At 43.8% G+C, this 72,089-nt stretch overlaps 3 protein-coding genes and 1 non-coding gene across 4 annotated transcripts; 2 read left to right on the forward strand and 2 right to left on the reverse strand.

Moving 5' to 3' along the window:
* Positions 1-3,256: 3,256 nt before the first annotated feature.
* Positions 3,257-9,984, reverse strand: LOC127335088 (lipoyl synthase, mitochondrial). Its single transcript, XM_051361678.1, has 4 exons — positions 9,486-9,984; positions 5,289-5,500; positions 4,544-4,923; positions 3,257-3,719 (listed from the first exon to the last, which is right to left on the reverse strand). Exons 1-4 carry the CDS (start codon positions 9,920-9,922, stop codon positions 3,594-3,596), a joined length of 1,155 nt encoding a protein of 384 aa, XP_051217638.1. The 5' UTR covers positions 9,923-9,984; the 3' UTR covers positions 3,257-3,593.
* A 1,037-nt stretch (positions 9,985-11,021) lies between these two features.
* Positions 11,022-17,132, reverse strand: LOC127335089 (uncharacterized). Its single transcript, XM_051361679.2, has 13 exons — positions 16,789-17,132; positions 15,098-15,171; positions 14,726-14,809; positions 14,490-14,570; positions 14,098-14,178; positions 13,283-13,375; positions 12,992-13,171; positions 12,803-12,870; positions 12,621-12,672; positions 12,408-12,461; positions 12,210-12,302; positions 11,916-11,982; positions 11,022-11,591 (listed from the first exon to the last, which is right to left on the reverse strand). The coding sequence occupies exons 1-13, from the start codon at positions 16,928-16,930 to the stop codon at positions 11,500-11,502; spliced, it is 1,161 nt and encodes a 386-aa protein (XP_051217639.1). The 5' UTR covers positions 16,931-17,132; the 3' UTR covers positions 11,022-11,499.
* A 195-nt stretch (positions 17,133-17,327) lies between these two features.
* On the forward strand, positions 17,328-17,453 carry LOC127337820 (U5 spliceosomal RNA). Its single transcript, XR_007874126.1, has one exon. It is a non-coding gene; the product is annotated as a U5 spliceosomal RNA (small nuclear RNA).
* Positions 17,454-23,885: 6,432 nt separating this feature from the next.
* Positions 23,886-24,902, forward strand: LOC127335090 (PLAT domain-containing protein 3). The gene is made up of 2 exons (XM_051361680.2): positions 23,886-24,037; positions 24,132-24,902. Exons 1-2 carry the CDS (start codon positions 23,996-23,998, stop codon positions 24,678-24,680), a joined length of 591 nt encoding a protein of 196 aa, XP_051217640.1. The 5' UTR covers positions 23,886-23,995; the 3' UTR covers positions 24,681-24,902.
* Positions 24,903-72,089: the final 47,187 nt, after the last annotated feature.

The raw sequence follows: 72,089 nt of genomic DNA on the forward strand, positions 1-72,089 counted from the left end.
CATGCGAGAATCCGCCTAAGTGTAGGAACCCCCTGTCCGAGAAGCCGGACACACACAGGGGGTAGCCTTGGATATAGAACCATCTCAAATCACTTTTGTGCATTCCATGTGGACACACACAAGTTTTGGGGCCATTCTCTACATCCGATGCTCGATTTCCGACGAAACCCTAGTTACGTTGACCGCGCGGTCTACCCCTTTGATCGCATCCCATCGGGGCTCCGACGGTGGGCATATGGCTCCATTTGAGCTTGGTTAGGTCATATGTACATTTGGAAACAAGGATCATCACATATGATCTCAAGTTTCTCTCCGGTTCAACTCGAGGAGTTCCCCCTATACATGCAGAATGCGCCTAAGTGTAGGAACCCCCTGTCCGAGAAGCCGGACACACACAGGGGGTAGCCTTGGATATAGAACCATCTCAAATCACTTTTGTGCATTCCATGTGGACACACACAAGTTTTGGGGCCATTCCCTAGATCCGATGCTCGATTTCCGACGAAACCCTAGTTACGGTGACCGCGCGGTCTACCCCTTTGACTGCATCCCATCGGGGCTCCCCCGGTGGGCATATGCCTCCATTTGAGCTTGGTTAGGTCATATGTACATTTGGAAACAAGGATCATCACATATGATCTCAAGTTTCTCTCCGGTTCAACTCCGAGGGAGTTCCCCCTATACATGCGGGAATCGCCTAAGTGTAGGAACCCCCGTCCGAGAAGCCGGACACACACAGGGGGTAGCCTTGGATATAAAACCATCTCAAATCACTTTTGTGCATGCCATGTGGACACACACAAGTTTTCCAGCGGTCCGACGCTCCGTGGTCTCAGAACTTGGAAAACCCTAGGGCGGGGACCCCACACATCTACCCCTATAGCTTTCTCCGTGCGAGGGTTTACCAGTGGACTTTTTTATTTAGTTTGCTTTGTTTAGGACATATGTACATGGAAACGATAGGTTGGGCATACTTTACCATAAAATAGGCTCCGTTCGAGCCATGGCGGGGGTTTCCACATACAGATCCTGAATTTTACCAACTGGTAGCCCATTATGCGGAAATCGTCAACGCCGGGTACATCCAAGGTTAGCCAAACCTTACATCACACTTGTACATGTATGTTAGGGGCAGAAGCAAGTTTTCCAACAATTCTGACGCTCCGGTGATCTGTTTCTTGGGAAACCCTAGGGCGGGACCCCTAGGGTTAGGGTTTTACCAAGTGATCGGTTAGGGTTATAGTTAGGGTTAGCAATGTATGTGGAAACCCTAGGGTTAGGGTTAGAGTTAGGGTTAGGTTAGGGTTAGAGTTAGCAATGTATGTGGAAACCCTAGGGTTAGGGTTAGGGCTAGAGTTAGGGTTAGGGTTAGAGTTAGCAATGTATGTGGAAACCCTAGGGTTAGGGTTAGGGCTAGAGTTAGGGTTAGGGTTAGGGTTAGAGTTAGAGTTAGGGTTAGGGTTAGGGTTAGGGTTAGAGTTAGGGTTAGGGAAACCGTAGGGCGGGGACCCCGCGGATCTACCCATATGTACATCGATAGCAAATGTTGGGCCTAGTGGCTCCGGTTGACCCGTCTGCGAAGAGCGTCACCCGTGGGACCTACATATGCCATCTACGAATTCTTAAAAAATAGAACCATTTTTTACATAATGCATACTAGTAAATAAATAATAGAAACATAATATAAAGTAATATGAGAGAGAGAAAAAATAAAAAATAAAAAAAAAGTCTATATGCCGAGGGTGGCCGTCGGCATAGGGTGGCCATGCCCTATGCCGAGGGTAGCCCTCGGCGTCTGTCTGACGCCGTGAGAGGGCGGTGACGGTGCGGGTGCGGGGGAGGTGATGGATACCTCTACGCCGAGGGCCAGGTAGACGCCGACGGCGGCCCTCGGCGTAGGAGCCTATACGCCGACGGTAACTAGACGCCGACGGTCGGCTTCCGGCGCTGCCCTGGCGAGGCCGTACGCCGACGGCCCCGATAAAATGCCCTCGGCGTAGGGTTTGGCCGTCGGCGTATAGGACCATTCCTGTAGTGCGGGCATACATGTTCACGGCACAATCTAACACCACAAAGTTATAGAACTTGATCACGCTCTATCATGCACACGCTTAGAATCTACCTGTTTTAAGTCCGGGATCTTCCTCGAAAAAAAGGGATTAGGATCTTGATGTATATTTCAAAAGTAAAGACAATTCTACATACCAAAATCCAACGTGTATTCGCTAGAAGTATTTACCCTTTTGTATCTGCAAACACGGCGCAATTACTGATTGTGTCACTTCTACAGCAACAGTAATGTGCACACACTTTTTTTTTCCTCAATAGATGATCTTTGGGATCATATGACTGTGGTGGCAAAATACCTTTCAATATCCTACATTCCAAAAGAGTGAGAAAAGGAGAATATTAATAATTCCTCAGGGTGTTACATATGAATTTTGTTTGGTTTATATGGTTAAAATCCATATGGATTCTTTCCATGGGTTAATTTGCATGCTGTTTTAAAGAAAAACATCATTAAGTTCAACCATGTCATTTTGCTTTTGTTCCGCTTAGCAACTATGGCAAGCACGTAATTTATGAAGGAAATCCTAAGTTTTTCCTGTGATGCAATCAAATGATTATTTTTACTACCCCTCCGTTCCATGAAACATGTCGGAAGTTTGTTTAAATTTAGATATATCTAGTCACTAAATAGTGTCTAAATACATCCAAATTTAGATAAAGTTTCGATATGTTTCATGTGATGGAGGGAGTACATGTTTGTGTTTTCCAGCTTATGTACTCTCTAGTTTCCATATTTGTTGCCCTTGATTTAGTGCAATGGAGGGAGTAGGTTTGAACCATGCCATGGTATTCAATTCCTGTGTTTTCGTATCCCTATGGTTTTAGGGTCCTGTGGATCAAAGAGGCCCCTAAGCTTAGCATCCAAGGATTTGACCCGAATCCACAAGTTGGCAGGAGAAAATGGTAGGCCACGTATGCTGACCTTCAATGGGCTGTTGACAAAGCAACTAATAATTCAGATATTCTAGCATTATTGCACGACTTATTGGCTCCTTTTGGGAGACAAGTCACCGGTGTGATGCGCCAATAATACCAGTAGTGGTGTTCTTTACGCCTGACACGTTCTTTTCTTGACCCTATAGTCAGGATGGGCTCCGAAAGTTGACTACACAAAGGAAGAGGGGCACATTGACCTAAGAAGTTGTGGAGTAATGGTGGTCTCCATCTCCTTTTCACGAATCAATCATGATATGTGGCTAGGGCGGATCTACCACCACCAATAGCACAGGAATTCCATAACCAATCTTCAACACAATTCTGTACAAGCACAGCAGATGAGGCGTCATAATGGCCTCAAACATTCAGTAGGTACATTGACGGAATCTATGCCTGCTACTGTTACAATGAATGATTTTGGCCACATACTCGTATGGAGAAATGTAATGATGGTACAAGTAAAGGAGCAGATACATTTATTCTTTCGAAAAGAATGACATTGACAAGATGTAAAAAAATGAACATGTTTCTCCGATTAGAACATCTTATTTGCAACGTAGCCATGTCAAGGAATGGAGGTATGTCAACTATGAACTTGAGTCTGCAACAGCACCTGATTTTACTCTGTCATCTTCAATCATAGCTTTAATGTAGAATTCGCCGGCTTTGTATGAGGACCGAACCATTGGGCCAGATGCAACATATCGGAATCCCTGTCATTTAAGACCATGCCATTTTGTCAGCAATTCGGGCTAAAAAAGTACGATGCCTAAGTCTTGAATGTCCTTTAACATAAGAAAACATTCTAGGGAACCAAACGGGAAATATTATTCAGCTTTATATATTATTAAGCATTGATACATAGTACTACCTCCGTTCCAAAATATAAGCCTTTTTAAAAACCTAATAAAAAGACTTATATTTCGGAACAGCCGAGATCTCAAATTCTCTAGCATGTCCTTTAACATAAGAAGCATTCTGGAGAACAAAACAGGAAATATTATTCCGCTTTATATATTAAGCATTGATACATAGTACATGAAAAGGCAAGCACCAAGATCTCAAATTCTCTAGCACAAGAAAATATGTTGCTTTACTAAAGAGCACCGGTGCTAAGGACGCACTATCCGATTCAATTTCTGTTTTGTGGATCATGATACTCATTGACAACCAATAAGAAGTATCAATAAAGCTAGACCTACGGACTGGTGTGGCTACGGAAATTCTACAGACAAATGTGGAGTGAATTGGTTGGCTGAACATGCTTAATAACCGAGGGCAGTTTCTGTTTCAGCCATGCCTGATGTGCCACATCCGAGTTCGTAAGAATTTTTTGTAAAACTTGCCTGAAGGTGTAGCACTACTCAAGAAGTATTAGTCAAGGCATTGTGGTTGGAAAATCACTTTGCTGGTGAAATTAGATTTATGGTTGAAGTTAGATTGTCGAAGTATAAAATGTGCAAAAGCAATCAAGGTTGATAACAGAACTTTATATAATGAAAAGAGCTAAAAATCACAAGATGCGGATGGAGCATACCATTTCAACCCCAAGGGCTCGGTAATTCTCGAAGGCTTCGGGTGTAACATACTCAGACACCGGCATATGACGCTTTGACGGCCTCATGTACTGACCAAATGTAATAACATCAACGCCAGCAGCTCTCACCTTTTCCATTGTGCTTATAACCTGATCAGGGGTCTCCCCACAACCCAGCATGACTGATGTCTTTGTGAGGGTGCCAGGAGGGGCATACTCCTTTGCCATTTTTAGAACATCTATTGATTGCTTAAAATTCGCACGGTGATCTCGCACATCTCTCTGAAGCTCTTCCACCGTTTCAATATTGTGTGCGAAAACATGCAACCCAGACGTTGCAACCTTCTCTACACAGCTTCGATCTCCACGGAAATCAGGTACTGTAAAATTACTAGTGTAAGGGTACAGTACATGGAATGCCTAATATTAAAAGAGGACAGATGCTGTATCAAAGTACTCATGTTTATTTTTATAATGCTCCCTCCCACTTGTTGCAAGATCGAAACTTAGAAATGCTTAGAACATATCTGGTTGACTATACATAGATACAGTAAAAATAAAAGCGGCACCTTGGATTCATATTTTTAATAATGATTTTCTAATCATTCATGGTATATTGTAAAAGGAGTTAATACTTAAGTCAAAATTCAGTCTACGAAGCCGTGTCAAATTGAACCACCCTTGCAAATATCAGTTGAGGGGATAGTGAACAATTAAACAGCAGAACCAGGATTAGGCCTCTTACCGAGCGCTTCAATTAGCATATCCGGCTTCAAAGTCTTCAGCCTCTGTACTGTTTCAGCAAAATGGCCACTCCCCTGATCAGGTAAATCATCACGGTCCACACTTGTAATGACTATATATTCAAGGCCCCATGAGGCAATAGCTTGCGCAACATTGGAAGGTTCATCAGGATCTGGTGGAGGAGGCGTTCTTGATGTCTTGACATTGCAAAATCTGCAAAACATTGACTTCTCAAATCCTCAAACAATCATGGACTTGTAATTCTCTCTACAAAGTGAGTCTTAACTAAGACAAAGATAAATAATGATTTGACCAAGAAACTGGAAAAAATGACAAATAAAACAGCAGTTAATCACATATGTTCCCGGCAGGACCACATAAACATGAGGACACAGCTCTAACGAAACATGTAGCCAAAACAACAAAATGTCAGCAGTTCACCTGAAATGGATATCATGGGACAACCTATTCTAATACCTGAAACTGTACTCATATTCTCACAGGACACTCCAAAAGTATCAGTCTGCAGTTTTGTGACAACCTAAACCTTCACTTTGTTCAACGTGGATGGCATACCATCAATTATAGATTCATAACACCTAATCCAAACAATAGAATAAGGCAAGTCCTCAAAATTACTTTGCCAGCAACCAATTTTTGTATGGCGTTATTAAGACACCTAATTATTACAGCTAACATCTGGAGTTATTGGTTCCACAAGCCTTTTGTCATAAGCAAGTTGGGGTAGGATTGAAACATATGGAAACCAGAAACTGAAAGAGGAAAAAGTAAACATACGAAGTTCACTAAGATTCTGGCACATGGATTGCTGATTTCCTTGGAGTCAACTTTGGTCGCCCTCTGCCCCTTCTAATATTTTCCCTATCCTTTAGAATCCCACTATTAACTGTGCTTCTGGAGGTCTCTGCTGGATATGCCCAACCCGCCTTAGTCAGTGTAGGACTAGCTTCTCTTCACTTAGTGCCACCCCTACCCTATCACGTATTACCTCGTTCCTAATTTGGTCCTTTTTTTTTATGGCCACACATCCACCGTAGCATGCACATCTCCTTGACACTCATTTGTCGGATGTGTTGTTCTGCTCCATATATCATCGCAGGTCTGATCACCATCCTATAGAACTTACCTTTTAGCTTTTGTCAGACCTTCTTGTCACATAGGATGCTAAATGTTTGCTGCCACTTCATCCACCCTGCCTTGATCTAGTGACAAACATCCTCATCAGTATCGCCATTGCTTTGCAACATTGATCCCAAGTATCGGAAGGTGTCCCTGTTAGGCACTATTTGTCCTTCTAAACTAACCTTTCCCTCTTCTCACCCAATACCACTAAAATCACACCTCACATACCGGGTCTTGGTCCTACTAAGTCTAAACCCCTTGGTTAGATTTAAATTCCTACTGACACCGGTCTTAGTTTCATCTACTAGCAATACAGCATCAGCAAAGGCCCTGATAATCAGCAATGAGATTAATTTTTTTGCTTGACGATGCAAACAACTCTGTAAATGAAGCTAGCTCGACAAAGAATGATGGAAATCAAGCCAAGTGCACAGAAGTACGTATACTTGACCCAAGACAGGACACAAGAAGAATGCTCATTGTGAACAGAACATAAAACAATTCTCCTCACACTGCTACCAAAGTTAAAAATAAACAATAAATGTTACTAAGGTCCTCCCCAACTACTGCAGATTTTTTATGGTATCATGAACACCAACTAGTGGGATCTGGTAGGTTGTCGTACAGGTCAGCACACCTCCTGCACACCTATTACAACTCTAGTCGACAGTACAAGCAAAAGTGCGGAAACAACTGACTAGCCGAATCAAAACCTTTTGTTTGCCTCATGCATAGCCATAGCAACCTCTCCTGAAGATGATCTTTGGATGTGTACTCAGGCAAGTATAGCAAGTATGACATCTTAAGTTTACCATTTTCGGAAAGCTATTTATACACTAACTCTAGAAGCTAAACTCCAACTCGACCTTCAGACTGCAATTGTGTGAAGCTGTGCCTGAGTTCAGTTCTCTCTAAAATTGAGTTCAGTTCTCTCTAAAATTGCTTCATACTAAGCATCTGCTCTTACACAAAAGCCAAAAACCCACACAATTCCTAAATCACTAGCAGCATTAACACATCCTCGTGATCTAGCGGAGGCACTTTTTTAAATACACGAGAAGCTACAAACTCAAACTCTTTGATCCACAGTTACACAGTTCAAGGTGCAGCGTAGCATACAGAGATATTGAAACACAAAAATCCTGGAAATGGGTAACTGGTCCTTGCTGTACATTGTTTGCAGTAACTGGTTTGCAGTGTGAAACATCTTGGACGAATTCCATTGTGGACCTTTCTAAACAAATCTCAATATCCCAGTAGGGACCAATGCCGATGTTTTATGTTGGCAATGGAAACTAGTGGGATCTGGTAGGCTGCTGTAAAGGTCAGCACACCTATTACAACTCTAGTCGACAGTACAAGCAAAAGTGTGTTAACAACTCACTAGCCGAATCAAAACCCTTCATTGGTCTCATGCATAGCCATAGCAACCTCTCCTGAAGATGATCTTTGGATGTGTACTCAGGCAAGTATAGCAAGTATGACATCTTAAGTTTACCGTTTTTGGAAAGCTATTTATACATTAACTCTAGAAGCTAAGAGCATCTCCAGTCGCGTCCCCCAAACCGTCCCCCAAAGCAATTTGGGCCGCGCCAGACAAAAAAACGTTCCCAGCCGCGCGCCCCAAAGGCCATTTTTGTCCGGCGCGGCCCAATACGGTGTCCGGCGCCCCAAGCCCGTCCCCGCTACACAGGGGACACTTCGGGCACGCCGGACACAACGAAATGAGAGGCGAGGAGGCGCGGGCCCGACGCGTCAGCGGCTCGGACGCTCAACCGCCGCCTACGTAGCGACGGTGCAGTTGCCAGGAAGCGGAACCGTCGCATTGGCAACCGCGTCGACCGACGCGCCAACCGCCGGAATGGAGCGCGGACTCCTCGGAAGAGCAACCGCCGCTCTCTTCGACTTCTGCGCTGCCGATCATCCGCGCTCAATAAGACCCGTTCGTAGGCGCTTTCGGATCTTCAACCGGCCGCCATTCATCCAAGCTTCTAGTCACGACCATGAGCTACATCTCTGGGCTCCCATCCGACACCTCCAGCGAAGGCAAGCCTCCAGGATGGCGCCATTGGTGGGTCAAAGCCGGGACGCCCAGCAGCGGCGACGATTCCCCGCCACCAGTTGACAGCGCGGAGGAATGGCAGGCCGTGGAGGAGGACGCGGAGGAGGAATGGTCAAAGGAGGCGGCGGCGGCGGCGGCCCGTGCGAAGGCGGAGGCGGACGCGAAAGCGAAGGCCAAGGCGCAGCCGGCAAGCGGCAAGCACCGGTGATGACGAGGAGGACACAAGTTCCTCCAGCGCGTCGGCCGACACCGCCTCTTCGGAAGAGGTGACGAGCAAAGCGCCACCGTGATGACGACGACGAGGCGGGGCCATCATCAAAGAAGAAGAAGTAGTTTAAAATAATTTATATGTAATTTGATTATGTTTTTTCGAAGTTTTATATGTAATTTGTTTATGTTGCACCGATTTGAATATTAGTAAAGAGTTTTCTTCTATCTATTAAAATTATTTTTAATGTTTGGGGGCGGCGTTTGGGGGACGCGGCTGGGGAGCGACATCCCCCAAACGCGGCATGAACGAAACATGTCCCCCAAACGCTCAATCCGGCGCCGTTTGGGGGGACGCGACTGGAGATGCTCTAAACTCCAACTCGACCTTCAGACTGCAATAGTGTGAAGCTGTGTCTGAGTTCAGTTCTCTCTAAAATTGCTTCACAATAAGCATCTCCTCTTACAGAAAGGTCAAAATCCACACAATTCCTAAATCACTGGCAGCCTTAATGCATCCTCGTGATCTAGCAGAAGCAACTTAAATACACGAGAAGCTACAAACTAAAACTCTTCGATTCGCAGTTACACAGCTCAAGGTGCAGCGTAGCATACAGAGATATGCAGACACAAAAATCATGGAAATGGGTACCTAAGGCTATTCCTAAAATCAAAGATGTATATAAGGCTAGGCTGTACATAGGCTGCACCGCTATACTACAACACGCTAAGCAACTGAGTGCGATTCCCAATCGATGCAATAAAGGAAAAGGATCGATCTCTTACCTGCATCCGCGCGTGCAGGTGTCGCCGAGGATCATGATGGTGGCAGTGGCGGTGCCGGTCTCGCCGCCAGACCAGCACTCGCCGAGGTTGGGGCAGCGCGCCTCCTCGCAGACGGTGTGCAGCTTGAGCTCCCGCAGCTTGGCCTTGATGGCGGCGTACTTGGCCCCGCCGGGGATGGTCTCCTTCATCCACTTGGGCTTGGGCAGCGGCTTCTTGCGCGTGCCCACCTCCACCGAGTACGCGAAGTCCCCCAGCGACGGCGTCTCCGCCTGCAGCCGCCGCCGCATCTCCGCGAGCCGCCCCGCCGCGGGGGGCGACTGCGGGGTCGGGTCGAGGGTTTGGAGGAGGGACGGGGTGGAGGAGATGGCGCGGGAGCGGGCGGGGGCCCGGGATAGGGTCCTCGCCAGGGCGGCGGCGAGGTGGCGGCGGCCGTGCATGGCGGAGGCGGGTTGGTGGACCGCTCCGTGGACGGGAGAGGGAGAGGTGGGGAAGACGGTGGCGTTTGTTTGGTGCGGAGAGATCCGATGAAGCGTAGATATCCAGCAGCCGCTTTCAGCTGCAGACGGCGTATTCTCATTAATCATTATGGAGAATTATTCCATTCATTCATTTTATCTTTTCTTCCACACTACTAGCTCCCTTCCGAAATATGAGCCTTTTTAGTAGCTTTCTTAAAAAATATTATATTGTGGGATGGATGTACTCCTTCCGCCCCATAAAGTTTGTCTGATATCAAAATTTTAATAAATCTCTAACAAGCTTTATGGGACTGTAAATAGGCGCGGGCCACTCTAGGTTGGAACACTTATTTTTAAACGAAGAGAATTGATTGAAGTTAAATCCAAGTATATTACAAAATCATGGTATTTCACTCCCTGGATAAGAGATACTTCACTTTTTTTGTTGTTGTAAAACCACTTTTATTTTTGAAAATGAGGTTCGGATCTCTTTAGAAACCGTGGAACTATAGTATAGCCAAAACCTCAAATTATTTGAAGCTTAAGGTTTTCTAGATACCATGGTGTTTCAAAAATACTTTGCATCCAAATGGGGCCTTACTAATTTGAGGAAATACACAGGTGGGGTTTTAAAATTGATGTGCGCGTGACCACTTGTGTTTCTCTACAATTTGGACAGCTCACTGAAACTTCATTGTTAATTCTGAAGGGACTTTACCATTTATACTCAACAGTGGTAAACCAAAAACTTGCTTCGTTAATCTTACAGAAGATTGCCTTCGGGCCTTGGTTTGGCATTTTTATCGAATATATGATAGACCATAGATAGAAGTACGCTTGAGATAATTAGGTGATTGCCTATTTTTTTCCCTCTAGAACCACGTGGTCCTGTTTTAATCATAATCAACATACAAATGGATATATACATATTTGCTAAAAAAGAAACAAGATAAGAAATGGAATGCAGACAATTGATGACTTAATAATGTACTTATATTAGCTTTGATTCACATAGCAGCTTGTTTTCATAAATTCCTGTCTAATCGATTTTCAAATAAGCATAGACAACTAACTAACCTTTAGCCAAAAAAGGAAGATTAAATAATAAGCCTAGTTTCCTCCGAATGGTTTTCACATTTTTCTTTAACCTTGACCTGTAAGACCTACAAAAATGTCTAAGAAAAATAAACCTGTCATAAGTATTCTACAGTCTAGACCTCTTACACAGATTTACAAAGATACAAAAACTTTGCAGATTTAGAACGCACAAACATTTGGCCTTGAGTCTAGAGTGTACAAAAATGAAGCGCCTCTGAAATGTTCCATTTGCCTGAGTGTAATATAACATAACAGTACACCAGATGAGCCATTTTGTATGTTGGAAGTAAGCAGGGGTCCCATCAAGAGCTCCAGAGAAAATATTGTGACAGGGCTGGTTGGTTCACTTCTACTTTTGGAGCTTGGAGAAGACTCGGTTTCTCCTGCAGCTACAGTAATTCAAAAGGATGTTCGGAAGATGGAATAACTGGCAGCAATTGGAGGGCTTGATTGAAAGCTCAGTTGAATTTGCCGAGTTCCCTCTTCTTCGTGATTGCTCTCTGGCCATGGTAGACAAATGAATCTATGATTCCAGAAACAGTGAACACACCTGTATCAAAAAAAAAAAAAACACATGCCTTAGGTCATTGGTTGAACTGCTGAAAGGATGTTGAAGATATGGCTAAATTGACTGAGGTACTAACAAAGGGGTAATGTATTTTAATAGCCTTAACTGGATGAAGACCAGAAATACAGGAATTAAGAGCCAGATTTAGATGGCTGATGGTCAAAGCAAAGGTAGAAAAAACATATTTTTGAAATAACAATGTTCGACTGAAGCATAACAGTTCTCTGAACATATGAACAGAAAAGGTATGATTTAACAGAAATAGCTGATGAGTGTGAATAAAAAGGGCCGCAAGGGAAATATTACCTCCAACAATAGCGCAAACATTGGTTAAGAAGTGTAAGAATGACCTATGGTGTTCCGTGAATGTGACCTGTGAAAGGCATGGACGCCAAATTATAGTGATATTACTAATGCCTTGCAAAAATATCAATGTAAAATGCATGATTCAAAATCAAAAGACAATTTTTTTGATTTCCCTCCGTCATGTATATACTAACACAAATAAGAAAAGATCACACACAGATGAATAAACGAATGGAAAACAACAAAACCAAGCATTCCATAGCCCCGTAATTTTCAAGTACTTCGACATGGTACCTTAATTGGCGAAAGGTCATAAAAGAAAAACACGCCAGGAAGAGCTTGTATCCGACCACTGTCGCCACTTCTTGCATGTTCTGTCACAGAAAACTGCAGCAGAAAATAACAGCATCTTGAGAAATGCTTGAAATTCACATAAATGCATCCGCACACATTAATATGCCAGTGCACACAAGGGAGATGGACACAAATTACCTGATTGGAGAGAATAATTTGCTTATCTAGGTGAGAGTATACAGTGGGAACAACCTGGAAACAAAAAAAAGAGAGCATTGTAATGATATAATCACATGTACTAACTAGTCATGTTGTAAGTATGAGGAATAACCGGATAAGGATCTATGACAAAATCTGGAGCAAATGAGAAATGAAATAAGCAAGATTCTTCTAAGAATCGAGAGGACAAACCTTAATGTGGTATTGGTACATTCCATATGATGAAGGCTGGACCCAATTTGCCCTACACATTATACAAGTTTGGAAGGGTAAATCCTCACTTCCTTTTCTTAGGGAATATTTTCACTCTCTAATAAACACATAAAAGAAATGATATGATGAAATCAACAACATTATAACAAAAATGAACTTACCCATCAAGGGGATTAACCACACCAGGAAAGGGTTCTCCAAAAGTTAATTTATTTATCTTATGGCTGAGCTGCATTGTAGAGGACGATAAGTTAGGATACTTAAACCAAGCATATTGGCGAGAACTTTAAGTATTCCCATCAGCATCTGAAGTTCTAAAATTAGCTGCATATTTCCTCAAGTATGATTACATTGAAGCTATCCTTTTGGAACGGAAGCAGATCATGAACATGGACATTTGCCTGCTGGAAGCTTTTCCCTGGAGCAAAGTGGAAATTCCCAGCAACCTTGTTAATTTCCAGGAAGCCATAAATATTGCATCCTTCACCTTCTTCATCTTTTATACTTTGAAGGAAGCCCTCACTTTTGCACTACAGAATAGTGCACACCATACAAAATAAATTGCCTTGAAGGTGAAGGAAACAAATGTTACACGAAGGGTATCATATGCTATACACGTAGGCTAAAATGCATGGTTGTACCTGATCGATTGAATCAGGGTTTGATACACCCCAACCCTTTTTTCGGTATGCTTCACGGACATCCTCACACGAGTTACAACATTGTCCATCAGACTACATTCAAATAAGATGTTCAGTTAAAAACTTAAAATTCATATGAGAATAGTCAATGCGCTGAATGTAGGTAGCATTATATAACAATCTACTATTCATCTGAATAGAACACAACACGAAATATAGGAGAAGCCAAAATGCTTTGAGCAGAGAAGAAAGCACTAGTCGGCCCTCTGCATTACATTAGTGAGTTGAAACATTGACATGACATTCACTCAAGGAGCATCTATTTAATGGAGGAACACAACAAATTGCAAAGCCAGCAATAAGAATGGTGCTAATGAGAACACTTGAACAATATGCTTACGAAACTAAAAAAAGGTCCAAACTACAACCCCTGATGTAGCTGTCAGGTGTTTCTTTTGCTCCATAACAAATACGACTTGTGCATAACCCCTGATGTAGCTATCAGGTGTGCCTTTTGCTCTATAATTGACTGACACTAGGGGTGACATAATTCACATTAAGCACTTCTAATATAGCAGTTAATATGATAAAAGAGTTGGAATCAGCCAAAATTTAACTATTTCAAAATCTATTTTGTAGCAGTTTCTGAACGGCATCCTTGCCGAGCTCATGAACACGAAAAAATGAACCATAGATTATTAAATCCATGTATGTTGTAAATCCAAGAGAAGTCCATGCAACATAAACGGCAGTAAAGTTCTTTGCAAATTACTTGTAAAAAATGAAATACTATCTGTAACAGGAAATGAACATACTTCTTGTGCACCATAACATGAGCCACAGTAGGTCTCGTTGTGTTCAAGCCTGCCACCATGATGTTGTAAGGGCTTTTCCACCTGTAAAAAGACAAAAACAAAAAGGAAACATGAGTCTTCAGATCTAAATGTATCAGGATTTGAGCAACACACCACCTAGTTGGTACTTGATTAAAAAAAAAACGAAGGTAATGTCAAACACCTAGGTAATAGTTCAGATAAATGTGTGCAGAAGAAATCCTCATAACATTTATGCAAAGAATTTATGACATTTCTATGACAACAAATACATCCTTAATATAGTTAAGATGTATGATAGTTCAGAAGAATGTAGCTTTGGAATAAAGAATACTAATACATGTAATTCTTAACAGAACAAACGAGGCACTGACCTTCATTCCACCAACTGCATCTTGCTTAGTTGAAATAACCTTGCCATTGGCATCAATTCGCTGCTTGAAGACATCATGCTTCTGCGTAGAGCATTATAGTAAAACAAGCTAGTTAGTACAATCTGGCAGCAATATAGATCAACCATAACTTGTACTGGCTAAGAATAATATGCAGGATACTGATAGAAAAGTATCTGAAGCAACATTCATAGCAACAATAACACACAATTACATACCACATCAAGGTGCTCTTGTCCACTGATGTCCATCACATCAACGCTAATTATAGAACACTGAAGGGCTGGGAAGGTGATATCGAACTGCATTTTTTCAGCATCAGACAAAATGTAGATGTTAACAAGTGTCTGAACAGAAAGTAGTGCAGGTCAGTGGTTAACGATTGCATGCAAGATACTAATTCTTGAAAGAGAAGGCCGGGTGTGAGGAAATGGAATAATCGGCAGGAAATATGCAATAAAAGTAATAAACTGTGGGCAAAGTCAAACTAAAGGCAACCAGGAACCCGGCGTTTTTCAATATTTGGTGTAGTGGGGAAACCTAAACTGGTCGGAAATAAAATTAGAGGCAACCAAAGAAATGGCAATTACATTTATGCGAAGTTTTTCTCCCCTTGAGGTATCAACCCTTAGCGTTGTCTCTGTAGCTGCATGAAGATACAATCCTGCATGGACGCATGACGAAACATTAAACTTTGAATATAGGATAAATAATGAATGGTAAAAGAAGCACACAGGTTAGTTAGGTAAACGTTAACCTTTTGGTCGCTGGACATTTCATCATCTAGTAAAATACATAACAAAATTTAAACATGAAGCTTCAAACACTAAGATCAAACAGCTCTTCATATTCCTCATTTATTATAACTACATAAATAAATTTGGTTTCTTAGCATGAAGTCAGTCTGACTCTGATCAACAGGAATCCTACAGTCCTACTTTCTGCATGGAAGTAAAAAAAGAAAAGTTGAAGAAGAAAAGCTGATTTCTAGTCTCGAATTCATATTTGGCTTTGAGCATTAGGTATGCAGGCCACCGTCTCTAGGGTTATGCAAACATATTATCGCTGTTTTGCGCAGCTGATTAACCAAGTAGGACAGAAAAGCGACACTAGAATCTCCATGATGTCCAATTGTTCACAGACCACTAGATGCAGCAGAATGAAACAAGTGGCTGATTAACCAAGCACGACAAAAGAATTAAGCAAGTAACACTAGAATCCCTGAAACTCCAACAATGAATAAAGATGTACAAGCAGAAGAGAAGGAGCCACAGCTAAAGTCGGTTGCAAAACGCAGCACAGTAACACATTTGAGACGAAGTAAGTGCTGGATTCCAGTCTAACTAGCTAGCCAAACAGGAGCGAAGTAATTGCTCGATTCCAGCCTCACATACCAAATGCACACGGTAAAGCACGACAGAAGAAAAAAAAAGTAAGCAAGTAACACTAGAATCCCTGAAATTGCACAGCTGTTCCCTAGATGCATCAGAATTAACCGAGTAAAACACCAGTGGACTTTGTTTTTTTAACGACAGTGAATAGAGATGTTACAAGCAAAAGAGACCCGGCCAGAGCTGAAGCCGATTGCAAAACGCAGCAGAGCACAGTAGCACATTTGAGACGAAGTAAGTGCTGGATTCCAGTGTAACTAGCCCAACTGGGGCGAACTAATCTGTCACACCTGATGCCTCATCAGTGGACATTGAGTCGACAGTCCATGAAGACCATGGACAGACGACGACTGAAACAAGCCCACCGTCAGTCTCAACATCAAGTGGCTAAACTGATGTGGCGTTGTAATTCCTGGACCAAGTGTTGTGAGCCAGTGGGGCCCAACTGTAATAGGTGTGTGTGTGGTTAAAAGGGGGCAGGTTGGCCTGTCGTCGAAGTCATGCTTGTAAACGAATCTGAGTTCATCTCATCTAAACTTCGTCTGTGTTCCCACCCCGTATGCTTCCCCTCATCTTGGATCTAATTTCCCATCTCATGCTTGCTGTTTGTGTGTGTGATTCGATCCCATCATAGATCGGACACTACATAATCACGAGCTAAAGTCCGTCCATCTGGTACCACTCTGCAAACCATCTAAACGGAGCGCGAGATCTCAGCAGAAGCAGGGCAAAACCTAACGCGACAACTGCCCGACGCCTCGCCGGCGTGCTAAACCAGGCGAGGCCCGAATCTAGAGACTGACACGATCAGAACCTACGGAGGCCGCACGAGGTTGCTGAGAATCTGAGATCCGGGCGAGGGAGAGGGAGAGGGAGAGAGGGGCGCGTACGGAGCTCGGAGAGGAAGAGGAGGAGCATGACGAGTGAGGATGCGAGCGTGATGAGGCCGCCGGAGAGCGTGCGGCTGTAGAAGTCCTCGTTCACCTTGGGGTACGCGTCCAGGCTCCGGAGCTTGGACAGCAGCCCGTCCATGGCCGGCGCCGGAGAGGATCTCGGCGCTGCCCCACCCCAGAGAGGACTTTCGGTTTCGGGGCTTTGCTTGACGAACCGCGAATTCGGACTTGGTCGCACTGCTTGGGGAGTCTGATCCGGGGAGACTCCTCCGGCACGGGCGCACGAGGACGAGCAGCCGGCAGAGAGCTTTCTCTTCTCGTTTCGTCAAAGTTTTTTCTTCTGCCTGCGCTCCGTTTCGGGGAGACGGAGGCCTAGCCTAGCCAAGCCCAGCAGCGGTTAGCTGGTGGGCAGCGCTCATGGGCCGGGCCCAGCTCTGTTTAGGCAGCGATATGGTAGAGCGTGCCGCTGTTTTAGTCCCACCTCGCTTGCTGGTGAGTGCCGACTGCCGAGTGGGTAGACAGATCGATATATGGAGAGGCGGGACGGTCACTCACAAGTACAAAGCGAAATATTCTTTCGCCTTTTACTAAAGATACTGTGTGCGCGCCGCAAGTAGCAGCATACGCTAATTTTTTAGAGGGGTTCTTCCTATTTTAGGAGTGCCCCCACAATTCATAAACTCAAATGTTTCTCTATCTACACTATGTAGAACTATAGCTTTTGGACAGTAAAATGGTCTTTAAGCAACATATGGAATGTACTTGACCTCCTTTTGGCACAGTCACAGGGTAGATGAAGATCAATGAGGGGGTGATTGGTTCTCTTGGTCGATGTACCGTTTGCTTTCATCCCAACAACAAGCTGCTGCAACGGTAGGCTCATGGGATAGAACAGAACAAATATGGAAAAAGCTACGGAAGATCCATGTGCCACCGAAGGTACGATCCTTCTGGTGGAGAGTCATCAAAGATTTTGTGCCAACCAGACAAGCACAGAAAGATGGAACGCCTATCAGTTTGTGAGGCATGTGGTAAAACAGATGAAACCATCTTCCACGCATTGTTTGACTGTACATGGGCACGCCTATTCTGGCAAGAAATGAAGAGCATGGCAGGGTTGAAAATCCCTACATTTCATCCCAGATCATGGGCAATGGATATGATTGATGACAAGGAATTAAAGGAGGAGGATAGGGCCTCAATCCTATGCAGTTGCTGGTCTATTTGGAGAGAGCGGAACAAACGCAGACATGGAGAAGAACAAAGATCGATACACGAGTCGATCAAGTGGGTTCTGCAGACCACTGTCGATTTATTTCAGATCGGTAAAGGAAAAAAGAACAAGAGTGGGAAGATGAAAGTTAGATGGAAGCCACCTGAGCAAGGCTGGGTAAAAATTAACACCGACGCAAGTTATTTGAAGGATACCTAGTCTGGAAGCACAGGATTGGTGATAAGAGACGGCCAAGGAGCTTTATTACGTGCACATGCTATTTGGTATGAGCATGCAGCAAGTGCTCGGAGTATGAAAGCCTACGCGGTGCGAGATGGGGCAAGACTAGCGGCTGACCTGGGTTATACCAAAGTTATGATAGAAACTGATGCAAAGGAAGTTGTGAACCTTTGTCCGGAGAATGAAGATAGGTAGGATATCATGGCTATCTCTCAAGAGATAAGAGAAACTATGAGAGCTTTTACTAGTTCTAGCATTTGTTTTGTACGGCGTGAAGCAAATTGTGCAGCCCAATTATGTGCTAGGCAAGCTAGTGTTGATAGGAGAAGATGCTTGTGGATTAATTATAACCCAAGCTTTCTTACTGACACTCTGTTGAGTGATTATAATCCTATTAAGTGATATATAAAGCTCTGAATTCCCAAAAAAAAAATATGAGGGGGTGATTGGTTTGTGCCTTTTTGACACAGGGTAGATGAAGATCAATGAGGGGGCTGTTTGGTTTGTGACGATCAATGAGGGACTGTTTGGTTTGCGCCTCTGTCAGCCACGCCAAATCAAGGGGCGAGAGATCTGCATTAGCTTTTGGCTTTCCTTCGACCAAAATTTTGTCATGGCTAGCATAGGCCAGGACGCCTTCAATCCAAACACTAGCCCATGGTGCTAGTCAACGCCAAAATTTTGGTATGGCAACCGGTGGCCACAATCAAAACAATCATAAGTCAGTACTATGACGAAGCGACCGTTGCTCACCCGATACGATCGTACAAGGTCATAATTTACCCAACACAATCATCCGGTGGTGAACAAAAAATTACGATTTGATGCGGGCGAAATTCTCACCAATGCATTTTCTTGGGTCTTGAGATGTTCGGCTTTGACAAGAAATCCACCTAAATTGAGCATGAACCTCATCTGGATCTTGAATTCTTCACACTATTCCAAAATAGGGGACCCATGGAGCTTATTGTTTGAGATGCCAATGACGTTTTTAGCACCGTCAAATCTGGGGTCGGGCTAAGCAGCGGTGGTCGCTTACAACTCTGAACGAGCTTTCGTCGTGGAAACTGGGGGAAAGAATCATGGTTATTCATGTCATTTAAGATATATTCACCATATCAGTGAGTTGCGTTTAGATATTGGTTTTAGTTGATAAATGCTTCTACAAAAGTTGCATATCTATGATATTTTTACAGATCTAACAATCTGACGAATTTAGTGTCTCACCTTTTTCATGAAATTATTTTGGAATCTGGTCCGAGAGTTTGGTGCCTTTGAGGTGGATTCAAAATTGTGCAGGTCTTCGCCAAGGAGTTCTGGTAGAAAAGGGCCTAAGAGCATCTCCAGTCGCGTCCCCCAAAGCGTCCCCCAAAGGGATTTGGGGCGCGCCGGACAAAAAAAGCGTTCCAGCCGCGTCCCCCAAAGCCCATTTTTGTCCGGCGCGCCCCTATACGGTGTCCGGCGCCCCGAGCCCGTCCCCGTCCCACAGGGGACGCTCCGGGGACGCCGGACTGCAACGAGGCGGGCTCCCACATGTCGGTGACTATTTGCATAAACCGTTGGTTCGCGCCTCTTTTCTCGTCGCTCCTTCCTTCCCGCGCCTCCCACCCCACCGCCGCCGCTGGATTTCCCGGCCGTTTGGGCGTCTGATCTGTGCTGCGAGTCAGCACCGTTGTCGCGGCTGGGGCTCCCGCCGGTCGTGCCGCCGCCGCCGCGTCGCCAGCGCCTCCCAGAACGCGCCGTCAAATCCGCCCCACCTCCGCGCACAGAAGGTGCTCGACGACTTGCCAGGTAGGCGCGATTGGTCGCTGTTTGTTGCGTCGTCTGCCTCGGCGCAATTTTAACCATTGATTTTGCTTTAGCCATGGACAACGACGATGAGATGGTTGCCCTGCTGCTGGAGGACGAGCAAGCGTTCGACGACGACCTGCGGGAGCATTTGCGATCATCGCGTCCCTCCAGGGCATGCTTGACGCTCGAGGCGGAGAAGAGGAAGAGGCCGCGCCGCGAGGATCAAGGCCGGGAAGAAGGAAGTCGAAGCCCCGGCGAGAGGATGGAGGGGCATGCCATGCCGCGGAAACGACTACTTCGCCGACGGGGCAACACATGCCGACAATTTTTCGCGCGGCGTCTGACAGATGAGCAAGGGCCTGTTCATGAATATCCTCCACGGCGTTCGAGAGTTCGACCCCTACTTCAAGCTCAAGGTCGACGCTGTAGGCGTTCTCGGGTTCTCATCCATTCAGAAGTGCACCGCCGCCATGAGGATGCTTGCATACGGAGCACCTGCCGATACACAGGACGACTACCTTCGCATGAGTGAGTCTACGCCATTGAGTGCATGTACAAGTTTTGCCGAGCCGTGGTGGGAAAGTTTGGCAAATACTACTTGAGAGGGCCAACCGAGGAAGAGGCGCAGGATCATGGCACAAAATGCTGCGAGAGGATTTCTTGGAATGCTTGGAAGCATTGATTGCATGCACCGGGCATGGAAGAACTGCCCGTTTGCTTGGCAAGGTATATACAAAGGGCGTCATGGATATTGCGGTGTGGTGCTTGAAGGCGTGGCAGATTATGACCTGTGGATTTGGCATTCTTTCTTTGGCATGGCGGGATCACACAATGACATCAACGTGTTGCGGCGATCTCCGGTGTTCGACGAGACTAGTGGAAGGGCATGCTCCACCATGCAACTATGAGATCAATGGCCACCAATATACCAAAGGCTATTATCTAGCCGATGGTATATATCCAAAATGGGCCACTTTTGTCAAAACAATCTCGAATCCATCGTGTCCGAAGAATTCTCACTTTGCTACACGACAGAGGCTTGCAGGAAGGATGTCGAGCGGGCATTTGGTGTGCTTCAAGCACAATTTGCCATTGTCCGGTACCACTGCTCTAAGGCGGGTCTCACGACCAAATGTGGGAGGTGATGCAGGCTTGTGTGATCATGCACAACATGATCATCGAGGATGACCGCAAGAATCATGTTAGGTCACATGTTGGTCCCTATGAGTGTCAAGGCCCTCTCGCGGAGGTTGATCATGAGTTGCCTGCAGATTTTGCTGATTTTCTCGCCATGCACGCAGAGATCCGTGACAGCAATGTGCATGAGCAACTTCAAGCTGATCTCGTTGAGCATTTGTGGAGGATCAAAGAAAATACCGTGGCACCTTGATGTATCATCTAGCACTTTTTATTATATTTGATTACTTGTTTTATTGTTTGTTGTAATTTAATTTGAAAACAATCCTCGAAAACATTTTTTTTCATATGCTACATTTGATATAAATGGTTTATGTGCTAAAAAAATTATTTTAAATGTTTGGGGGCGGCGTTTGGTGGACGCGGCTGGGGAGCGACGTCCCCCAAACGCGGCACGAACAAAACACGTCCTCCAAACGCTCAATCCGGCGCGGTTTGGGGGACGGTTTGAGGGACGCGGCTGGAGATGCTCTAATATGTCCGGTGCCAAACTCATTGGGGCCGATCATGGTTTGGTATTGGAGATGCTTGGTGTCGACCAACACTATTTCAGCTTCATTCTTGCTGATGGTGAACTTAAGGATCAGACTCTAATTTCGCCTGAATTGCTTTATTAGACTTGTTCAAGAAATACGCATCCGTAACGTGGAGAGGGCCAATAGTTGTACGTCAGCCGCAGCGTCAATGATATACACGTCCTATCAAAGATCTTAGACGATGGATTTTTAATAAGATGGCCCCATGATAATGAAATAAAAGGTGTTGAATTCGTCAATCAAACTATATGCCGGTGGATCATGGACAACAAGGTACGGTCTTCGTTTACTCCGCGTAGCTGATCAATGAATGCACTATTAGCCGACACTTCCTCGACTGACACGATGACACCTGCCTACTGTCACCGCCCTCGCCAACTACCACAGAACACGTAGACATACATGATCCACTCATGCACACGAGCGATCCTCAAACGTGTTTTCTCCAGATGAATCCTTATTTGACTTTGATCTGAAAACCTCGAAATTTCCCGTGCTAACCAGCCCTCCAGCTCAGCTCAGCTGTATCACTCGTGCACGATGATAGCATTCGGCTTTTTTTTTTCTTTTGCAAAACTGCCCTTTGATTAGATGATGTATATTTTACATCACCAACGTATTACACCAATTGTTTATTTTTTTAACAGGTTGCGTATTTTACATCACATGCGCTATAAAATTTCAAGTAAAAGTTCAAACTTTGGCATATTTTAAATGAAATTCAAACTTTGACACATTATGATCGGGAGCACATTTTGGAACTAGTTGATCCGGAGCATATTTTTGACATATTCAACTGGTCTGCGCATGTGCCGCCGCGTCTCCGGCGGCCGAGGCCGCGGCGGCGGGCCGCGGGCTTCTTGTCCATCCCGTTGCGCCTGCCATAGGAGAGGTGGAGGGGACGCTGTAGTTGATTGGGGGTGGAGGGAGGAGACTGCGACGCGAGGGAGAGAGAGGCTAGGAGGGGCACCTGCGGACGAGCGATGTGGGTCGACCGGAAGAAAGGAGCGGCGGCGTCGTCGTCCTCCACCTGAAGCTCCGATGGCTGGGCTTAGGAAACCCTAGGAGGGTGAGGTTGTCCTACCGCCTCTGCTCTATGGAATTGTAGAAGATCTGGTGCTCTGTTGTCCACCCGTCCCTCCCTCTCTCTACATCCGACCATGGCCAAGGAGAGGATGCTCCTGCCCTATACCCGGCGACGAAGGAGCCTCCACCGCGCACCGCTCGACCTCGTCTTCTCCACAGGCGTTGTGCAGGAAATGAAAGAGAAAAAACCTTGCCCCTGGCGAGCATGCAGAACCACAGGGAACCATCGCTCAACACTGTTTGGTTGAACACCCACACTCAACCACGTATAGCCGCAGTCGCGGACGCCTAGGTCCCACAAGTACGCCACAGACGGTGAAAAGGGGACGTTAGGAATGGACGAACTGGACCATGTGAGCAGTGTCCAGATTCCCATTGGACGACCAGGATCGATAGATCGGAAAAATGGATGAATATCAACACTCCACGTCCCCGGAACGGACGGCCAGGAGATCTGTACACAAACTTTATCGTAGTACCCATTTCGTAATGTAAACCATTTTACTCTATTCGTCCCGTTATATAGGACCTGAGCTTCTTTCTAGATCATCCATTTTACCATTGTAATACAAGATATATCTTACAAAATATATATTATTAAAAAAATGTTATGTTTTCTAATGGTATTGTTTTATGTTACATAATTATATTATATCTGAAAAATTGAGGATCTATAGATAGCGTGTATGCTCTATATAGAAACAAGTACCAATTTTTTTTAGCTTTCTAGAAAAACTTATACTCCTTCCAGTTCAAATTAATTATTAGAAACTAAAATATTTAGACATATTTTAATGTATAGATACATCTATTTTTAGAGAATTATTTTGAATAGGAGAAAGTATTTAAAAAAGTTTATATTTTAAAACAGAGGTTGTATTTACACATTTACACTTAGCATAAACCGGTGACAATATAATCCCCAAAAGAATATGCCCCCTTGGATTCTCCTGCCAACAAGCAAAAAAATCAACTCCTCCAGGCTCCATCTACTCCCCCAACGTGTCACTGTCCTATGGGCCCCCGCCCGATCCAATTTATAGCGCCAGGGCTAGGCGCTCACTTGTATCGTCCCCAATCGCTTCACTTCCCCGTTGACAATCGAAGGTCCAGAAGCAGCGAAGCCTGCCCGCCCCCGGCCATGAAGCTCTGCTGCCTTCTCCTCGTCTCGTTCGCCGCCGCGGTAAGCTGAGCTTGTCCTCTACTAGCTAGGCTTGATCTATTGCACAGCTAGAATCGCCGCGTGATTTTCTGACGCCATGTGCTTGGTCAATCAGGCGTACGCGTCGTCGGAGCGCGCGGTCGAGGTCGTCTCGCGCGGCGTCGGCGGCGGCCGCCTGTCGTCGGACCCGGAGCAGCAGTGCGTGTACACGGTGTACGTGCGGACGGGGTCGATCTGGAAGGGCGGGACGGACTCGGCGATCGGCGTGACGCTGCTGGGCTCGGACGGCACGGGCATCCGGATCGCCGACCTGGAGAAGTGGGGCGGGATGATGGGGGACGGCTACGACTACTTCGAGCGCGGCAACCTCGACATCTTCGGCGGCAGGGGCCCCTGCATGGCCACCGCGCCCTGCTTCGCCAACGTCACCTCCGACGGCGCCGGCGCGCACCACGGCTGGTACTGCAACTACGTCGAGGTCACCGCCACGGGGCCCCACCTGGGGTGCGCGCAGCAGCTCTTCACCGTCGAGCAGTGGCTCGCCACCGACGCCTCGCCCTACCGCCTCTACGCCACCGTCGACACGTGCTCGGGGTCGGGGGACTCCGGCGTCGTCTCCGCGGCTGCCGCCACGGGGGACAAGGCCAGGTCGACCGCTCTGTGATGTCGACCCATGGGCCATGGCCGGCCGCGTGCATTGCGTGGTGTGAAACTGTGGAAGATTTTTATTGCCGTGCGATGATTATTATTATGATGTACAGTACAGTACAGTACAAATGTCATCTGCTGCGTGTACCATGAGTTTTTTTTTTTTTTTTGCCGACGTCCTGATCGTAGTAGCACGAGGAAATAAAGACCATCTCCATCTGGGTACTGGTTTCGTCAATTGTGCTCTGCTGGAACTGTCTCGTGGAGTGGTGCGTGTCGAACTGGGCAGCGACAGAGCGACTTGGTAATACGTCTGCGTCAGTAGGGGTGGCCAACATTGTTTCTCGCAACGTGGACAATGGTGTTTCCATCGTGGAAAATAGTTGGTGGTTTGTGAAAATAAACATGTGAAGTGAGTAGTTTGGGCAATTAGAGCAATAATAGTTGGTCCTTTGTACCATTCTCTCAATAACATAGAGCAGATTACCGCTTTAAGCAGTTGGTTTCTCTCCTAGCCTTAAGTAGCGATCTCAATGGTCCGGTGTAGATACGAGAGTTGGCCATCCGGCTGAGGGTATCACTACCAACCTTCGTAAAGGGAACCGAACTCAGGAACGAGCGACACGTGTAAACGCTGGAGAACCTCCCGCGCGTACGCTGCAACTCAACCAGCGGCTTAATCGCATGCGCGTACAGCGAAGCTCCCGCGCGAGTACGCACCGGTCTGCCCCGCGGCTGAAATTCATTAGCTCGTACCCGCGCGCGGTGGCTCGTACGTACCTAGGCTGCCTGCAGGCCGCTAAATCGTATGGCGTTGAGGTACAATCACGGCTGAAAATTACATGCACGTATACGTATACGTGTACTTCAATACACAAATAACTTCTGTTCAAATTAAAATCTAATTGACGAGTACATTTTTGAAAAAATTCGAGTACAATCACGTGCAACATACGAGTACGATTACATACAAATCTAACTACAGGGGAGGACGAGTACAACACAACATACACCCGAATACAGTAGCTCATAAAGCACGAGTACATTTACATACAGAGCACGAGTACAGGTACACACACGAGCGAGTACAAGTACATTCACGCACACAAGCAGGTACAGTGGCACACACGAGCAGGTACAGTCGTGCACACGAGCAGGTACAGTCACGCACAACCCACGAGTACAGTTGAACACACGAGCGAGTACAAGTACAGTCACACACACGAGCAGGTACAAACGCCTAGCATACGAAAGGTGTACAATGTGAACACGAGCAAGTACATATACAGTAAGTACAAAGGCACACACGAAGCAGTGACAATACAAGGCTGTAAGAAGTACATGCAGTCCCGCACACGGGTGAGTACACTTAGCGAGTAAAGGGAAAAATTGCACCAAATACTCTAAAAACAGAAGTACTTATCAGTTGAAACACGAGTACAGTTAGGTACACACCACAGGTACAATCATAATATTATTGGAAGTACGAAAAAAATATATCTCGAAACCTATCAACATGGGATCTAGTTTTGAAGATCTCGACGCGAGGATCTCAAAAGTGAAAACGGTTCTCAATTTGGACTTACGGTTCTCAAGATATTTCATTTTGAAAAAAACGAATCTAAAAGAAAAAGAGAAAAACTGACACAATCCAGTCTTCTCTCTCATCCCTCATCCCCACCTTGCTTCCCCTTGCGACACGTGGTGAGCAGGGAGACCACTTCCCATGAATTTTCTGGCATCACAGCGCGCCACTTATCGCGTGCGGAACGAGTTGCGTTCCCTTCGCAACGGTCGGCCTTTTTTTAACGATCTCGTCCGGCTGATGGCTCGTCAGTAGGCCCACTAGGCGAGATGGAGGGATCATTATGTTCCTGTGGTGGCCTTATACTGGCCTTGGCCATCCTAGGCTGATCAAGCTTTTCGCCCACTTGATCCTCCATGGGCCTTCTTCTGTTGTTGGGACTTGATACCTCTTCATATAAAATAGAAGAATACCTTAGCAACATCAGATAAGTACTGGCTAAATCTATTTTTTTGCAATAATAATGATGTTTTTTCTACAGTACTCTGTAAAATATTATCTTATCATAGTAGGAACTTTGTTGCATTCAAGTAGGAAAGAGTGAACATCCTACGTAGACCTCCTGATTCTCATTCAAAGGTTAAAGAGTATGATTGACGATGAGGCTTGACCATAGAACAAAATAACCACTAATTGTGGTTAGTACATCGGATAGTTGGCTTCACTCAGACATGCTGAAAAATATATCATCTATTGTTTTTATAGTGGTTCTGATAAGTAAATGATGCCATGAACTGAGCAATATAATATGGAACTACCGCCAACATCAGACACATGATTAAAATCTTATTAGTCAGAGAGCCATATAGAAGGAAGATGAGGAAGAACCTAAGTATTCAGTTCACTCTTTGGCTAAACTTTGTATCATCCAAGTCCATAGTTCTGTTAAATTGGGAACACAATAATACTTACTTTCATTTGAAACTGGAGGATGCAACAACATGATAGATGTATCCAGTTAACTGAATCACACAAACATATAATTCTGCACCATGAATATGTTTCAATGTGAGCAAGTACGGTAGTCATGGAGTTCTTGGCATCAGGGAAGCAAAATACCACGTAGAATAGAAATTCGCTCTTCTTGGACTACAACTTGGCGAGGCGCATAAGGGCTCTCTCCGGCGACCAACTATAGGAGGTTGCATGCTCTCCGGCAACCACGCAACATTGATGCCCGAGTGACATCACAATTCGTTGGGGCAAAGGTCCTTCATGTACCTTTCTTCTCTTGGGTGTGAGGCATTTTTCGATGTGTGTAGAGGTATGAGGGGAATTTATAGAATGATGGGATGCTACGAAGAGCTCTCTAGAACAAATGACCAGGGAAGAGGAAGATCAAAAGATAGCTTCTTCATCTCGGATTTGTTCCTACCAAATGAAGGAGTAACTAATAGAGCAACGGAATTACCATAGTATGGAAAACACACGGAAATTAATGGAGTATAGCACCATAAAAGGCCAACAGCCTTGGCCTTAGCTCCCTAAAAAATAATAGATGGCTGCTTTAGTAACAGTACGCTCCAAAGCAGAAAAATAGGGAGAACAAAGGACTTGACTGGACCCATGGATGCGGTGACGTGCAAGCATGTGTATATAGTAGTTGGGATTGAGTTAATTAAACATGGATCGGACGGTCAGGATCAAGACGGAGATTAAAATTGAACGGCTACAAATATGTGATGATGTTGATAGGCTGCATGTTAAGATTTAAATGACTCTTTAGTGGGGTTTTGCTTTATAAGAGATATAGATAGCCTTCTTCCCCAATGGAGAAGGTTGCTCGTTCATCCAAGAAGCAACCCTAATAGCCGAGCCACCAAAATCACTTGTTCTCCTCCCTCCACCCAAAGCTCTTGATCTTTGGAGAATCGAAGGAGAAGACCTCGATCTACATCTTCATCAAAGTGATTTGCATTTCTCCCTCATTCACTTGAGGACTCTTTTAGCTAGTGTTTCCTTTGGAAACCCTAATTGTTGTTTACTCCACTGATAACTGATGACCCACAAGTATAGGGGATCGCAACAGTCTTCGAGGGAAGTAAAACCCAAATTTATTGATTCGACACAAGGGGAGGTAAAGAATATTTATAAGCCTTAACAACTGAGTTGTCAATTCAACTGCACCTGGAAAAGCACTAGCAATAGGGGTGATGTGAAAGCAGCAGTAATATGAGAGCAATAGTAACAGTAACACAACAGCAGTAGCAATAACACAGAGGCGATGGCACCAGAAAATAGTTGATACTACTTCCAATGACATATAGAACGAGTATATGATGATGAAAGATGGACCGGGGTTCCCAGCGATCTACACTAGTGGTAACTCTCCAATAACAAGTGACAAGTGTTGGATGAACAAATTACAGTTGGGCAATTGATAGGATTGAAATAGCATTAAGACAGAACATCAAGATTATTAATCATGTAGGCATGTTTTCCATATATAGTCATACGTGCTCGCAATGAGAAACTTGCATAACATCTTTTGTCCTACCAGCCGGTGGTAGCCGGGCCTCAAGGGAATCTACTGGCTATTAAGGTACTCCTTTTAATAGAGCACCGGAGCAAAGCATTAACACTTGGTGAAAACATGTGATCCTCATATCACAGCCTTCCCCTCCGGTTGTCCCAATTTCTGTCACTTTGGGGCCTCGGGTTCCGGACAGCAATATGTGCAAACAACTTGTAGATACAATCTAAGCAATACATATAGAGCTTAAATCTAAGATCATGCCACTCGGGCCCTAGTGACAAGCATTAAGCATAACAAGATTGCAGCAACAATAACTTCACAAACTTTATAGATAGACTAATCATAATATATCATCCATCGGATCCCAACAAACACAACATCGATTACATCAGATGGATCTCAATCATGTAATGCAGCTCATGAGATCATTGTATTGAAGTACATGGGATAGAGAGTACCAACTAGCTACTGCTAGAACCCGTAGTCCATGGGGGAACTACTCACGGAGCATGATGGAGGCGGTGGCGTCGATGGAGATGGCTTCCTGGGGCACTTCCCCATCCCGGCGGCGTGCCGGAACAGAGATTCTATCCCCCGAATTGGAGTTTCGCGATGGCGGCGGCGCCCCTGGAGTCTTTCTGGAGTTTCGTCAATTCGTATCGCGTTTTTAGGTCGAAAGGGGTCTTATAGGCGAAGAGGCGGCGCAAGGAGGCGCCTGGGGCCCCCTCACCATAGGCTGGCGCGGCCAGGGGGCCACCCGCGCCGGCTTATGGTGTGGGCCCCCTGCTGCCCGCCTCCGACTCTCCTTCGGTGTTCTGGAATCTTCCGGGAAAAATAAGATACTGGGTCTTTGTTTCGTCGAATTCCGAGAATATTGCCCGAACAGCCTTTCTGGAACCAAAAACAACAGAAAACAGGAACTGGCACTTCGGCATCTTGTTAATAGGTTAGTTCCGGAAAACGCATAAAAATATTATAAAGTGTGAGCAACACATGTAGGTATTGTCATAAAACAAGCATTGAACATCAGAAATTATAGATACGTTGGAGACGTATCAGCATCCCCAAGCTTAGTTCCTACTCGCCCTCGAGTAGGTAAACGATAAAAAGAATAATTTCTGTAGTGACATGCTACTTACATAATCTTGATCATAATATTGTAAAGCATATGAGATGAATGCAGTGACTCAAGGCAACGATCTATAGTTGCTAACAAATAGATAACATATAGCAAAACTTTTCATGAATAGTACTTTCAAGACAAGCATCAAAATTCTTGCATAAGAGTTAACTCATAAAGCAATAAATTCAAAGTAAAGGCATTGAAGCAACACAAAGGAAGATATAAGTTTCAGCAGTTGCTTTCAACTTTCAACATGCATATATATCTCATGGATAATTGTCAACACAAAGTAATATGATGAATGCAAATAAGCAAGTATGTAAGAATCAATGCACAGTTGACACAAGTGTTTGCTTCTAAGATGGAAGGAAGTAGGTAAACTGACTCAACATAAAGTAAAAGAAAGGCCCTTCGCAGAGGGAAGCAGTGATTAAATCATGTGCTAGAGCTTTTCAAGTTTTGAAATCATATAGAGAGCATAAAAGTAAAGTTTTGAGAGGTGTTTGTTGTTGTCAACGAATGGTAGTGGGCACTCTAACCCCCTCATCAAACAGACTTTCAAAGAGCGGCTCCCATGAAGGACGTTATCTCTACCAGCAAGGTAGATCATCCCTCTTCTCTTTTGTTTACACATGTACTTTAGTTTAGTTTATTTATTTTTGGGTGACACTCCTTCCAACCTTTTGCTTTCACAAGCCATGGCTAACCGAATCCTCGGGTGCCTTCCAATCATTCACATACCATGAAGGAGTGTCTATTTATTTTAGTTTTATTTAGAGATGACACTCCTCCCAACCTTTGCTTTCTCAAGCCATGGCTAACCGAATCCTCGGGTGCGTTCCAACATTTCACATACCATGGAGGAGTGTCTATTTGCAAAATTAAGTTGCTTACTGATAAATCAGGGCAAAACATGTGAAGAGAATTATTAATGAAAGTTAATTAATTGGGGCTGGGAACCCTATTGCCAGCTCTTTTTGCAAAATTATTGGATAAGCGGATGAAGCCACTAGTCCATTGGTGAGAGTCTGCCCAACAAGATTGAAAGATAAAACACCACATACTTCCTCATGAGCTATAAAACATTGACACAAATAAGAGATGATAAATTTTGAATTGTTTAAAGGTAGCACATGAAGTATTTACTTGAAATGGCAGAAAAATACCATGTAGTAGGTAGGTATGGTGGACACAAATGGCATAGTTTTTGGCTCAAGGATTTGGATGCACGAGAAGTATTCCCTCTCAGTACAAGGCTTTGGCTAGAAGGTTATTTGAAGCAAACACAAGTATGAACCGGTACAGCAAAACTCACATAAGAACATATTGCAAGCATTATAATACTCTACACTGTTTTCCTTGTTCCTCAAACACTTTTACCAGAAAATATCTAGACCTTAGAGAGACCAATCATGCAAACCAATTTCAACAAGCTCTACGGTAGTTCTCCGCTAATAGGTTTAAACTACATGGTGCAAGAGCTTAAACTTGATCTACTTGAGAGCTCAAAACATTGCCAAGTGTCAAATTATTCAAGACAATATGAGGCGTTTTCTGTTTCCAACCAAATAACAATAAGTGCAATAGCTTCCAACTTTTGTCATGAACATTAAAAGTAAAATGAAGAACACCAGTGTTCATATGAAAAAGCGGAGCGTGTCTCTCTCCCACACAAGTAATGCTAGGATCCGAAATTATTCAAACAAAAACAAAAATAAAAGCACACAGACGCTCCAAGTAAAGCACATAAGATGTGACCGAATAAAAATATAGTTTCAATAGAAGAAACCTGATAAATTGTTGATGAAGAAGGGGATGCCTTGGGCATCCCCAAGCTTAGACGCTTGAGTCTTCTTGAAATATGCAGGGATGAACCACGGGGGCATCCCCAAGCTTAGATTTTTCACTCTTCTTGATCATATATCATCCTCCTCTATTGACCCTTGAAAACTTCCTTCACACCAAACTTCTCATAAACTTCATTAGAGGGGTTAGTACTCAAAAAAAACTTTAATCCACTTTAGTCCTGTAGTGACACATTGCAAGAACTCAATAAAACATTAGCTACAGCTCTCCATGTCTAGAAAGCCTTGCTTAAAGTCCACAAGAGACAATGCAAAAAACAGAGACAGAATCTGTCAAAACAGAACAGCCAGTAAATACGAATTTTTTAGAGGTACTTCCGTTGCTCAAATCTGTGGCACCCCCGGGATCAGGGTTAGACAAATACCAGATCTTCGTCTGACATAAGCCTAACCTAGAGCTCGAAAGACTACAGTGAGAGAATCGGTAACACAACAGTGACTCTACGACTCAAAAAGTAATACAAGCTCATAACTGAGCGAAGAACCAAAGCATTACAAGCAGAGGTCACTGACCTGATATACATCAATCAACGGAAGCGAAGTTATGCTATTAGACATAGCAAGATAGCAAAAGACCTAAGAGGCCAGGAGCATAACGGCGACGTCCCAGCCCATAGATTCCAGGCTGCCACCTGGGAACCCCAAGCTACTCGTCGATGTCGACTAGAAACCACCATCTGTTGGAGCGACATCTTCTGAAACAAAAGCATGCAAAGCTGAGTACAGGGACTCAGCAAGACTTAGTACAACCTTTTAGCAAAGCGGGTATGCGGGCTTTCTGTGGGGCTTCTTTTGCGTAAAGCCAATTTTCCTTTGTAAGACAAGAGAGAGAAGAAGCTCGACTACTCAGAAACCTTTAAAAGGGGATAAGAGATCGATATCTCTATCTCTATTGATCATCATATTGTATCCACCAATCTTCATCATCTCGAACCACTATCCTCGGATCACCCCCTCAACACCCGGAGAAGGTATCCGTAACACACATTGATTGTCAAGTTTTACGATTAGGTTCATGTTCTCTATGATCTCCACGTCCGTTCCCAAGTCGTCCGTAACCGTGGACACGGCTTTTCGAAAAGATTCATAACCCTGTAGGGGTGCACAACTTTACCCACACGTACCAGCCGACTCTTAATGTCAGATCATAAGCTCTCTTCCATGGAAAGCCGGCAGAGGGTGGCTGACCACGACCTTTACCTTGTTGTCGCCGAGACCATGAGTCACGCGCTAAGGATTGTTCCGCCGTAACGGGTCAAGTCCCGAAGTCGGTCCTTAACGATGTGAGGCGAGGTGGGTTTCACCAGGGACTCTAACCCAAGCCACCTCGGCCACGCTTACCTACCTGTATGCCATGCACCTTTTCACAAACGTTTTCGATGCATATGTCCAGATAACACGCAAACTATGTGACTCATGGAATCTACTAGGCAAGTTAGTGAGTCGAGAGGGTACCATAATAGGGCCTCGTGTGGTTGTACGCTCGGTCTTGGTTCAAGAGGCGAGAACTCGGTTTCTAGGATCGGCAGAAACGAAACAACTCACCACATCCCATGTGGCCTCTCGTCTGAGCCTTTAATCATGTTTAACAACATCTCTATACTTACCACGTCAACCTGTCATGCTAGTTTCACTTCATTGTATGGCTCCAGTCCGAAGACCGGAGTTGCAGCGTAACAAACAAAGCATGGCTAAGCATAAAGATATAAAGGCTCTAGCGATGCACACATGCCAAACCTAGTTACGCTAGGAGCAGTGGATCAGGGTATTTGAGGCTACAACGATGGAACATGCAATAGATAGGGTAACTCTACCTATCGATAAAAGACAGTTGAATCGTATGCAATATGTAGGAACCAGAAGTAAAAACATTTCAAAAACATGTATGAACCAGGCTAGGGCTTGCCTTTGTCCCTGACAAACTGAAGTGGATCTTCGAAGATCCCATGCTTGAATTGTTCGTCGGTGGAGAAATAGGGACCTTCGGTGCTGTCGATCTTCATCGGCTCGGACTCGTGCTCTATCGATCGCGAAGAAGCAAACACCGGAAAGGTAGAACAACAATCAACACATGGCATGATGCAATGCACATATAAGTATGATGACATGACATGTTAATTAGGTACTGAAACTAACGCTAAGACATGTTCATCAATTTAAATGGGGCTGAATGCATAAAATACCGCAATTCGATAACCCCATAAAGTGGCATTATATTGTTCTAACATAAGTGTTAATTGAAGTTGTTCAAGTATGCATGGTTTTTGTGCCAAAATGTAGATCTTATTTTTCTTAAGATTTTGATATATTACACATAATTTTATGATGTAAAAATGAATTAGTTATAAATTTTACAAGTGCCGGTATTTTCTGAAAACGGAAAACAATGCGAAATTAGTTGGTTAAACTTTCTGAAGTGTTTTCTCTTACTGTGTTAGGATGTATGGCGGAAACTACTTTGCTCTTTCGTTAAACTGGACTTTTCTGTAGCTCTACTACGAATAAAATCTGAACATTGGCATGTAACTACTGAACGACTGCTAGTAGTGCGAGCACTAATAGGTTTCTGCTGATTGCTGAATTCGAATTGCGGTGTCTCAGATTGTATTTGCATGAAAGGTAAAGTGAGTTTCGGTAGAGACAAATATGCAAGTACTGAACGTACCCACAACCACAAGTATTCTGATTAGTGCTCTGCTAGCAGGAATAGGAGAGTTCAACATAAAAACCAGTCCATAAACGTGTGCCTACAAGGACTACTCTGGCCGACCATGGACTTGGCGATTGAGCGCAAACAGGGATGCAGTATGGCGCGCGTTGGATGCGCCTCATCAAGGCGGACCTAATAGCAGCGGCGCTGCCAGCTTTTGTTCACCTGAACATGGCCGGCGACGACCTACCACGGTGGAGCACGGCGGCGTACGGTGCGGGGCCAAACCAGAGGAGGAGGGAGTCCGAGGAGAAGTCCTTGAGGACCAGCGGCTCACCAGGAACGCGAAGGAGGGCTCAGCGAGGCCGGGCGAGGCCTGCAGGCGCCGCGGCGGCCGTCGGCATCCTCGCCGGCCGCGGGGAAGACGAGGTTGTGGCGGCCGATTTGGGCCTCCCCTCGTCGATTCCTTCGACGGGGAGGAGCAGCAGGAGGAGGCTGAGCCGTTGGTGGTCGCGGTTGGGCGCGGGGCTGGCCGGAACGGCGGCGCGAAGCGACGTCTGCCGGCGGCCAGGGTTTGGCTCGGCGCGCTCGCAGAGAGAAGAGGAGAGAGCCAGGGAAAGGGAGAGGATAGGGGCGAGGTGAGGGGGGAGAGGCTCCAGGACGTCTCGTCGTCCACGAGGGCGTCGAGCAGGAGGTGGCCGGCGCAGGGCGCTCGGGCGCGGCCACGCAGGTGCCTGCCTGGGCACCAGGAAGAAGACAACGCCCACGTTTTTCAAATACCCCCCTGGCTTTGCAGATTTTCTGGAAAACTTCAAAACGGGGACAAAACCAATTGTATTTTGCTATTTGGCAACCTTTTGAAGATCTGAAATAACTCAAAAACTTTAGGGAAAATATTTAGTGGCCTGCCCAATAATATTTGAGGATCCACATGTTTAAGTTTTCGAAGTTTGAAACATTTTGGGGAAATTTAAACAGAGGGAAGTTTGCATACATTTTTGGTTTCCACTTTATTAAAAGTGTGAATTTTCTTAATGCAATTTACATGATGCTCATGAATGCACAAACAAATCCTAATTAGGGTTTAACAAAACAGGGATGTTACAACTCTATCCCCCTTACAAGAATCTCGTCCCCGAGATTCCTAAGGTAGGAAAAGAGACGGTAACAAGGACTACACCGGTCTTCAACGAACTTGTCGATACCATGATGATCTTCTTTGTTGAGGAAGTTGATCCTAGACACCATGAATGAAACGCTTCATTTTCTTCCCTTGAGGTTGTTGCTCAACTACACCTAAAGGAAAGAGGGAATAACACTAGACGGTGGATCTTCACAAGATCGAGTATCTCATGATCAACTCATGGAAGGAGTGCTTAGAAACAACTCTTGAGTTGACAAACATGAAACACGTCAAAGTAACGAAGAAGACGAAAGAAGTTTCAAATTTTGGTAGGCCATTACTCCAAGCTTGAAAAGAAAATGAAGGGACAAGGTAGCGAAGAGTTAAACTGCCTTCGATACCATGACGAGGCACTCTTAGATAGGGTGACTCGTGGAAGCACAAAGAATTATCCAACCATAGCAACTTTGGATTTAAGAATCATAGTCACTTTTCTGGCATGGGTACATGAAACGATTGAAGTGTATTCAAAAGGCTGGGGCCCTAGATGGTGACGATTTCACACAACGTGTGAGTTGATTATAATTTTTTTTGGTACTAACCAACGAAAAGGAAGAGCACTAGCTAGTGAAGTGCCAAGGATCAGCGGGGAGCGAAATTTCTCCGAACAAAGTTGTTGTTAGTGGAGAAATGATTTCGAGGGATTGACCGGGAGACATTTAGCAACTCTGTTTGTAATGTTCTCATTGACGTTCTAGACACCAATTTTAGGCTATTCACGAGCCTTCAATAGGTCATCAAGTGAAGGTCAGACTTCAGAATTGAAAAGACATCATAAGAGCAACTCCTAGAAAAAGTCGCTCAAGATCCTTATGAAGAGTGGTTATTCTTGATGAATCAAGAGATTATGGCAATAAGGCTTCCGACTAATTGTGTTAACCACGACATCAATCTTGCCGGGATTACAAAGAGACCTATGCCATGAATCTTTGAGAACCACTAACCATCATTGCCGCTTGAGATTCAGCTTAGGTTAGGTGTAAATATATTTCAGACTTATCGTGTCCAATTAGAAATTTTCAACAGTTACCACCAAGGTAAAGTCGATAGATTCTCAAGATATGGACCACAATGTCAAGCTCCAAAGGATTGAGCTAGATTGCCATAATACATGTGGTTACAACTGCGATGGCAATTGCGTCCATATGAACTAGCAATGTAACACAAGTGAGTCCTGGAGGGGACATCGTAGAAGATATTGAAGCTCTTAAGCTACTGCTCTTTCTTGAACAAACCGGTCAGTGGCTTAGTGTGCACAAGGAAATTTTCAAGAAAATGGAGGTAACAACCTGCCATCTCAAGAATATTCCGCACATGCATAACTGACTTGCGATGATTCCCGAGAAAAACAAAGGGAACTCGTCTCGGACTCACGGCGACATCTTTCAGCAAATGCACGTGAACCAGAGAAGGTCACTTCAAACATCCAGAACACATACTTCAGGATAACACAAAGATGATTCTCAAAATTTTCCAATATTAGTGCCACTTGTTCAATGTGAACCTCTTTAGACATGGAGGAAATAAGAATGTCATCGATGGGCTCAATAAAAAAAAACTTATCATGATACTCCAATTGAGGAACTCATATTTTGCATGAACGAGGCAGAAATATTGGTCAGACCAAAGGACATGAATGTATACTCAGACGAGACACCATGGGTATAAGCATCATCAAGATAGTCCTTGGAACTGAGTTTGATTTGACGATAACCCAAGCTCAAATCAAATATGGGAAAGATAGCATATCCATAAAGGAGATACTTTTTGACTTCAACACAAACATCACTAGACATCCCTTTATGAAGGAACAGAGTTGGATAGAGCTCTTGTCTTTCAACTCTCCAAGTTGTTGATTAAGCTCAACCAACTAGTTCAGGGTTATCCAACACGGTTCTTGGAGAAGGAGTAGTTCAAAGAACCAGCTTACTCATGAACTCGACAACATACACAGTCATGTAACAACATGGCGATACTTCTAGAAAGACATCCAGCATATCACGAACAACCGGTATATCACTGAATTCAAGAGGGAATTTTGCTTTACAAAGCAAACGATATGGTCTTGAGAGCTTTGGGATGAACCTAACTCTTTGACCGAAGAAGGAGCGCCTGAACAAATAGACTTGGCAACACCATCAAACTTCGCTTACTGATTGGTTAACCAATCATGCTAGGGATGACACAATTGTCCTTGGATTTCAAAGCAATTAGGATTGCTAAAAATCTCTGATGGCCACATCAATACGCAAACCCCAACATTCCCAAGCACAGACAGCTCGGAGGAAGGGTGAGTAAAGATATGTAAGAGCATCACTTCAGCAATAAGGCCATGAGACTCAGCACGACCTCATGATATAAAAGAGGGTGATACTCTAAGGTAGAACATAACAGAAGCTAATGAGGCCTCTTAATCTGCGGACTACAACACTTTGACCAAGTCCTAGAAATGGACAAGGTACTGGAGTTTGTTTCTCCTGACATACCGAAATGGAAGTTCTTGATGAACCACAAGAGTAATATACACTGGAGACACCAATGCACATTTACACTTGGCTGCTAACTAGCAGACAAAGGTCGAAAAGCGACTAAAGAGGAGGAACACAATCAGGAACATAATTCCTGAGAGGTAGATGCACAAGTTAACACTCTTGGGAAACACATGCTGAAAAAGAGAGGTGTAGCAGAGTCACGTACATAGATAAGGGACTCACAAAGAGCACTCTTGTCATGATCCATTTGGTTCAGTGAAAGAACCTCTGCGGTAGCTAGTGGAAGGGAAAGATCTTTATTGCCGCAATTCAACACGACAATAACCACAAGCTTGAAGGCTAGCTTGATTTGAATTTAACCATCCCGATGTAATGTTTGAACATTAACACCAGTGTTCAATGAAATGGATCTTGGGTTAAAGGCTAGCTTCATGTACTAAGATTCGCATACTAGAATCCAGCACAATCGGGGACCTTCGGTTCAAGTCCAAGGGTTAAAACCCGAGAAAGGAGTAACTACTAAATAAGTGACACAGAGGACACTATGATGTAGTCAACAGGGTGTAGCTTCTAGAAGGCATGCAAAGCTTCCAAACTACCCAAGCAAATAAAAAGGAGGCATACAAGGCGAAAGGAAATCTCGAAGCCTAGAACATAATTTTGTGGAACCACAAACTAGAAAGATCATGATGGAAGGAGATCTCTCTATCAAAACAAACAAAACAAAGAGGAAACAAAGAACACGCACGACTCTTGAGAACTCTGCACTAGGTCAACTGGTTTAGAAATGACATGCCTTTGGGGCACCTAAGTTGAAAGACTAGAAGAGATAAGAAAACTTTCAAATCAACACAAGGTAAGGCACCTTAGAAATAGAGCGATACCAGATAAGGAGTAAAAAGAAGCCTAATCAGATTTTCGCAAATAATTTTAGCTTTCAAATAGTTTTCCAGAAACAATAGACTCAACATCGACCAATAGAAAGGGTTTCCTACAGGCAGTCCTGCTCTGATACCAAAACCTGTGGCACCCCCGGGATCAGGGTTAGACAAATACCAGATCTTCGTCTGACATAAGCCTAACCTAGAGCTCGAAAGACTACAGTGAGAGAATCGGTAACACAACAGTGACTCTACGACTCAAAAAGTAATACAAGCTCATAACTGAGCGAAGAACCAAAGCATTACAAGCAGAGGTCACTGACCTGACATACATCAATCAACGGAAGCGAAGTTATGCTATTAGACATAGCAAGATAGCAAAAGACCTAAGAGGCCAGGAGCATAACGGCGACGTCCCAGCCCATAGATTCCAGGCTGCCACCTGGGAACCCCAAGCTACTCGTCGATGTCGACTAGAAACCACCATCTGTTGGAGCGACTTCTTCTGAAACAAAAGCATGCAAAGCTGAGTACAGGGACTTAGCAAGACTTAGTACAACCTTTTAGCAAAGCGGGTATGCGGGCTTTCTGTGGAGCTTCTTTTGCGTAAAGCCAATTTTCCTTTGTAAGACAAGAGAGAGAAGAAGCTCGACTACTCAGAAACCTTTAAAAGGGGATAAGAGATCGATATCTCTATCTCTATTGATCATCATATTGTATCCACCAATCTTCATCATCTCGAACCACTATCCTCGGATCACCCCCTCAACACCCGGAGAAGGTATCCGTAACACACATTGATTGTCAAGTTTTACGATTAGGTTCATGTTCTCTATGATCTCCACGTCCGTTCCCAAGTCATCCGTAACCGTGGACACGACTTTTCGAAAAGATTCATAACCCTGCAGGGGTGCACAACTTTACCCACACGTACCAGCCGACTCTTAATGTCAGATCATAAGCTCTCTTCCATGGAAAGCCGGCAGAGGGTGGCTGACCACGACCTTTACCTTGCTGTCGCCGAGACCATGAGTCACACGCTAAGGATTGTTCCGCCGTAACGGGTCAAGTCCCGAAGTCGGTCCTTAACGATGTGAGGCGAGGTGGGTTTCACCAGGGACTCTAACCCAAGCCACCTCGGCCACGCTTACCTACCTGTATGCCATGCACCTTTTCACAAACGTTTTCGATGCATATGTCCAGATAACACGCAAACTATGTGACTCATGGAATCTACTAGGCAAGTTAGTGAGTCGAGAGGGTACCATAATAGGGCCTCGTGTGGTTGTACGCTCGGTCTTGGTTCAAGAGGCGAGAACTCGGTTCCTTGGATCGGCAGAAACGAAACAACCCACCACATCCCATGTGGCCTCTCGTCTGAGCCTTTAATCATGTTTAACAACATCTCTATACTTACCACGTCAACCTGTCATGCTAGTTTCACTTCATTGTATGGCTCCAGTCCGAAGACCGGAGTTGCAGCGTAACAAACTAAGCATGGCTAAGCATAAAGATATAAAGGCTCTAGCGATGCACACATGCCAAACCTAGTTACGCTAGGAGCAGTGGATCAGGGTATTTGAGGCTACAACGATGGAACATGCAATAGATAGGGTAACTCTACCTATCGATAAAAGACAGTTGAATCGTATGCAATATGTAGGAACCAGAAGTAAAAGCATTTCAAAAACATATATGAACCAGGCTAGGGCTTGCCTTTGTCCCTGACAAACTGAAGTGGATCTTCGAAGATCCCATGCTTGAATTGTTCGTCGGTGGAGAAATAGGGACCTTCGGTGCTGTCGATCTTCATCGGCTCGGACTCGTGCTCTATCGATCGCGAAGAAGCAAACACCGGAAAGGTAGAACAACAATCAACACATGGCATGATGCAATGCACATATAAGTATGATGACATGACATGTTAATTAGGTACTGAAACTAACGCTAAGACATGTTCATCAATTTAAATGGGGCTGAATGCATAAAATACCGCAATTCGATAACCCCATAAAGTGGCATTATATTGTTCTAACGTAAGTGTTAATTGAAGTTGTTCAAGTATGCATGGTTTTTGTGCCAAAATGTAGATCTTATTTTTCTTAAGATTTTGATATATTACACATAATTTTATGATGTAAAAATGAATTAGTTATAAATTTTACAAGTGCCGGTATTTTCTGAAAACGGAAAACAATGCGAAATTAGTTGGTTAAACTTTCTGAAGTGTTTTCTCTTACTGTGTTAGGATGTATGGCGGAAACTACTTTGCTCTTTCGTTAAACTGGACTTTGCTGTAGCTCTACTACGAATAAAATCTGAACATTGGCACGTAACTACTGAACGACTGCTAGTAGTGCGAGCACTAATAGGTTTCTGCTGATTGCTGAATTCGAGTTGCGGTGTCTCAGATTGTATTTGCATGAAAGGTAAAGTGAGTTTCGGTAGAGACAAATATGCAAGTACTGAACGTACCCACAACCACAAGTATTCTGATTAGTGCTCTGCTAGCAGGAATAGGAGAGTTCAACATAAAAACCAGTCCATAAACGTGTGCCTACAAGGACTACTCTGGCCGACCATGGACTTGGCGATTGAGCGCAGACAGGGATGCAGTATGGCGCGCGTTGGATGCGCCTCATCAAGGCGGACCTAATAGCAGCGGCGCTGCCAGCTTTTGTTCACCTGAACATGGCCGGCGACGACCTACCACGGTGGAGCACGGCGGCGTACGGTGCGGGGCCAAACCAGAGGAGGAGGGAGTCCGAGGAGAAGTCCTTGAGGACCAGCGGCTCACCAGGAACGCGAAGGAGGGCTCAGCGAGGCCGGGCGAGGCCTGCAGGCGCCGCGGCGGCCGTCGGCATCCTCGCCGGCCGCGGGGAAGACGAGGTTGTGGCGGCCGATTTGGGCCTCCCCTCGTCGATTCCTTCGACGGGGAGGAGCAGCAGGAGGAGGCTGAGCCGTTGGTGGTCGCGGTTGGGCGCGGGGCTGGCCGGAACGGCGGCGCGAAGCGACGTCTGCCGGCGGCCAGGGTTTGGCTCGGCGCGCTCGCAGAGAGAAGAGGAGAGAGCCAGGGAAAGGGAGAGGATAGGGGCGAGGTGAGGGGGGAGAGGCTCCAGGACGTCTCGTCGTCCACGAGGGCGTCGAGCAGGAGGTGGCCGGCGCAGGGCGCTCGGGCGCGGCCACGCAGGTGCCTGCCTGGGCACCAGGAAGAAGACAACGCCCACGTTTTTCAAATACCCCCCTGGCTTTGCAGATTTTCTGGAAAACTTCAAAACGGGGACAAAACCAATTGTATTTTGCTATTTGGCAACCTTTTGAAGATCTGAAACAACTCAAAAACTTTAGGGAAAATATTTAGTGGCCTGCCCAATAATATTTGAGGATCCACATATTTAAGTTTTCGAAGTTTGAAACATTTTGGGGAAATTTAAACAGAGGGAAGTTTGCATACATTTTGGGTTTCCACTTTATTAAAAGTGTGAATTTTTCTTAATGCAATTTACATGATGCTCATGAATGCACAAACAAATCCTAATTAGGGTTTGACAAAACAGGGATGTTACAAAATCAGAAAAGTCAAAACTAATGAAAGTTGCGTACATATCTAAGGAACACGCACGTAAATTGGCAGATTTTTCTGAGTTACCTACAGAGAGCCCTGCCCAAATTCGTGACAGATAGAAATCTGTTTCTGCGCAGAAATCCAAATCTAGTATCAACCTTCTATTAGAGACTTCACTTGGCACAACATTGCAATAAAATAAAGATAAGGAGAGGTTGGTGCAGTAGTAAAAACTTCCAAGACACAACAAAACAGTAACAAAATAAACACATGGGTTATCTCCCAAGAAGTGCTCTCTTTATAGCCATTAAGATGGGCTCAACAATTTTAATGATGCACTCGCAAGAAATAAGAGTCGAAGCAAAAGAGAGCATCAAAAAGCAAATTCAAAACACATTTAAGTCTAACCCGCTTCCTATGAATAGGAATCTTGTACACAAATAAATTCATGAAGAACAAAGTGACAAGCATAGGAAGATAAAGCAAGAGTAGCCTCAAAATTTTCAGCGTATAGAGAGGTGTTTTAGTACCATGCAAATTTCTACAACCATATTTTCCTCTCTCATAATAATTTTCAGTAGCTTCATGAACAAACTCAACAATATAACTATCACATAAAGCATGTTTTTCATGATCCATAAACACATAATTTTTATCAAGCTCAAAAATAGTGGGGTCAAAACTTTCAACCCCACTTTTATCAATAATATAACAAGATGATTGATCAATCTCAAAAGATATGGGACTCTGATACGTCCAAAACGTATCTACTTTCCCGAACACTTTTGCTATTGTTTTGCCTCTAATTTGTGTGTTTTGGATACAACTAACGTGGACTAACGCTGTTTTCAGCAGAATTGCTCTGGTGTCTTATTTTTGTGCAGAAATTCAACTTTCGGGAAAACCCTCGGAATTTATATCAATGGGCCTATTTTACAAGAATACTTAGGGAGCCAGAAGGTCAAGCCAGGTGGAGGCCCGAGGGCCCCACACACCAGGCCGGCGCGGCCCAGGGGGGGCGCGCCGCCCTAGTGTGTGTCCCCCTCGGCTGGCCTCCGACGCCCTCCTCTGGACTACTTAAGGGGTTCGATCTAAAAACCCGAGACACGAAGTCGAAGTCTATTTTACAAGAATACTTAGGGAGCCAGAAGGTCAAGCCAGGTGGAGGCCCGAGGGCCCCACACACCAGGCCGGCGCGGCCCAGGGGGGGCGCGCCGCCCTAGTGTGTGTCCCCCTCGGCTGGCCTCCGACGCCCTCCTCTGGACTACTTAAGGGGTTCGATCTAAAAACCCGAGACACGAAGTCGAAGTCGCCAGAAACCCTCCAGAACGCCGCCACATCGCGAAACTCCGTCTCGGGGGCCAGAAGTCTCTGTTCTGGCACTCCGCCGGGACGGGGAATTGGAGGAGATCATCGTCATCATCACCACCGACGCCTCTCCATCGACCAAAAATGCTTCTCCCATCCATGTGTGAGTAATTCCCCCGCTGTAGGCTGAAGGGGATGGTAGGGATTGGATGAGATTGGTCATGTAATAGCATAAGATTGTTAGGGCATAGTGCCTAGTGTCCGTAATTGGTACTTTGATGATATTGTTGCAACTTGTTATGCTTAATGCTTGTCACTAGGGCCCGAGTGCCATGATCTCAGATCTGAACATGTTATTATTTCATCATGATATTCATTGTTTTATGATCTTACCTGCAAGTTGTATACACATGTCGCTGTCCGGAACCAAAGGCCCCGAAGTGACAGAAATCGGGACAACCGTAGGGGATGGTAGTGATGTGAGGATCACATGTGTTCACGGAGTGTTAATGCTTTGCTCCGGTACTCTATTAAAAGGAGTACCTTAATATCCAGTAGATTCCCTAGAGGCCCGGCTGCCACCGGCTGGTAGGACAAAAGATGTTGTGCAAGTTTCTCATTGCGAGCACGTACGACTATATATGGAACACATGCCTATGGATTGCTTTGTACTTGGACACCGTTTTATTATTATCTGCAAATGCTCTACTTTGATTGTTACATGAGTTTCTCTCATCCATGCAACGCCCGTCATCCATCCATGTGCCTACAGTATTTTAATCCTGCTGTTTACTATAATCACTACTGCTGTCTGTGTTACTCTGTTCTTTGTTATTTCACTCTCTATCTTGGTATAAAACTGTTACTACTGATAAACTCTTGCGAGCAAGTCTGTTTCCAGGTGCAGCTGAATTGATAACTCCGCTGTTAAGGCTTTCAAGTATTCTTTGTCTCCCCTTGTGTCGAATCAATAAATTGGGTTTTACTACCCGCGAAGACTATTGCGATCCCCTATACTTGTGGGTTATCAGACTCCTAGATAAAGTGAAGACTTCTCCAATCCCATTTTCATTAGTAGTACAATTAATATTATCAAGTAACATAGGACCATCATCTAGAGCTTTATCATAAACATTTGCTACGCAAAACTCTTTAGTACCATGCATTTCGATATCAGGCACAAACAAAGCATTATCATAAGATTTATCAAAGTAGCATGGATTATCATAGATAACAATAGCATAATTATTCTCACAAGTTTTACTCATAGGAAATATTTCAAGAGAATCCACAAGAACATAACATTCAACCTCCTTTGGTAAGCATGGAGGACAATCAAATAGTGTAAGAGATAAAGAGTTACTCTCATAAGGTTGGCATGGGTAGCTAATCCATTCTTCCTCCTTTTGTTCATCACTCTCCTCTTCTTTTTCATCCAATGAGCTTTCAGGTTCATCAATTTCCTCCTCTTTTTCATCCAATGAGCTTTCAGGTTCATCAATTTCTTCTTCCACAGGTTCCTGCAAATTGTGAGTGCATTCTTGTGCATTAATGAGTCTCTCTTTATAATCAATAATATAAGGATTATCACTGTAACTTTCTACGCAAAAATTAAGGATAGAAGAGACATAATCTTTAAGTTCCTTACAAACAACACAAGTTTCATAATTTTTAGCCATGAAGGATTCTACCTCAGAGGCTCCCATAAATAAAGCAAATTGTTCTACTTCTTCGAACCCAAGATGAATATAGTTATTCCAATTATAGTTCTTAATTAAAACTTCTTCATTAAAGCCACATTGGAATTTCAGATGTTTAGTATCCCGTTGAGAGCAACAGTTTATATCATGGCGTTTAAGCAAGATTTTAGCAATTGTATTCAATTTTTCTATCACAGCACTCATGACTTTACCCGTTCTTGATTCTCTATAATTATTATATATTTCAATAAGCTCCAAATAAGTTGTGGGTTCTCCCATAACAACAGTTTTTAATTTTTCGGTTTTTCAAATTTTTATGGATTTTTGGGTATATGAGAAAAGTAAAACAAGACAAAAACAAACTAGAGAAAAGTAAACTAAGCAAAATAATACTAGACAGAAATAAACTAAGCACAAATAAACTAGACAAAAGTAAACTAAGCAAAACAAAACAAAATAAAAACAGAGAGAGAGAGAGGTAGAGTGTACTCCCCAGGTGAACTTATGAGTAGAGCTATGCCTCCCCGGCAACGGCGCCAGAAAATAGTCTTGATGACCCACAAGTATAGGGGATCGCAACAGTCTTCGAGGGAAGTAAAACCCAAATTTATTGATTCGACACAAGGGGAGGTAAATAATACTTATAAGCCATAACAACTGAGTTGTCAATTCAGCTGCACCTGGAAAAGCACTAGTAACAGGGGTGATGTGAAAGCAGCAGTAATATGAGAGCAATAGTAACAGTAACACAGCAGCAGTAGCAATAACACAGAGGCAATGGCACCAGAAAATAGTTGATACTACTTCCAATGACATATAGAACGAGTTTATGATGATGAGAGATGGACCGGGGTTCCCAGCGATCTACACTAGTGGTAACTCTCCAATAACAAGTGACAAGTGTTGGGTGAACAAATTACAGTTGGGCAATTGATAGGATTGAAATAACATTAAGACAGAACATCAAGATTATTAATCATGTAGGCATGTTTTCCATATATAGTCATACGTGCTCGCAATGAGAAACTTGTACAACATCTTTTGTCCTACCAGCCGGTGGCAGCCGGGCCTCTAGGGAATCTACTGGATATTAAGGTACTCCTTTTAATAGAGCACCGGAGCAAAGCATTAACACTCCGTGAAAACATGTGATCCTCATATCTAAGCCTTCCCCTCCAGTTGTCCCAATTTCTGTCACTTTGGGGCCTTTGGTTCCGGACATAGACATGTGCATACAACTTGTAGATACAATCTAAGCAATAAATATAGAGCTTAAATCTAAGATCATGCCACTCGGGCCCTAGTGACAAGCATTAAGCATAACAAGATTGCAACAACAATAACTTCACAAACTTTATAGATAGACTAATCATAATGTATCATCCATTGGATCCCAACAAACACAACACCGATTACATCAGATGGATCTCAATCATGTAAGGCAGCTCATGAGATCATTGTATTGAATTACATGGGATAGAGAGTACCAACTAGCTACTGCTAGAACCCGTAGTCCATGGGGGAACTACTCACGGAGCATGATGGAGGCGGTGGCGTCGATGAAGATGGCTTCCGGAGGCACTTCCCCGTCTCGGTAGGGTGCCGGAACAAAGACTTTTGTCCCCCGAATTGGAGTTTCGCGATGGCGGCGGCGCCCCTGGAGTCTTTCTGGAGTTTCGTCAATTGGTATCGCGTTTTTAGGTCGAAAGGGCTTATATAGGCGAAGAGGCGGCGCAGGAGGGGCAACAGGGTGCCCTCCCCATAGGCCGGCGCGGCCAGGGGCTGGCCCGCGCGGCCCTATGGTGTGGGGGCCCCAGGCCTCCCCTCTGACTTCCCTTCGGTGTCCTCGTCCGTCTCGGTGAATTATGATGTTTGGTCTTCGTTTCATCGAATTCCGAGAATATTGCCCGAACAGCCTTTCTGGAACCAAAAACAGTGAAACAGGAACTGGCACTGTGGCATCTTGTTAATAGGTTAGTTCCGGAAAACGCATAAAAACATTATAAAGTGCAAGCAAAACATGTAAGTATTGTCATAAAACAAGCATGGAACATCAGAAATTATGGATACGTTGGAGATGTATCAGCATCCTCAAGCTTAGTTCCTACTCGTCCTCGAGTAGGTAAACGATAAAAAGAATAATTTCTGTAGTGACATGCTACTTACATAACCTTGATCATACTATTACAAAGCATATGAAATGAATGAAGTGACTCAAGGCAATGATCTATAGTTGCTAACAAATAGATAACATATAGCAAAACTTTTCATGAAGAGTAGTTTCAAGACAAGCATCAAAAGCCTTGCATAAGAGTTAACTCATAAAGCAATAGATTCAAAGTAAAAGCATCGAAGCAACACAAAGGAAGATATAAGTTTCAGCAATTGCTTTCAACATTCAACATGCATATCTCATGGATAATTGTCAACACAAAGTAATATGATGAATGCAAATATGCAAGTATGTAAGAATCAATGCACAGTTGACACAAGTGTTTGCTTCTAAGGTGGAAGGAAGTAGGTAAATTGACTCAACATAAAGTAAAAGAAAGACCCTTCGCAGAGGGAAGCAGGGATTAAATCATGTGCTAGAGCTTTTCAAGTTTTGAAATCATATAGAGAGCATAAAAGTAAAGTTTTGAGAGGTGTTTGTTGTTGTCAACGAATGGTAATGGGCACTCTAACCCCCTTGCCAGACAAACCTTCAAAGAGCGGCTCCCATGATGTTTTCATTTTTGGGTGACACTCCTTCCAACCTTTGCTTTCACAAACCATGGCTAATCGAATCCTCGGGTGCCTTCCAACAATCACATACCATGAAGGAGTGTCTATTTTATTTTAGTTTTATTTAGTGATGACACTCCTCCCCACCTTTGCTTTCTCAATCCATGGCTAACCGAATCCTCGAGTGCCTTCCAGTCATTCACATACCATGGAGGAGTGTCTATTTGTGATTAATTGGGGCTGGGAACCCCGTTGCCGGCTCTTTTTGCAAATTTATTGGATAAACGGATGAAGCCACTAGTCCATTGGTGAAAGCTGCCCAACAAGATTGAAAGATAAAACACCACATACTTCCTCATGAGCTATAAAACATTGACACAAATTGAGAAGCATTTTGAATTGTTTAAAGGTAGCACACGAAGTATTTACTTGGAATGGCAGAAAATACCACATAGTAGGTAGGTATGGTGGACACACATGGCATAGATTTTGGCTCAAGGTTTTGGATGCACGAGAAGCATTCCCTCTCAGTACAAGGCTTTGGCTAGCAAGGTTGTTTGAAGCAAACACAAGTATGAACCGGTACAGCAAAACTCACATAAGAACATATTGCAAGCATTATAATACTCTACACTGTCTTCCTTGTTGCTCAAACACTTTTACCAGAAAATATCTAGACCTTAGAGAGACCAATCATGCAAACCAATTTCAACAAGCTCTACGGCAGTTCTCCACTAATAGGTTTAAACTACATGATGCAAGAACTTAATCATGATCTACTTGAGAGCTCAAAACAATTGCCAAGTATCAAATTATCCAAGACATTATGAGGCATTTTCTATTTCCAACCAAATAACAATAAGTGCTGTAGCTTCCAACTTTTATCATTGAATATTAAAAGTAAAACGAAGAACAAGTGTTCATATGAAAAAGCGGAGCGTGTCTCTCTCCCAAACAAGGATTGCTAGGATCCGAATTTATTCAAACACAAACAAAATAAAAGCACACAGACGCTCCAAGTAAAGCACATATGATGTGACCGAATAAAAATATAGTTTCAATAGAAGAAACCTGATAAGTCGATGAAGAAGGGGATGCCTTGGGCATCCCCAAGCTTAGATGCTTGAGTCTTCTTGAAATATGCAGGGATGAACCACGGGGGCATCCCCAAGCTTAGACTTTTCACTCTTCTTGATCATATATCATCCTCCTCTCTTGACCCTTGAAAACTTCCTTCACACCAAACTTCTCATAAACTTCATTAGAGGGGTTAGTACTCGAAAAACTCTAATTCACCTTAGTCCTGTAGTGACACATTGCAAGAACTCAATAAAACATTAGCTACAGCCCTCTACGTCTAGAAAGCCTTGCTTAAAGTCCACAAGAGACAATGCAAAAAAATAGAGACAGAATCTGCCAAAACAGAACAGCCAGTAAAGACGAATTTTAAAGAGGTACTTCCGTTGCTCAAATCAGAAAACTCAAAACTAATGAAAGTTGCGTACATATCTGAGGAACGCGCACGTAAATTTGGCAGATTTTTCTGAGTTACCTACAGAGAATCCTACCCAGATTCGTGACAGATAGAAATCTGTTTCTGCGCAGAAATCCAAATCTAGTATCAACCTTCGATTAGAGACTTCACTTGGCACAACAATGCAATAAAATAAAGATAAGGAGAGGTTGCTACAGTAGTAACAACTTCCAAGACACAAATATAAAACAAAGTACTGTAGTAAAATAAACACATGGGTTATCTCCCAAGAAGTTCTTTTTTTATAGCCATTAAGATGGGCTCAGCAATTTTAATGATGCACTCGCAAGAAATAAGAGTTGAAGCAAAAGAGAGCATCAAAAAGCAAGTTCAAAACACATTTAAGTCTAACTCTCTTCCTATGCATAGGAATCTTGTAAATAAACAAGTTCGTGAAGAACAAAGTGACAAGCATAGGAAGATAAAACAAGAGTAACTTCAAAAGTTTCAGCATATAGAGAGGTGTTTTAGTACCACGCAAATTTCTACAACCATATTTTCCTCTCTCATAATAATTTTCAGTAGCTTCATGAACAAACTCAACAATATAACTATCACATAAAGCATACTTTTCATGATCCATAAACACATAATTTTTATCAAGCTCAAAAATAGTAGGATCAAAACTTTCATATCCACTTTTATCAATAATATAACATGATGATTGATCAATCTCAAGAGATATGGGACTCATAGATAAAGTCAAGAACTCTCCAATCCCATTTTCATTAGTAGTACAATTAATATTATCAAGTAACATAGGACCATCATCTAGAGCTTTATCATAAACATTTGCTACGCAAAACTCTTTAGTACCATGCATTTCGACATCAGGAACAAACAAAGCATTATCATAAGATTTATCAAAGTAGCATGGATTATCATAGATAAAAATAGCATAATTATTCTCACAAGTTTTACTCATATGTAATATTTCAAGAGAATCCACAGGAACACAACATTCAACCTCTTTCGGTAAGCATGGAGGACAATCAAATAGTGTAAGAGATAAAGAGTTACTCTCATTAGAAGGTTGGCATGGGTAGCTAATCCATTCTTCCTCCTTTTGTTCATCACTCTCCTCTTCTTTTTCATCCAATGAGCTTTCAGGTTCATCAATTTCCTCCTCTTTTTCATCCAATGAGCTTTCAGGTTCATCAATTTCTTCTTCCACAGGTTCCTGCAAATTGTGAGTGCATTCTTGTGCATTAATGAGTCTCTCTTTATAATCAATGATATAAGGATTATCACTGTAACTTTCTATGCAAAAATTAAGGATAGAAGAGACATAATCTTTAAGGTCCTTACAAACAGCACAAGTTTCATAATTCTTAACCATGAAGGATTCGATCTCAGAGGCTCCCATAAATAAGACAAATTGTTCTACCTCTTCGAACCCAAGATGAATATAGCTATTCCAATTATAGTTCTTAATTAAAGCTTCTTCACTAAAGCAACATTGGAATTTAAGATGTTTTGTATCCTCTTTAGAGCAACAATTTATATCATGGCGTTTAAGCAAGATTTTAGCAATTGAATTCAATTTTTCTATCACAGCACTCATGACTTGATTCTCTATAATTATTATATAATTCTATGAGCTCCAAATAGGTTGTGGGTTCTCCCATAACAGCAGTTTTTTAATTTTTTGGTTTTTCAAATTTTTATGGATTTTTGGGTATATGAGAAAAATAAAACAAGACAAAAAGAAACTAGACAAAAGTAAACTAAGAAAAATAAAACAGGACAAAAATAAACTAAGCACAAATAAACTAGGCAAAAGTAAACTAAGCAAAACAGAATAAAATAAAATAAAAACAGAGAGAGAGAGAGGTAGAGTGTACTCCCCAGGTGAACTTATGAGTAGAGCTATGCCTCCCCGGCAACGGCGCCAGAAAACAATCTTGATGACCCACAAGTATAGGGGATCGCAACAGTCTTCGAGGGAAGTAAAACCCAAATTTATTGATTCAACACAAGGGGAGGTAAAGAATACTTATAAGCCTTAACAACTGAGTTGTCAATTCAGCTGCACCTGGAAAAGAACTAGTAACAGGGGTGATGTGAAAGCAGCAGTAATATAAGAGCAATAGTAACAAGAATACGTGAAAGAAAGAGTAGCAATAACACAGAGGCAATGGCACCAGAAAATAGTTGATACTACTTCCAATGACATATAGAACGAGTTTATGATGATGAGAGATGGACCGGGGTTCCCAGCGATCTACACTAGTGGTAACTCTCCAATAACAAGTGACAAGTGTTGGGTGAACAAATTACAGTTGGGAAATTGATAGAATTGAAATAGCATTAAGACAGAACATCAAGATTATTAATCATGTAGGCATGTTTTCCATATATAGTCATACGTGCTCGCAATGAGAAACTTGTACAACATCTTTTGTCCTACCAAATTGGCAGCCGGGCCTCTAGGGAATCTACTGGATATTAAGGTACTCCTTTTAATAGAGCACCGGAGCAAAGCATTAACACTCCGTGAAAACATGTGATCCTCATATCTAAGCCTTCCCCTCCAGTTGTCCCAATTTCTGTCACTTTGGGGCCTTTGGTTCCGGACATAGACATGTGCATACAACTTGTAGATACAATCTAAGCAATAAATATAGAGCTTAAATCTAAGATCATGCCACTCGGGCCCTAGTGACAAGCATTAAGCATAACAAGATTGCAGCAATAATAACTTCACAAACTTTATAGATAGACTAATCATAATGTATCATCCATCGGATCCCAACAAACACAACACCGATTACATCAGATGGATCTCAATCATGTAAGGCAGCTCATGAGATCATTGTATTGAAGTACATGGGATAGAGAGTACCAACTAGCTACTGCTAGAACCCGTAGTCCATGGGGGAACTACTCACGGAGCATGATGGAGGCGGTGGCGTCGATGGAGATGGCTTCCGGGGGCACTTCCCCGTCCCGGCAGGGTGCCGGAACAAAGACTTTTGTCCCCCGAATTGGAGTTTCGCGATGGCGGCGGCGCCCCTGGAGTCTTTCTGGAGTTTCGTCAATTGGTATCGCGTTTTTAGGTCGAAAGGGCTTATATAGGCGAAGAGGCGGCGCAGGAGGGGCAACAGGGTGCCCTCCCCATAGGCCGGCGCGGCCAGGGGCTGGCCCGCGCGGCCCTATGGTGTGGGGGCCCCAGGCTTCCCCTCTGACTTCCCTTCGGTGTCCTGGTCCGTCTCGGTGAATTATGATGTTTGGTCTTTGTTTCGTCGAATTCCGAGAATATTGCCCGAACAGCCTTTCTGGAACAAAAAACAGCAGAAAACAGGAACTGGCACTGTGGCATCTTGTTAATAGGTTAGTTACGGAAAACGCATAAAAACATTATAAAGTGCAAGCAAAACATGTAAGTATTGTCATAAAACAAGCATGGAACATCAGAAATTACGGATACGTTGGAGACGTATCAGTGTTGCTCACCGAAGAATAGGGTAAGACCTTTGTGGCATTGGTTAGGCATTCATGGAAACCACACCCCTCCAACATAGACGTACTTTCTCTCAAAAGGAAGAAATTAACTACGGGAATCATCTCTTGTGTCCATGCGTGCTCCACTCTCGGTTACCTCTATCATTTATTGTATTGTTGTATCTTGCTCAGTGGTAGCTTGCTTAGTTGTGTAGCTTATCATCTAGGCAAATTCACATAGTTGCATATCTAGAGAGCCTTTGTGTCAAGACTAAATTGAAAAATAACTAAAAAATTGGTAGCACCTATTCACCCCTCTCTAGGTGCGGCACACGATCTTTGCAATTGGTATCAGAGCCTCGGCTCTTATTTCGGGGTTAATCACCTAAGAGTATGCTGAACGATGGGGATAAGGAAGAGGCCGGTAAGCCGGTATCTATGGACGATCTCATGGATATGTAATTTCCTTGAAACCCTCGATAGAGGCTCAAATGTTAGAAATGCGGAAATACTTTCGAGGGCTAATGGCACCGAAATCCCCTCCTGTTATTCCCATCATGGAGGACACAAACCCTTTATTAGGAGGTAAACCTTCGGGCTCACTGTTGACGCGTAAAGCACACTCCCGTTGGGAACCCCAAGTGGAAGGTGTGATGCGTACAACAACAAGTTTCCCTCAGTAAGAAACCAAGGTTTATCGAACCAGTAGGAGCCAAGAAGCACGTTGAAGGTTGATGGCGGCGGAGTGTCGTGCGGCGCAACACCAGGGATTCCGGCGCCAACGTGGAACCTTGTGGTGACCCTGCATACCACTGCATGTTGTAGTATGCCAGTCGTTGATATAACATTCACGAAGTACCATTCCGCAAATATTACATCCCTCAGAGTAGTACAATAGAACATAGCAGGTCCATAACTCATTCATTTATTATTACAAATATCATACACATGTCGTCTCGGAGCTCCTCTTGGGTCCTAAGAGGAATACTCCTGGGTTCGAGGCGAACCCAACTTAGCTTACAATATAAGAGTCTCATTAAGTTGTACATTTATTTCCTCGAGCAGCTAAATAGTAACAGTTCGGGCTGCTCGGCTACTACTACTACTCGAGATGTTCAGGCTTGATCTCCTCCGGAAGCCTCCCCGGTTCCGTAGACGATGAGGTAGTCTACGCCCTCGATACCTCCAGAGAGGTCTGGTTCTTCATAGCCGATGATCTCGGCTCCTTCATTGTTGTCATAGTCCTCCTCCAGACGATTCAGACAATCTAAGCATGGGATTTAAGAGTGGTATGAGTACGAGCGTACTCAACAAGTTCACTATAGATAAGAGGTGTTTAATGCTCTAACTACGATATTAGACCAGAAAGTCTAATACCAATGCAAGTTTTGATAAACATTTCTTCAAGAGATTGCTTTTATTCCAAAGAGCTATGTCCGTCAGCCTTCACCGGTTTACTAGAACTTCATGGAGCTCCTTTCCGGCCGCGTTCGCAGTTCCTTATCCCGGAACAGGGAGTGACAGTCACGCTCTTTACACTCTGCAGAGGTGTGTTGCTTTACCCATAAGAGATCTTAACCTTGGTGCCAACCGGGCAGCTTTCCCGTCCACACTTCCTTCGGTGTGAGGCCCGGTATAAGGTCTAGCCAATCATGTTCCTCCGCTACCTCGAACACCCACCCTTTGTTGCATGCCCCGACCCTGGGTCCACGCCGGTCCCATTATTCCTGTAAATTTCAAGGTGGACCCCGACCACGATGACAGTGCTGGGCTCTACCATACACTCCTACGCCGGTAGCTGCAACCCATCATAGACCGCATTACCGTGGGGAATTAGAATGGGATCCCCACCCTCCGGTTGTTCCGCAAGACACAACTGCTACGGCAAGCAATGCTTTACCGTGGGGAATTAGAATGGGATCCCCACCCTCCGGTTGTTCCGCCAGATACAACTGCTACGGTAAGCGCATCCGTTGATGAACGAGAGGTGGAAACACTTTTGACTACTCCGTCCCACTCCGGATCTTATGGTTAACACGGGTATTACGGCACAAGAATCACTGGCGACATTTGTTGTTTAATCCTAGATGGATATAAACCCTTGCAATGGAACCTCCACCATATCAACACAATCCATGGTTCCATTGCCCACCACATAGTCATATTCATAGTTATGAAAGTAGTGGTTTTGATTTTTATGCAATAGTGATAACCATAATACTTTGCAAGTAATTTGATAGAAATACCCAAATGACATGAGCAAGTGATGAACTTGCCTGAACACTGCAAAGTTTTGCAGTTGGAAGGTGTGGACTGACCCTTGTCCTCTGTTTCTGAAAAATAGCATCATTGTCCGATAAGGGCAATGGTTAAAGAAGCAATTAGGCATGATTCCAGTTTTAGGGTTTGTTCCCCCCTTCCGATGTCGTTGTTATTTTATGAGAGGTTAATACTAAGATAGATTTGGAGATACTCTGTTTAGGGTAAATACAACCTTGAAATATTGTCAAGGTGTTTTTAAAGTCCAATTGCATCAATGGACTTATTTTCATTATTGAAAATAATATGTGTGATTTAAATCATTATTTAAATCCTAAAATTAAGACTTATTCTTAATTGTCTTCAAAAATTCTCTTTGATATTTTATTTGAATAGAGAATTTTATGCTGATTTATTTTCATATTTTTAATTTATTTTTTAGAGCTTCTAAGCATTTCTTATTTAATTTCAAAGTTTCTGCATTTATATGAATTGTGAAATGACTGGAATACCCTTGGGCCCCACCTGTCAGGTGGCCCAACGGGTTAGGTCGAACCCGAGCCACCCTTTGGGCTCGGTCGGCCCACTCGTTCTCTCCTCTCTCCTCGCGCAGAAACCCTAACCTCTCTCTCTCGCTCTGGCGACTAAAATCGCCTCCGCCGTCGCCGATTTATCCCCGCCGCCTCAGGCCGTCGCCGGCGACGAGGTGCTACGGATCTGAGTCGCCTTTCGACGGTGAACCAGATGGTCCGCGTCGATCTGTCGCTGGCGCTGCTGTTCGCTCGCCATCGACCCGCCTGTACGCCAGACCTTCGGCGTCTGCCGCCGCCGTGCGTTGGAGAGGCTGTGGCCCTTCATCCAGGCGCCTCCCCTGCGCGTGGTGCAGCGCTAGGGTGCGGTGGTGGTCGCCAGGCTTGGCTTGGCCAGGCCTGGTGCCGCCGTGCTCTGGCGCGCGCCGCCTTGGCCGCCATGACCGCGTCAGCCACCTCCTCCCTGGTATGTTCTTCTCCTACCCTTCTACTTCTTCTTCTCCTCCTCTTCTTCGTCTAGCTTGGCCACTGGCCTGCTTGTCCTCGTAGAGGTGCTGGCCGTGCTAGCTGCGGTGCTGCTGCAGTGTTGTTTGTGCTGCTGCTGCGCTACTTGTGCTATGGCTGTGCTGCTTGTGCTACTGCCATGAATCCTAGCTACGGTGTTGCCCTATTCTGCTTAATGGCTATGCTTAATTCCTGTTATCTTGATTGTGCACATTACTGTGCATGTTCCAGAGCCACATGCTTGTTTAATCTTGCATTTCTGGCTTGAATCCTTCCCTGTACCTATGTTCTAGTTACTATTCTTGCTAGACACTCATGTGTATTCAATTTGGCTGCTCTGGCTTGATTACTATGTGTAATCCTTGCTATTTGCAAGCACCAGAGCAATGGTATGTTGCTCCTTGTGCTCAATTTCATGTGTATGCTCAATTGAGCATTACTGTGGTTTTAACTGCATGATTCAGTGATGAGCACTAAGTGCTTTACTTATTTATCTTGATCCAGTGGTTCATCCTGCCTTGGATGTGCTTCTGGATACAATCATTTGGTTATCCATTTGGTTATCTGTGTAACACTTGTTGATTATCTGTGGCCAATTAAATATCTGGTCCATGCTCTGTTGCTTAGTGATGCTCTAGCATGCCCTAGCATGCTATGGCAAGCTCTGATGATCATGTGATCATCAACAACTGATAATTGGTTTGCTTACCTGTGCATGTGCATTGCTGTTACCTATTTATGTGTATGTGTGTGGCACAGATCAGTGCTGGTGCTTGCTCAAACAACAGCTGATACTTGCAGTGATCCTCTGGATCATTAGCAAATGTTTATTCCAAGGTTTGCTTGTTAATATCAATTATCTGTGTTGCTTTAATTGATGGAGTGGATAATTGATGTGAACTGTGATACAGTGATGATCATCACAATTGATTGGCTTAGGCTAGATGGATGCCCACAGTGGTTGGGAACCCTAGCCCTTCTTTGAACCCAATCAGGGTGATGATATTTGTATTTGGCTTGTTGGTTTGGCTGTTCTAGGGTTTGAGGTAACCCTGGCAGTAGTCATATGCTGCCCTAGGGTAGCTCCCCTATTTGTTGGCTTTCTGTGATGGATAGATGCTCACTGGCTAGTCACTTGGTGAATTTCCAGTAGCTTTAATGTTGATAACTAAGATAGGCACATGTTGCCTATCAATCTGATGGTTTAGCTAGGCTAATAGGTGCTTTGTGAATCTGAATGGTTACAAGGAGTAAATCCATGCTGGATTTCTCTGGTTTTGACACTGTGTTGTCACAACCAGTGTTCCCTGGTTTGATTTCCTTCTAGCCTTGTTTGTACTTGCTGGCACCAATTGGTTTAGTAACCAAATGATGATACACCCAGGGTTTTCCTACCCTTCTGTGCTCCTGTGATGCAAGCATGCTTAAGTATGAGCAAGGTATGATCTTGCTCAGGCTCTTGTGTGGTATACCTCACTCCAGCTCCTTGAAATAGGTGTTGGTGTAGAGGATTGCTTCTGTGATGCTTGGTTTGCTTGCCCTGCTCCTCCTTACAAGCTTGTGGTGCTTTACTCCATCTGGTGCTTGCTCACGCTGATGTGCTTCTTGGTGAAACTGTCCCTGGATGGTTTCTGGTGGCTTGTTGTTCTTCCTGTTCTAAGTGTTCTTGCTGTTCTTGGTGAACTTACCCAGGAGCTTGTGTCGATGGAATGGTTAGGGTTTGGATGGAAAAAAGTTTTATATCATCCTCACTTTGCTCTCCTGGTCGACAGCTGAGCCTGGCACCATTTTGGTGACTCCCCTGGCTTGTGTGTGCTGTTGTGCATGCACATAGCCTGGTGAGCTGCCTGTGTGCTTCCCTGTTGGGACTTGGTCCATTTGGTGGATCAGCTCGGCTGATCTTGATAATATCCTCTCTGGTTCATTATTTCTTTGCTAACCTGCCAAGTGGCAATGCCACTTGGCATAACTTGTGTTTGCTTTGTATGTGTTTGCAGGGATCAACCTGATGCTCCAAGGATCATGGAGATCATTGATACGTCTCCGACGTATCGATAATTTCTTATGTTCCATGCCACATTGTTGATGTTATCTACATGTTTTATGCACACTTTATGTCATATTCATGCATTTTCTGGAACTAACCTATTAACAAGATGCCGAAGTGCCGATTCTTTGTTTCTGCTGTTTTTGGTTTCAGAAATCCTAGTAACGAAATATTCTCGGAATTGGACGAAATCAACGCCCAGGGCCTATTTTGCCACGAAGCTTCCAGAAGTCCGAAGAGGAGACGAAGTGGGGCCACGAGGTGCCCAAACCATAGGGCGGCGCGGCCCCCCCTTGGCCGCGCGGCCCTGTGGTGTGGGGCCCTCGTGCCGCCTCCTGACCTGCCCTTCCGCCTACTTAAAGCCTCCGTTGCGAAACCCCCAGTACCGAGAGCCACGATACGGAAAACCTTCCAGAGACGCCGCCGCCGCCGATTCCATCTCGGGGGATCCAGGAGATCACCTCCGGCACCCTGCCGGAGAAGGGAATCATCTCCCGGAGGACTCTACGCCACCATGGTCGCCTCCGGAGTGATGTGTGAGTAGTCTACCCCTGGACTATGGGTCCATAGCAGTAGCTAGATGGTTGTCTTCTCCCCATTGTGCTTCATTGTCGGATCTTGTGAGCTGCCTAACATGATCAAGATCATCTATCTGTAATTCTATATGTTGCGTTTGTTGGGATCCGATGAATAGAGAATACTTGTTATGTTGATTATCAAAGTTATGTCTATGTGTTGTTTATGATCTTGCATGCTCTCCGTTACTAGTAGATGCTCTGGCCAAGTAGATGCTTGTAACTCCAAGAGGGAGTATTTATGCTCGATAGTGGGTTCATGCCTCCATTGATATCTGGGACAAAGGATGTGAAAGTTCTAAGGTTGTGGATGTCTTTGTTGCCACTAGGGATAAAACATTAGTGCTATGTTCAAGGATGTAGTTACTAGTTACATTACGCGCAATACTTAATGCAATTGTCTGTTGTTAGCAACTTAATACTGGAGGGGGTTCGGATGATAACCTGAAGGTGGACTTTTTAGGCATAGATGCATGCTGGATGGCGGTCTATGTACTTTGTCGTAATGCCCAATTAAATCTCACTATACTCATCATAATATGTATGTGCATGGTCATGCCCTCTTTATTTGTCAATTGCCCAACTGTAATTTGTTCACCCAACATGCTGTTTATCTTATGGGAGAGACACCTCTAGTGAACTGTGGACCCCGGTCCAATTCTCTATACTGAAATACAATCTCTTGCAATACTTGTTCTCTTGTTTTCGCAAACAATCATCTTCCACACAATACGGTTAATCCTTTGTTACAGCAAGCTGGTGAGATTGACAACCTCACTGTTTCGTTGGGGCAAAGTACTTTGGTTGTGTTGTGCAGGTTCCACGTTGGCGCCGGAATCCCTGGTGTTGCGCCGCACTACATCCCGCCGCCATCAACCTTCAACGTGCTTCTTGGCTCCTCCTGGTTCGATAAACCTTGGTTTCTTTCTGAGGGAAAACTTGCTGCTGTGCGCATCATACCTTCCTCTTGGGGTTCCCAACGAACGTGTGAGTTACACGCCATCAAGCTCTTTTTCTGGCGCCGTTGCCGGGGAACTGAAGAAAAGCTACACCACAAAGATTTCTAACTCCCACGTCAACTACACGCCAGCTCTTTTTCTGGCGCCGTTGCCGGGGAGATCAAGACACGCTGCAAGGGGAGTCTCCACATCCCAATCTCTTTACTTTGTTTTTGTCTTGCTTAGTTTTATTTACTACTTTGTTTGCTGCACTAAATCAAAATACAAAAAAATTAGTTGCTAGTTTTACTTTATTTGCTATCTTATTTGCTATATCAAAAACACAAAAAAATTAATTACTTGCATTTACTTTATCTAGTTTGCTTTATTTACTGTCTTGCACTCTATATTAAAAATACAAAAAAAATTAGTTACTTTTGTTACCATGTCTAGCTCTGAACCTGTTACTTCTTCGCCTGAAGAATTAGTCTTCACTTTTAAACAAGGGGATGAGGAGAGTTTTAAGGATGCTTGGTCTAGAATTTTTACTTCTTATCGTAAAACTGAACCTCAAATGACTCTAAGTTTGCTCCTTAGTAATTTTTATTTTGGTCTTATGATTCGCTATAGATATGCTTTGGATACTTTAGTGGGAGGAGATTTCCTTCATTGCAATGGGGATCAAGCTTTTAATGCCATAAAGAAGTTGGTTGCATCACATGATTCAGCTAATAACTTTGATTCAGCCCTTATTAGCATTTATAATAGATTAAACAATCTCGAGATAAGTACATCTAGCTTGGATGACAACTATCACCATGTTCGTAATCGTCTTGAACAAGTTTTAGTGAACTCTAAACCTTCATTATGGGATCCTACTGTTAAAATTGTTATCGGTGATCAAACTCTTCGTGCCAACTGTGATATTATGTCTGAATTTTGCCTTATACCTGAGAGCATTTATAAATCTTTGAAACTTTAGGGAGTTGATGAAGGAGGAGAAGAAATAACTCTCATTGATAACTCTGTTATAATTCCTAAGGGAATAGCCGCAGGTGTGCATACAACCATTCTTGGAAGAACAATATCCATTGATTATCTTGTTATTGAATGTGTAGGGACAGGAAAAATCACACTCGGAAGATCCCTGCTAAAACTATTGGGAGCAGTCATAGATGTGGGAGAAGGCATCCTGGATTTCACCTCTATACCGGGGGGGAATCATACATTTCCTAAATCAAAGAGAAAGAAAAACAACAAGAAAGGTAAGGGTAAAGCCCAAGGTAAGGATGATGCACCACCCTCCGACAATACTTGATACACACTTTCTGCGCCTAGCTGAAAGGCGTTAAAGAAAAGCGCTTATGGGAGACAACCCATGGTTTTTACTACAGTACTTTGTTTTTATTTTGTGTCTTGGAAGTTGTTTACTACTGTAGCATCCTCTCCTTATCTTAGTTTAGTGTTTTGTTGTGCCAAGTAAAGTCGTTGATAGAAAAGTTCATACTAGATTTGGATTACAGCGCAGAAACAGATTTCTTTGCTGTCACGAATCTGGGCTGTTTTCTCTGTAGGTAACTCAGAAAATTATGCCAATTTACGTGAGTGATCCTCAGATATGTACGAAACTTTCATTCAATTTGAGCATTTTCATTTGAGCAAGTCTGGTACCTCGATAAAATTCGTCAATACGAATTGTTCTGTTTTGACAGATTCTGCCTTTTATTTCGCATTGCCTCTTTTGCTATGTTGGATGAATTTCTTTGATCCATTAATGTCCAGTAGCTTTATGCAATGTCCAGAAGTGTTAAGAATGATTGTGTCACCTCTGAACATGTTAATTTTTATTGTCGCTAACCCTCTAATGAGCTGTTCTAAGTTTGGTGTGGAGGAAGTTTTCAAGGGTCAAGAGAGGGAGATGATACAACATGATCAAGGAGAGTGAAAGCTCTAAGCTTGGGGATGCCCCGGTGGTTCACCCCTGCATATATCAAGAAGACTCAAGCGTCTAAGCTTGGGGATGCCCAAGGCATCCCCTTCTTCATCGACAACATTATCAGGTTCCTCCCCTGAAACTATATTTTTATTCCATCACATCTTATGTGCTTTGCTTGGAGCGTCGGTTTGTTTTTGTTTTGTTTGAATAAAATAGATCCTAGCATTCACTTTGTGGGAGAGAGACACGCTCCGCTGTAGCATATGGACAAGTATGTCCTTAGTTTCTACTCATAGTATTCATGGCGAAGTTTCTTCTTCGTTAAATTGTTATATGGTTGGAATTGGAAAATGATACATGTAGTAATTGCTAAAATGTCTTGGATAATGTGATACTTGGCAATTGTTGTGCTCATGTTTAAGCTCTTGCATCATATACTTTGCACCCATTAATGAAGAAATACATAGAGCATGCTAAAATTTGGTTTGCATATTTGGTTTCTCTAAGGTCTAGATAATTTCTAGTATTGAGTTTGAACAACAAGGAAGACGGTGTAGAGTCTTATAATGTTTACAATATGTCTTTTATGTGAGTTTTGCTGCACCGGTTCATCCTTGTGTTTGTTTCAAAATAAGCCTTGCTAGCCTAAACCTTGTATTGAGAGGGAATACCTCTCATGCATCCAAAATACTTGAGCCAACCACTATGCCATTTGTGTCCACCATACCTACCTACTACATGGTATTTTCCGCCATTCCAAAGTAAATTGCTTGAGTGCTACCTTTAAAATTCCATCATTCACCTTTGCAATATATAGCTCATGGGACAAATAGCTTAAAAACTATTGTGGTATTGAATATGTACTTATGCACTTTATCTCTTATTAAGTTGCTTGTTGTGCGATAACCATGTTCACTGGGGACGCCATCAACTACTCTTTGTTGAATTTCATGTGAGTTGCTATGCATGTTTGTCTTGTCTGAAGTAAGAGAGATCTACCACCTTATGGTTAAGCATGCATATTGTTAGAGAAGAACATTGGGCCGCTAACTAAAGCCATGATCCATGGTGGAAGTTTCAGTTTTGGACATATATCCTCAATCTCATATGAGAAAATTATTAATTGCTGTTACATGCTTATGCATAAAAGAGGAGTCCATTATCTGTTGTCTATGTTGTCCCGGTATGGATGTCTAAGTTGAGAATAATCAATAGCGAGAAATCCAATGCGAGCTTTCTCCTTAGACCTTTGTACAGGCGGCATAGAGGTACCCCTTTGTGACACTTGGTTAAAACATGTGCATTGTGATGATCCGGTAGTCCAAGCTAATTAGGACAAGGTGCGGGCACTATTAGTACACTATGCATGAGGCTTGCAACTTGTAAGATATAATTTACATGATACATATGCTTTATTACTACCGTTGACAAAATTGTTTCATGTTTTCAAAATCAAAGCTCTAGCACAAATATAGCAATCGATGCTTTTCCTCTATGGAGGACCATTCTTTTACTTTCAATGTTGAGTCAGTTCACCTATTTCTCTCCACCTCAAGAAGCAAACACTTGTGTGAACTGTGCATTGATTCCTACATACTTGCTTATTGCACTTATTATATTACTCTATGTTGACAATATCCATGAGATATACATGTTATGAGTTGAAAGCAACCGCTGAAACTTAATCTTCCTTTGTGTTGCTTCAATGCCTTTACTTTGAATTATTGCTTTATGAGTTAACTCTTATGCAAGACTTATTGATGCTTGTCTTGAAGTGCTATTCATGAAAAGTCTTTGCTTTATGATTCACTTGTTTACTCATGTCATATACATTGTTTTGATCGCTGCATTCACTACATATGCTTTACAAATAGTATGATCAAGGTTATGATGGCATGTCACTCCAGAAATTATCTGTGTTATCGTTTTACCTGCTCGGGATGAGCAGAACTAAGCTTGGGGATGCTGATACGTCTCCGACGTATCGATAATTTCTTATGTTCCATGCCACATTATTGATGTTATCTACATGTTTTATGCACACTTTATGTCATATTCGTGCATTTTCTGGAACTAACCTATTAACAAGATGCCGAAGTGCCAGTTGCTGTTTTTTGCTGTTTTTGGTTTCAGAAATCCTAGTAACGAAATATTCTCGGAATTGGACGAAATCAACGCCCAGGGGCCTATTTTGCCATGAAGCTTCCAGAAGTCCGAAGAGGAGACGAAGTGGGGCCACGAGGTGCCCAAACCATAGGGCGGCGCGGCCCCCCCTTGGCCGCGCGGCCCTGTGGTGTGGGGCCCTCGTGCCGCCTCCTGACCTGCCCTTCCGCCTACTTAAAGCCTCCGTTGCGAAACCCCCAGTACCGAGAGCCACGATACGGAAAACCTTCCAGAGACGCCGCCGCCGCCGATCCCATCTCGGGGGATCCAGGAGATCGCCTCCGGCACCCTGCCGGAGAAGGGAATCATCTCCCGGAGGACTCTACGCCGCCATGGTCGCCTCCGGAGTGATGTGTGAGTAGTCTACCCCTGGACTATGGGTCCATAGCAGTAGCTAGATGGTTGTCTTCTCCCCATTGTGCTTCATTGTCGGATCTTGTGAGCTGCCTAACATGATCAAGATCATCTATCTGTAATTCTATATGTTGCGTTTGTTGGGATCCGATGAATAGAGAATACTTGTTATGTTGATTATCAAAGTTATGTCTATGTGTTGTTTATGATCTTGCATGCTCTCCGTTACTAGTAGATGCTCTGGCCAAGTAGATGCTTGTAACTCCAAGAGGGAGTATTTATGCTCGATAGTGGGTTCATGCCTCCATTGATATCTGGGACGATGTGAGAAAGTTCTAAGGTTGTGGATGTGCTGTTGCCACTAGGGATAAAACATTAGTGCTATGTTCAAGGATGTAGTTACTAGTTACATTACGCGCAATACTTAATGCAATTGTCTGTTGTTAGCAACTTAATACTGGAGGGGGTTCGGATGATAACCTGAAGGTGGACTTTTTAGGCATAGATGCATGCTGGATGGCGGTCTATGTACTTTGTCGTAATGCCCAATTAAATCTCACTATACTCATCATAATATGTATGTGCATGGTCATGCCCTCTTTATTTGTCAATTGCCCAACTGTAATTTGTTCACCCAACATGCTGTTTATCTTATGGGAGAGACACCTCTAGTGAACTGTGGACCCCGGTCCAATTCTCTATACTGAAATACAATCTACTGCAATACTTGTTCTACTGTTTTCTGCAAACAATCATCTTCCACACAATACGGTTAATCCTTTGTTACAGCAAGCCGGTGAGATTGACAACCTCACTGTTTCGTTGGGGCAAAGTACTTTGGTTGTGTTGTGCAGGTTCCACGTTGGCGCCGGAATCCCTGGTGTTACGCCGCACTACATCCCGCCGCCATCAACCTTCAACGTGCTTCTTGGCTCCTCCTGGTTCGATAAACCTTGGTTTCTTTCTGAGGGAAAACTTGCTGCTGTGCGCATCATACCTTCCTCTTGGGGTTCCCAACGAACGTGTGAGTTACACGCCATCAATCATCAAGTACAAGGCTAAATGATGATTAGCTTGTAGTGTTAGGATAGATCATGAAATTGTAATTTCCTTTTCTTTTCATTTTCTATTTTGTCCAATTCTTGTAATATGTTGTAATTCCATAATTCAAATCTGAATATTGTAAAGACAATGTATTATGTGTGTGATGATCAATAAAGCTCAAGTTTTTCCTTATTGAGCTTGGTGTAATTGTTGTATTACTTATATTCTTGCTTAATGATCATTGTTTGTGTAATTCTCTCAAGTTTGAATTATGTGATGATTATTTAATGTTTGAATTTGAAATTCAAATTCAAATTTGGTTTGAATTCATTCAACAACTTAACTTATAATTCAATCATGCAACTTAAGATTTCAATACAATATCACTTCTCTCTTCTCAAAACCCTAATTTAGATAAGTAGGAACAAGTTCATCGCACTCTCGAAACCCTAACCTTGTAAGGTGTTGAGAGAGAAACCTGTCCCCCTTCGATGCAGTTTTGTTTTAAAAGCGCGAAATTTCCCCGTAATTTACAATGCAATGCACATCCCTTTCTAAAATCTACCCCTCGATCGTCTCTAAACCTGGGATATTACAGCCTTTCCCCCTTAAAGAAAACTTCGTCCCGAAGTTGTGGTTGTAATACCTGAAAAGTTCGGGGTATGTTTTCCTCAGGTCCTCCTCCTTTTCCCAGGTGGCTTCCCTCTCGGGATGATGCTTCCATTGTATATTGCAGTACTTTATAGCTCGATTCCTGAGTTGTTTCCAGTTTTCCTCGAGAATCTTTGCTGGCTTCTCGATGTATGTCAAATCTGGTTGTAACTCGAGCTCTTCATGTGATACTGGCTCATCTGGGGTCTTCAAACATTTTCTGAGTTGCGACACATGAAATACGTTATGAACCTGAGATAACCTTCCCGGTAGTTCCAATTCGAAGGCTAACCCTCGGTTTTGACTCAAAATCTTGAAAGGTCCGATGTACCTCGGGCTTAGTTTTCCTTTCACTCCAAACCTCTGAAGTCCTTTCATCGGGCTTACCTTAAGGTATACCATGTCTCCAACTTGTGGCTCCCATGTTCTCCTCTTTTGATCGGCATAACTCTTTTGTCGGCTTTGGGCTATCTTGAGCCTATCTCTGATAATGTCAATGATTTGTTGTTTTCCTTGACATAATCAGGGTTGAACTCTTTGCTTGCTCCGGCTTCATACCAGCATATCGGTGATCTACACTTTCTTCCATACAGAGCTTCAAACGGTGCCATCTTGATGCTGCTTTGATAGCTATTATTGTATGAGAACTCTGCTAGTGGTAAGTGCTCCTCCCATGATCCTCCGAAGTCTAGGGCACAAGCCCTAAGCATATCTTCTAGGATCTGGTTAGTTCTCTCTGTTTGTCCACCTGTCTGAGGATGATAGGCGGTACTATAATCCAATTTGGATCCTAAAGCTTCGTGTAGTTGCTTCCAAAATGCTGACGTGAACACGGATCCTCGATCCGACACGATCTTCTTAGGCACTCCATGCTTACTCACGATCTCTTTGATGTAAAGATCGATGAGTTTCTCTCCTTTATCCTACTGGTTTACCGCTAAGAAGTGTGCACTCTTCGTCAACCGGTCCACGATTACCCATATCATGTCCTTCTTTTTATTAGTCATGGGTAGTCCGGTGATGAAATCCATCCCTATCTCCTCCCATTTCCATTCTGGAATAGGTAAAGGTTGTAACTTTCCTGCCGGACTCTGGTGTTCAGCCTTCACTCTTTGGCAGGTATGGCATTCCGCCACATATTGTGCTATCTCTCTCTTCATATTATTCCACCAGAATAATTCCTTTAGATCCATGTACATCTTTGTACTACCCGGATGAATGGAGTATGGTGTTTGATGGGCTTCCCGGAGTATTATTTCCTTAATTTCAGCAATATCCGGAACACAAATTCTTTTCTGGAACCATAATGATCCAGATTCTCCGCGGTGAAATTCTGATGGTCTTCCTTCATCTATTCTTCTCATCTCCTCAACGATGAATGGATCGTCCAGCTGACCCATCATTATCTCATTCTTCAGGTTAACATTTAACTCATCGGCTACTTGCAACGCCGATAATCCTTCATGGGCTTCCTTCTCCCAAAGTTGTATTTGGGCTTGACTTATTTCCTTCCTCAACTCCGGTGAGATTTCTTGTTCCACTCCGCCAGTGCTCTTCCTACTTAAGGCATCTGCTACAACATTGGCCTTTCCTGGAGTGTAATTGATGGTCAAATCATAATCCTTGATCAGTTCAAGCCATCTTTTCTGCCTCATGTTGAGTTCTTTCTGAGTGAAGAAATATTTGAGGCTCTTGTGATCTGTATAGAGCTCACACTTGGCTCCATAGAGAAAATGTCTCCAAGTTTTGAGTGCAAATACAACTGCTGCTAATTCTAAATCATGTGTTGGATAGTTTACTTCATGAGGTCTGAGTTGCCTCGATCCATAAGATATCACTTTCCGATCTTGCATGAGTACGCAACCCAATCCATGCTTGGATGCGTCACAGTACACGGTATAATCCTTGCCAACTTCCGGAACTGCTAACACCGGTGTTGTGGTGAGTTTCTCTTTTAGAGTTTGAAAACTCTTCTCACACTCCTCTGACCACACGAATGGTGTGTTCTTCCTTAGCAGCTTTGTCATTGGTCCTGCTATCTTGGAGAATCCCTCAATGAATCTCCGATAATATCCTGCCATTCCTAGGAATCCTCGGATTTCCTAAACAATTTTGGGTGCTTCCCGTTCTAGAACTGCTGCTACCTTACTCGGGTTAACAGCTATTCCATCTTTACTAATGACATGACCAAGAAATTCCACTTGATCTAGCCAAAATTCACACTTGCTGAATTTGGCATAGAGTTGATGTTCTCTTAGTGTTTGCAACACTAACCTCAAATGTTCAGCATGTTCGGCCTTGTTCTTGGAATAGATCAAGATATCATCGATGAATACGATGACAAACTTGTCTAGATATGGCATGAAAATCTTATTCATGAGATTCATGAAAATGGCTGGGGCATTAGTTAATCCAAAAGGTACTACAAGATATTCATGATGTCCATACCTTGACACAAAGGCAGTTTTCGGAACGTCTTCCTTCTTGATCTTTATCTGGTGATAACCGGATCTTAGATCAATTTTGGAAAAGACTCCCGCGCCTCTAACTTGATCGAATAGATCTTGTATTCTTGGAAGTGGATACTTGTTCTTGATTGTGACGTTGTTCAGATTCCTGTAGTCTCCGCACAGCCTTCTTCCTCCATCTCTTTTATCCACGAAGATCACATGTGATCCCCATGGTGAAACACTTTCTTGTATGAATCCTTTCTGTTCCAAGTCATCCAATTGCTCCTTAAGTTCTTTCAACTCCTTAGGCCCCATTTTATATGGTGCTTTAGCAATCGGAGCTGTTCCTGGAATTAGGTCGATAGTGAATTCTATCTCCCTATCTGGTGGCATACCAGGTAATTCCGCAGGAAACACATCCTGGAATTCATTCACTACAGGTATATCCTCTAACTTCACCTCCTTCATGCTGTTCAGCTGTAACTCCACTTCAATCTGTGTATGTTTGTCACCTTGGTAGATCATTCTACTTCCATCGGGGCTTTTCAAAGACACCGTCTTGTTCACACAGTCGATCAATGCTCCATTAGCTTCTAACCAGTTCATACCAAGAATAACATCAATGTCCTTCATCGGTAAAATGAACATGTCCGCGTCAAACGCGCACTTATTGATCATGATGACTTGTTTTTGTTTGGTGTGGGTTACTACTATCGTTCCCCCCGCAGAAAGTATGGTTATGGGTGTATCTAGCTTAGTGCAACTAATCCCATGTTTGATGATGAATTGTTGAGAAATGAATGATGTAGTTGCACCAGTATCAAAAAGTACTTTGCCAGGATGAGTGAGTATCTGGAGCGTACCTATCACAGCCTGGTCGGAGTTGACCACCTCCTCCAGACTAGTGCAGTTCAGCTTACCGAAGGGCTTCTTATTCTTCCAGTTCCCTCCGGTGTTTCCTCCACGACTTCCACCTCCTCCAGACTGACCTCCTCCGGTGTTTCTCTTGGGGCAGTCCTTCAGCATGTGCCCCTCCTGGCGACAACCAAAGCATATGATCTTTGGCTTCTTGCAATCCTTGGCAAAATGCCCTATGAATCCACAGCTTCTGCAAACTATTTGATTTGCAGACTAGAATGCTTGGTTCTTCCTACTACCGTAGTAGTTGCTGTTGTTGTTGTTGTTGTTGTTGTTGTATCTGGGCTTGAAACTCAAGCTGGTATTAGGCTTGTTACTAACAAACCTCTTAGGCTCAAACTTGGCCTTTTTCCTTTTCTCCTCCTGCAATTGTTTGAAATCATCTTCCAGAGTGATGGCAGCATCCACCAACTCTTGAAACTCCGTCGCTCTCATCATACGGAGCTGAACCTTGAACTGGGGACTTAACCCCCTCAGAAACCTTTTCTTTTTCTTGTCCTCGGTGTTGACTTCTTCAACCGCATACCGGGACAGCTTAGAGAATTCCCTGACATAGGTCAGGATGGCCTTGTCCTTCTGCTCGAGACTTTCAAATTCTCGACGCTTCAGTTCCACAATACTTTCAGGGACATTGGATTCCCTGAACTTCCTTGCAAACTCCTCCCAGGTAAATACCTTTCCCGCCGGGTAAATGGCTACAATATTATCCCACCATGAAGCGGCAGGTCCACACAGCAGGTGGGTAGCATAACGGACCTTCTCCTGGTCGTTACATCCAACGGTATTGAGCTTTCGCTCAGTATCCATAAGCCAATCTTCCGCGTCCATTGGCTCGGGCGCGTATGCGAAAGATATAGGCTTAGTGTTCTGGAAGTCTGCTAAGGTGACTCCCGGATTCTCGGGTCTCTCTACCCTGTTTTGTTGCAGCAATTCTTGGAAGAATTTGTTTTGCTGCTCCAATGTTACACGTTGTCTTTCCTCCACCAGTTGCATGTACTGGACAAAATTCTGCTGCGTCATGGGTGGTGGTGGTGGTGGAAACTGATCTCTGGCTGCTCCCTCAGCCTCTTCCTTTTGTTTTGCTTCCGCTCCATGCGCTGCGCTTCGGTCTCCTCACCTATCGCTCCCGACATAACCCCCTAGTTCTGCAACACAAGATGATGCTCATAATTACTCCATGCGCAAGTTTTCTGAGCTCAACTTTGTGCACAGAACTAGTCACGCAATGGAAATCAAGAAGCAAATCCAAATCATACAAAACATATACCATGTATATACATACTTAAGTGGTCTTATTACAATACTCAAGTCGATGTGAGTATGCAAACTCGCTTATTAAAGTATATGTACAAATTTATACAAATCTTACATACTATAATACACGTGGTACTTGTGTATTATAGCCTCGCCTCCCTTGGTGGACTCTAGTCGATCTTCACTCCCGGTACATCCCAGGCTTCCATCCGGTCGAACGTGTCGTCCTCCTGATAGACCCTGGAACATAAGGTCTCCCCGTTGGCTGGTAATCCGAATCAGATGATGATCCTAGGGAGAAGTCAGTGTTCACAAACTGATCGTTAAGTGCATCGTAGTCCACCCATCGGGTGTACTCCCCTGTAGCTCCACCATAGGTGTTTCCAACACTCGTACCCGACTCAACCTGTGTCGGATACCCTCCATCAACTCCTTCATTACTAGGGTAACTCTGGTTCTGGGTTGTGGCGTCATCATTCATCTCTCCGTCATAATACACTGAAGTACTATGAGTTCCAGTATCAGATCCCCAACGCCAACCTGTGGAATTTTCTATAGGAGTCTCGGAACGCTGATTGTTTCCGGATTCCTCTCCGCCCTCATATCCCCCATAGGAACTACCCAGATAGTTCCCAGGTGTAACAGGTGTAGGTTCACGCTCAAGAGGATCAATACTAATGTAATCACCAGCTGAGTAAACTGGTGTGTGCACCACATTCTCCATAGGTTCTTTCCCCCTAATCTCCTCCTTGGGTTCAGTAAACTCCTCTAGCATCGTATCAATTGCTCCCGTCAGATGATGGTTCAACTGAAAGAGCAATGATATAAAGTTGCGGCTATTGTCCATGTATTTTGCAGCTGCTATTGGTTTGCGTTTTGCATATTTGTAGTGGTTAAGCATGGGATCCTCTTCCTCCTGATTATGAGGAATGTGAGTGAATTCGGAACCCATAAGCTCTTTCGTCTTATGCTCCCGAATATCTGTGATGGCTCTCATAACGGCTATATGGTAGGCTGTGTTGATAGTTCTGGCTTCACCTGCTGGCATTACTACGCTCATTCCCAAAGATTCGGGAAGTCGCAGTCCTACCCTACACTTGGCCAATACAGTACCATCATAGTACATGTATTTCTTTACTTGGATCTGGGGATCACACCCAAATTCAAGTAGCATGGCACGTAGAATATCTGCAAGTCCTCCTTCGTATTCACTCAGTGTGGAATCCATCACTTTCACGTTTCGTCCGGGACGTGAACTTGCCATGTTGGCTG

The sequence above is a fragment of the Lolium perenne genome, chromosome 2 (assembly GCF_019359855.2).
Source record: "Lolium perenne isolate Kyuss_39 chromosome 2, Kyuss_2.0, whole genome shotgun sequence".
Taxonomy (NCBI): domain Eukaryota; kingdom Viridiplantae; phylum Streptophyta; class Magnoliopsida; order Poales; family Poaceae; genus Lolium; species Lolium perenne.

Excerpts from the sequence above, each read along its gene's own strand:
- LOC127335088 (XM_051361678.1), bottom strand. The coding sequence starts at position 9,922 with ATGCACGGCCGCCGCCACCTCGCCGCCGCCCTGGCGAGGACCCTATCC. Across the intron at positions 5,501-9,485 it reads ACCTGCACGCGCGGATGCAG|ATTTTGCAATGTCAAGACAT; the intron begins GTAAGAGATCGA and ends AATGTTTTGCAG. Across the intron at positions 3,720-4,543 it reads GAGCCCTTGGGGTTGAAATG|GGATTCCGATATGTTGCATC; the intron begins GTATGCTCCATC and ends CTTAAATGACAG.
- LOC127335090 (XM_051361680.2), top strand. The coding sequence starts at position 23,996 with ATGAAGCTCTGCTGCCTTCTCCTCGTCTCGTTCGCCGCCGCG. Across the intron at positions 24,038-24,131 it reads TCGTCTCGTTCGCCGCCGCG|GCGTACGCGTCGTCGGAGCG; the intron begins GTAAGCTGAGCT and ends TTGGTCAATCAG.
- LOC127335089 (XM_051361679.2), bottom strand. The coding sequence starts at position 16,930 with ATGGACGGGCTGCTGTCCAAGCTCCGGAGCCTGGACGCGTACCCCAAG. Across the intron at positions 13,376-14,097 it reads CATGTTATGGTGCACAAGAA|TCTGATGGACAATGTTGTAA; the intron begins GTATGTTCATTT and ends ATTTGAATGTAG. Across the intron at positions 12,462-12,620 it reads TGTACCAATACCACATTAAG|GTTGTTCCCACTGTATACTC; the intron begins GTTTGTCCTCTC and ends TTTTGTTTCCAG.